Genomic DNA, 72,089 nt, shown 5'->3' with positions numbered 1-72,089 from the left:
TTGATAAACTTTGTATATAGATGAATATTACATATTTAATATTTATCCTTTATGATTCTTCAACAGACATGGCCTAGATGACAATCGCCACTGCAAGAGGCATCAGAACAACCACTCGGTAGGAGAACATTACTGTAAGAACTCGGTCCGGTCTGGTTCGAATTCGGCCGGTTCACGGTTCTAACGGTTTCACTGGTTGGCATGGTCCGGGTCCGACGGGTCTAATTTTGAGAATTAGCCTACACTCGTGCTAGTATCATGGTCTAAATTTACACGGTCCGGTCTGGGTCGAATCCGGGTCTTTTTTTTTTTTAAACAGTAGTAAAATTATGATTCTAAATTATAATGTTATATTGAACACGGATGCATATTTCTAAATCTAAATGCAAGTTATTATTATGAGAGACTAAAATATAAATTATATTATAAAGTACAAAAGTATTTTAGATTGTTGTTTATATTTTAGCTTGTTTAAATTGACTAGTTTGTCCAAGTTAAATTGTATTTATTTTAAATTTCAAGATCAAACTTAGTATTTTGAAAATTAAATTTTATATTTCTTAACTTTGAATTTAGAAGTATTTTGAAAAATAAAAAAAGTGTTTAGATATACTTTTATTAAAATAAACATATGAAAATAATTATAACAAATAAATCTAACATAACGTATTAAAATCTAACATATCTATCATATTTAAAAATAAATCTAACATATTCAAAATAAATCTATCATATTTAAAATTAAATCTAATATAACATATTTAAAAATAAGTCTAACCTCTTTAAAAATATATCTAACATATCCAAATATAAATCTAACATATTCAAAATAAATCTAACCTATTTACAAATAAATCTAACATTCAACTTAAATTTTAAAATTCTCTACAAAATCTAATAAAAATAAATCTACAAAAATAAATTGAACATAAACTAAATCTAACATTCAATTTACATTTTAAATTACTCTACAAAATCTAACAAAAATAAATTTAACACATTAAAAATAGATTGAACATAAACTTTCTAACATTCAATTCAGTACTGCTTCGGGCTATCCGTACTCTATAACGCATTCTTTCATATATAATCAGTAGCTTGGCGGATGGCGCTTCAATTGTAATTTTTGTTAAGATGCTCCTCAGGTTTATTAATTAGAAACTTAGGAAGCTTCCTGAATTTGTCCTGCGCCATCGTTTCTATTTGTTAGCTGCAACGGAAACTAGTTTTTAGTCTAATAAACACACATGCTATATGAGAGGTTATAGATTTGAATTATGAATGGAAAAAAAATCTTTATTATTCTAACATAAATTTGAAAAAGATGTTGGATGGTTTGATCTCTGAAAAAAATTATATGTCTATACACAAGGCCTAATAAAAAACGAATTCGTATCCTCTCCGGTATTACAGAGGATCACTCTCACTTTATGGTTTGAGATTAAATTTTAACCGATTTGGTATTCAAGCTGCAATAGGAGGCAGTATTTTTGGGCTTTGAGATTTGTGTCAATGTAAAAAGAACGATTCAGATCTAGTAATTGTAAAAGATTCCTTATCCGGTATTGGAGAGGATGTGAATTCATAAAAAACGTTAACAGGACAAATTTAACAGAGTCAACAGTTCTGGTTTTAAGATCGTGCCAAAACAGATCTGACGATCCGGATCTAAAATCATAATTTGAGTTACTTTAAATGTTAAATACGTATCTCACCTTTTTGTTTCAGTATCTTACTATTATCGAAAACGGAATATGCATTCTATAAATATTAAAATCAGTATTATTAGAACCGGACCGGACCAGTCAGTTGGATCGGAAAAAACCGGATCCGGTCAACTGTCTGGTTCGGTTTGTATGAAATATTACCTTTGCAGTTGAACCGGAAAAACAAACTTAATTAACCGGGTTTTGTTTGAAAACCGCGAATCAATCATTGAAAAAATCCGGTTTTAAACTGATGTACTTTTTTTCACGCTTAATGAGAAAAAGAAAGAGAGAAAAACAAGTCCAAGTGTATAAATCAGTATATTCCAGTCACATGTCAACATAAATTTGTACTTTTTTTTTATCTCATACAATTATTGTAAAAGACCCTTGTGTTTTAGATATTATAAATGAGTCAATCAAGTATAATATATACATCACAATTATACAGATCTTGAAACAATAATTGTTATTATTTTATTATTTTACATTTGTAAGAAATTTGGTACTGTAAAATTCTAAATTCGTCATACAAAATTTAAAATAATGCGATGCTATATTTTATCCAAAAAAAATATTTTTGTCATTTCTTGATCAAATAATTAGTTTCAATATATTTTGGAGGGATAAACTTTTAACTAATCTATAAATTTATAATTATTATTTCATATGTATATGAGATTTTCACTATATAAAAATTAAGGTTCTAAATAGCGCGCTATAGCATTTTCAAACCATAAAAGCTATGTCGCTATCGACGCTATAGCGTGCTATTCCGCAGTATATGGGCATAGCACTATTTTTTTTAGCCAATCTACCACGACGCGATAAAAGCTATTTAAACCTTTGATAAAAACATATTTATTTTTATAATATATCTCATAAATATATAAATATTTAGAAAATCAATGGCCCAACCGACCAGTAAACCGTTGATCAGAAACTTTTCCAGATCAATGTCCGAAAACTGATAAAATTGATTACCTTAATCTTCTCCTTTTCTATAGCGTGTTTTCAGACCATAAAAGCTATGTCGTTATCGACGCTATAGCATGCTATGCCACGATATATGGGCATAGCACCCTTTTTTTTCGCCAATCTGCTATGACGCGATAAAAACTATTTAAACCTTTGATAAAAACATATTTATTTTTATAATATATCTCATAAATATATAAATATTTAAAAAATCAATGATCCAACCGGTTGATCCATTAGTTTGATGAATAAACCGCTGATCTGCAACTTTTCCGGATCAACGTCCAGAAACATAACATTAATTAAAATTGATTACCTTAATCTTCTCCCTTTCTCCTTGGCTAAAGAGGGAAAAAATAGAAGATCGCCGAGAAAGAAGTGATATCGTCTTCTAGTTCTCTAATCAAAATTTACTCATTCTTTCTCAAGATAATTTATTGGAAGTTCATTGTTACCAGAAAAGCAAGTGACAGACACAAGTGGTATTCATGATTCATCCTTCCTAATGCAACTGGCGCTCCATGGTAAAAAATAAAAAATAAAAAAAGATTGGTCTCAGTAGTTTAATTTTAGGTAAATTTAGATTTTGGTCTCGACTTTTATTTTTAAAATTAAATTATTCTCTGAACTTTCATCTGCATTTTATTAATTTCTACATTTTATAAATAAAATAAAATTGATCCATAAATTATCCATTATGTCAAATCTGTGGTTTACCTTTTACAAAAATAAGTTGATCCTTCAACTTCTCTCAAATTAATCAAAATAGTCTTTCTAACTTATTTCTTTTTGAATCTTAAAAAACTAATTTGGTTTACATAGAAGTTTAGAAATTTAATTTTATTATTTTTTAAAGTTTAAGGACTAATTTGACTTTTAAAAATAATTAAAAGACTAATTAACGACATGCAAATAAAAGTCAGGAGCAATTTGAGAAAATTCTGGGACTAAAATGTATAGTCTCTCTTTAGTATTCCCAAGTTCTTTTGGATTTGGACATTTGGCTAAAGGCTATTAGCATTCTCAATTGAGAGTAATATAGTTTATTTTGTTAAATTGAATTATCTGATCTCCAATAGGTAGGCCGAATTGGTATGTCACTTAAAAAAAAGGTTAATTTCTGATATTAATTGATCCGTTTGATTTAAATCGGACGGTTCAATTGCCCCGAAAATAAAAAGATAAATGTACTTTGTTGGAAGAAAATAACACAGAATTCAGCGAGATTAATTTTACTTGTTAGTCTCGATCCATCTTCATTGGCTTCACATCCCAGGAGAGATATTATTTTCGACCTCCTCGCCATAAACGAAGAACAAATAAGAACGAAGAAACTACAAAGGATCTTCTCAGGACTGATGGATTGCAATGCCTGAATTAAAGGTGAGGAATAGGAAGCCCAGAAAGGGGAGAAAGCTACTTGTGTGTCTGCTGCTTGCTTTACTGATAACAATGAAGGATGTGTTACTCTTTCGGTTTCAATTGGCTCAGGTTTAGGCATATTATCTTTACAACTGAAAGCGATGCCTTGGGATTATCATTTGAATTGAATGTGGATATTTGCTTTTGGAATGAATCGATGAGCCGATGAGGTGCTATATGTAATACTCCCGAATCCGAAGAAAACATCACTGTCAAAAGTTTTAATAGACTCTTTACCATATGATGCTTCCGCAGTCCGTATTCTATAACGCGTTCTTTTATATATAATCAATAGCTTGGCGGATGGCGCTTCAATTGTATTTTCTGTTAAGATGCTCCTCAGGTTTATTAGAAACTTAGGAAGCTTCCTGAATTTGTCCTGTGCCATCGTTTTTATTTGTTAGCTGCAACGGAAACTAGTTTTTAGCCTAATAACAAATAACTCTTTTAATTCAATAAAATTATCTACGGGCTTTTAACTAAAAAAAATTTCCGTCTCATCAGATGACTGTCGGATAAATAACTAAATTTTCTGAAAAGAAAATACACAGAAAATTATCTACATATAAAAATCTGAACTGTTGATCGTCAGATCCAACTAAATTAGGGAATGTCACCGAAATTTTTAAAATACCCAAAAATAAAACAAAATTATGAAATCTACTCAATTTTTGACAGAATTTCGAAAAATACCCAATCCGCTTACTAATTAACCGGATTTTTAATTTCTTTCTGGTGACCCAATTCCCGGAAATATGGAGATTGTCCGGTTTTGAAATTGAGACTTACCCCCATGCATTTCATTAAAATTGCATTGACACATGGTTCGTTTTGGTCAAAAAGTTCACACAGGCAAAAGTAGGAATTCGCATCGTCAAGAAAAAAAATTAGTCGAAATAGAAGCGAAATTGGTTACTTGACTCAGAATCAGTCGAACCAAAACATAAATTCGAATTTTTTTGACACAAGTTTGTTTTGCGTAAAAATTATATAGAAAAAAATATTTAAAAGTTAATAAACATTTGTTTTGAAGATGTAAAAGATAAATTAATTATGTAGTATAATAATCTACTCATAATCCACTTATAAAATATAATATAAACTTTCAAGCATACAAACATTTATCTGAATATCTGACTTGGTCACTATTATAAAAGTATGATAAGTAACAATTAATGTAGAAATTTATGCAATATGGAATGATAAATTATATATGATACAAAAAATCAAAAGATGACATACATATCTCAGAGGATGCGAATTCTTGCTTTTGCCTGTGTGAATTTTTTGGCCAAAACGAACCACGTGTCAATGCAATTTCAATGAAATGCATAGGTCTCAATTTCAAAACCGGTTATTGGATAACCGGACACTCTCCATATTTCCGGTTATTGAATAACCGGACATTTTTTCCATTTCCGGGAATTGGGTTACCGGAAAGAAATTGAAAATCTGGTTATTTAGTAAGCGGATTGGGTATTTTTCGAGATTCTGTCAAAAATTAGGTAGATTTCGTAATTTTATTTTATTTTTGGATATTTATAAAAATTTCGGGGAATGTCACGTATACTACTAAAAACTATAAAATTACTTACTTTTTCCTCTAAATTTTATAATTACATTTTTTTTTAAATTCTAGTAACTCACATAATTACTCAATTAACAAAAAATTGAAATTAATTATATTATATTTTATTTTATATAAAATATAATTAAGTACATATTTCTTCCGCCTGTGATAAACGGACTTTTCCAATCTTGACAGATGATATTAAATAGGCTACGACAACTATCTCCTTTCTTTCGAGAACAAACAATTACAGGAAGAGACACAAATATGGTATTGCTATTGTCTGACGCGTACATACTAGACCAATTAGATTAGCAAAACAAATTTGGGATAAATTAAGGAGAGAATTTTAGAAAGAAGTCAAAGCAGATAAATTGTAAAACAATTCATTTTTTTTTTACTTTGCTGAATGTTCTTACAACACATTTGACTATTTATTAGAAAAACAAGAAAATTACACAAGAATAATTAATCAATAATTAAATATCAATCTACTCGGACAACAACGATTAACTTACCAATTTCATCATTAAATGAATGCTCCATTTAATGCTTTAGGCAGTGTCGTCGCCTCTCATATTGCCAAATCGTGTAAATATATAGAATATTTTTTTTATAAATCATAATTAAAAAAAATATTTTTACCAAACCAACGTGATTACTTCTTTTTTTTTTACAAAAACCATAAGAACCGAAATGCCATTTCGGTCCCGAATATTTTTTTCTGGACCGAAATGACATTTCAGTTTCTAGTGATTTCACATTTTTCCAGACCCACGGCCACATAAAATCCTAAATTGAGGGTTTCTGGCATAAACTTAGAGGTTCCTGGACGAAACTGAGGGCTCCAGGCCGAAATTGAACCAAAACTGAGCCGAAACAGAGGTCCAGAAAAAAAATGCATGGAACCTGATATCTCCATATTATATCTAAATTACGGCCCTGATTTACACTGAAACCTGTTCTTTAAAGCCTATAAACGTGGACTTTTTACTTGTATTTCGATGAAATGTGGTACTGCTATGCTTTGTTTGGTATTTTGCAGTAAAAAGGGCGAAAAACTGGATCTGACTACTTTTCATACGGCCCGTATGACATTCCCTACGGACCGTACAAGATCTGCCCAACCACACAAAAGGTTCCACAACAAAGGCACAAAGTCTCCAAGACAAAGTACAGGCATACGGCCCGTACGGGGTCCCCTACGGGCCGTAGGACGCTAATTCGGAAAATCCAGCTGGAATCTGAAATGAGCATAATTTAAGGAGGCCGAAAAGGAAGCCTCTTGGGACGTGATCTGGGGCATAAAAGGAGATATTCCACACCAAAAAAAGGGAGAAATCATTCCTTATCATGGGGGGATCAACCTAGGGTTTGGGAGCGAGGGCTTGGCTTGGAGAGCAAGTAGAGAGGAGAAAAACGAGAGTTTTGCGACGGATCTTCTTCGTTCCTCGAGCTTTGCCATGAGCTCCCTTATCATTATCTTTACTTGTTTTATTTGCTTTCTTTTCTTTTAGTTTCTAGGGCTAAGATGTAGTTTCTAGTTTGGTTTTGTTTGCATGCTACTTGGATTTTGTGTTGAATACTTTGTTTTTATCCTGTTGTGTAGTATTTTGATTGCTTTATTTGTGGTTGCTTGAATTGATTAGTCATCTCGTTAGATGAATGCGCACATCTAAGTGTTAGGAGCCAAGTCTATGACATTTAATCCAACCGAATAAAGTATATGAAGTAGGGTAAAACCAAGGAGTACCCGAAAGGTGAAACTTTCCTTGAGGCGAAAGTCCTTGGATACTTTTAGTAAACCGACAAGTGACTTGGATAAATTAGGCCAAAATGTGAAAGTTGAGGTTTAACGCATCTAAGAGGGAAGTATTTGAGTCCGGTAATCGGGTACTAGGCCAAAATGCGAAAGTTGAGGTTAGGTATCTAGATCTGGTCGATAGAAACCCTAAACATTAGTATCAATGCAGAAAACAGTAGCTGCAACATTAACTCGGGGCCCCCTACGGGCTGTACGGGAATCCGTACGGGCCGTATGCCTCGGGGCTGAACAGAAATGAAATCTGAACCCTGGAAACGCCTTTTTATTCTCATTAAACAAAACTCCAAAAATATTTATTGTTTTGAATATTATTATTTATCTTTTTAAAACACCAAAATCACATTTGCAACTTCTAGAGTTTATTTAATTTAAGTAAAGTCCAGTTAAGTTTCAACCGTCCCTGTGGATCGATACCTGATAATACTACGCGATTAGGATTGTACACTTGCAATCTGAGTCGAAAATGTAATCAAGGTTAAAAGGTACAGCTTGCTGTACTGAAACTTTGTGCATACTTTTGTGTGAACAGAACCGAAATGCTAATTCGGTCCTAGCTGAAAAAACAGTGAACTGAAATGACATCTCGGTACAAGGTATTACACCAATAGCTACACCATTTTTTCATGAAAAAATGTGAAATCACTAGAGACCGAAATGCCATTTCGGTTCTTATGGTGTTTGTAAAAAAAGAACACAATCATATTGGTTTGGTAAATTTTTTTTTTTTTAATTATGGTTCATAAAAAGAATTCAAATATATAGGCCCACATCAACTATCTTTAGCGATTTCAAGAACTAGTATTTGATATATTGTGTAAAGACACATGATCTTTATATAGAATATCATGAGTGTGAAACTCAGATAAAATAAATCATCTATTATATTACTAAGATATTAAATAATTGAGTGACTTAACCTCCAACTTTTATTGAAAAAAATTCTCTATCGATTTTCTCTTTAGAAGCAAGATAGAGAGATAGGTGCTTAATTATATTTAATATAAGATGAAACTTAATTAATTTTAGTTTTTAGCTAATTAAATAAATATATGAGATATGAGAATTTAAAATGGTAAATATGTAATTAAAAAATTTGAAAGAAAAACACATAATTTTATAGTTTTATACATACAATTTTATCATATTTTTTTTAAAATCTACTTTGCAGAAGCTGCCAATGTCATGATTTCGAACGGAGTTGCATAGGGTCACGTGAACTTCACCCACGTGCATATTGTACATTAAATGCATTTATTTCATTAATAATTTACAAATTCCTGAATTATACGCCTATTCAATCAGTATTCATTCATCCTCAGTCAGTGATATCCGTAGTTGATAAATCTGACCGTTAAAAATAAAATTCTGATCAAATTGTAATTATTTAATTTATGTTACAATTTAATTTATCCTTTTTCTTTAAGTGGAAAAAGTTAAAAACTTTGTATGAGAGAGAATTGTCTTGCTATACGAAAAATATTCTCTTATTTCGGATTAAAATAATACCGTTCAACTTCTCAAATTCAACCCATTGTGACAAGATTTCAAAAAATAAAATAAAATAATACCGTTCAACTACTCAAATTCATTTCAGAAAAAACTAAAGTGTTGTTAATTTACCAAGGGTAAGTGCTGTTTGGTGAGAAGTTGACCTAGTCTAATATATCTTAATACAAAACTTCAACTCTAGTACTGGTGCTCTCCGACATTTTTTTTAGAACTCACTAGTATTCGAATGAGCCTTAGATTTGTCAAACAAGTGCTTATTTGTAAAGTTTAAGGCTACATTTTTTTTTATTAATTTTGTCTATTCTTTTTAAGCTTGTTTAAGTTTTTAAACTATGATTCTACGAGACCTAAATATTTTACTCAGCTTACAGTCTTATTAAAATTCCACTTTATTGCCAAACAAACTCTTTTTAATACAACTTAAAATTTTAATCTCCACGCTCTTAGCAAACGAACTTACTAGTAAGACAGCCTTATCCAGTCATTCTGAAACGGACTTGATTCTTGTCTTTAAGCTCTTCACGGGCTTAATTCATTTGGTCCAAAAAGCTATGACCAATTAAATTTAGACTGGTGCTAACTGCTAAATAGGACTGTAATGTATTTCATTATTTAAGCAATTTATTACCAACTAACAGACAAAAGAACACAAATCACATGTTGAGTGCTGCCTCCAATATATATATATATATTTACAATGGCATACATAAGTTCCAATATTACATATAGATACTGGACAACAGATTATTTATCGACCAAATGATTTTGTTTCCTGAGATCTGCATTGACTAAATTTCCTTGAGTAAATAAAAATGAAAAATGAAAGATAAGAAGGGAAGAACGCCGATTATTATGATTGGCTATGGTACATGCAGCTGCTCCTAGTACAATCTGCGGTTTTATTTTTACAAGAAATCATGTTAAATTCAATTCTTTGCATGCTAATTAAATCATGGTGAGAAGAACTAAGGTATTCTTAAGCTCACTAACTTTACTGGTGAGCTTAACTCCAAAATTTATCAAATTAGATTTAAAAGACAAATTCAAACTATTGAAACTAATACTTCATGATCGAAGTACACACAAAGTTTTTAAAATTTCAAATTAGTTTAGTAGAAAGTCAAGTGATAAAAATAAAAAAAGATTTATAATCTAATTTTTATTTTGATATTTTTACCGCTTGACTTTATACTAAATTAATTCAAACATCTAAAAAAATTTGCATGTAAATGCATAATTTGTGAAGTAGATAGTTTTTTTTTTATTAAATGTTGACAGTGGTTGTCAAGCAAGTAGATCATTTTTAACAATTTGAATTTATTATTTGAAGTCAATCAAATAGGTTTTATAATTAAGCTCATCAAGTTTTGTTGTTTGAAGTCAATTTAGAGTTATACTCACCAAGAGAGTTGGTGAGCTTAACTAAGAACACCCTAATTATACTCAAATTATGGTGTTATAGCTATTCTAAACAATCAAATGAAAAAGGCCTGGACTAGTGTTTCTCCATTTAATTTGATATAATTGCCAATTGCATTTTCTTAGTCTGGTATCGGAGAATTTTTCAAGAATAAAATAGCTGAATAGTTTCACGTACTATTCTACCACTACTAAACACGCTCCAAGCTTCTTAGAAGAGTAGAATAACAGGTGGAAAGAGCTTTTTAACTCTTCCATTCGGAATAGTGGAAGAGCATCATCTGCTTGAGGCATTACCCAATCTTGCCCCGAACAAAAAAAAGAAATTCAAGGCTCTGGAGAAAGATATATCTTCAGCACAAAAATACCCCTGGCTTGTTAGTCTAAGCTAAATCAAAGCATTGCTTGCTTTGTCTTTCAGTAAGAATAAAAAGGGAGACATGTTAAGCTGTTCTCTCTGCTGATAACTTTATGCTCCAGTGAAATGTTCGATAGATAGCCTATGTGCCAGATATGGCACACTGGTTCACTCTCTCAGAGAGCCATTTAGGCAACTTCACACCCCAGGTCTGTCATTCTTTATAGTGTACATCATATAAATGTAGAGAGAATTGATCAAAAGATCATCGCATGCGGCAACACCTGTCTTGCAATTTCATATTGCTAATTGAGTCAGGTTGGTGATGGTTCCATCCAATATATGATGTATGCAATTGTCTCAGATTTTCATGCTCCCTTTGATTGAGTTCATTTGTCTCATGCTTGAAATTGCTTTTATTTAGTACTTCAAAAGTTGGTTACTGGTGTACTGATAAATTAACTTTAACAGACCTGCTGATTCAATTGATACAATTGGGCAAAATTGTGAATGGTTTATTGAGATTATGGTATTTAGTGAGGCTAACTAAGCTTAATAGAGACATGGTTGTGCATTCCTCTTAAATTTAGGATTATGATTTAGGATTATTTTTTGTTCCTTTCAATACAAATTCAGGTGTATACGCTTTTACTATTGAAAAACCCACTTCACCATTTTTTTCTTTGTTTGTTTTACGTTAATATTAGCTTTCTTGGCATAGAATTGATTAACTATGATAAATTGATCATAATATGCAATTATTTGCACAAGTAGTTGATGGCCACCCGTCTACCTATTGTTAGAAAATATATATTGGTCAATGAGTAGTCCATTTTTCGTTTGTTACAAGTAACAAACAGTCTTTCTTCTAAATTATTTTTACATTAGTCCTTTAACTTTAAAAAAAAAAATTAAGTTGATACTTTAACTTCTCTCAAATTAAGTAAAATAGTCCTAACTGAGGCTCTTTTTTGTTCTTTTTTGAAACTTAAACAATCAATTTGGTTCATATAGATGTTTAGAGGTCAATTTTCTCATCTTTTCAAAATTAAGGATTAACTTGACCATTTTTTTAAAAATATTTACCTCTTGTTTGGTTGAGGACTAAATCGAATAATAAGAAATTCAATCCTTGGATCGTCAAGCGAGCTCCAAAGTTTAATCCTTAATTAGACTGTCATGAGGAGCCCACTGTGAGTAAAAAGAAGTTGCCTCCTGCTTAGCTTTCCTTAATTTTGAGCTTTTATCAAACAAATATAACTTAACAACCTAACATGGAATAACCAAATTAGTTTTAGAAGATTGTTAATACTCTCTTACACTATTCTAATTTTCAACCTACACCGAACAAAAATAGCTTAAACTGAAGGCTTAGCTTCAATTATCCAACTTAAATCTCCTTCAAGTCTCCACCAAAACATCTCACCAACTTCACCAACTTCAAGAACAAAAATATAACTTCTTCCTTTAGTTTTCCAAGTTATTTTCGATTTGGGCATTTGGCTGAAGATATAGAACAAACCATGTCGGAGGACAAGGTCCACTTATTCAAAATTCCATGAATTATCGTATTTGATTTATAAAGTTTAAGGTTTCCGTTCGTATCTATTAGTATTCTCAATCAAGAGTAGTAGTTTATTTTCTTGAATTGAATTACCATCTGATCTAAAATAGACTGAATTGGTATGATATGTCATTTAAAGAAGTTTCTGATATTAATTGATTTGTTTGATTTAAATTAGACGGTTCAATTAGACAAAAATCTACTTCTTGGGTGAAAATAACACAGAATTCAGCGAGATTAAGGTTAATTATTAGCAAGTTTAAATGGGAAATTTTACAAAGTATTATCTTTCAAACTTTTCAAACAAAATGTCCCTATTCTAAGATTATTATCAAAATGCTTTTGTAGGACAAAATGTCTCTCTCTTCCAAAATGCGCATAAAAGATTTTTAAAAAAAATGTAATTCAGGTAACAATTTTTTTGCATATAAAAAAAAAATCTGTAAAATTTCTTGTCTCTTCCACTCTCCCCTCATGATGATAATTAACGGGACCCTTAAAATCTGATAACTTGTTCGCCCCTCTTAGCACCTATTGAGTTCGCTTGGCGATAGACTGAAAACACAATCAGTTAGTATTTATATTTTCGTATGTTGTATCATTTTATTTGTGTAGTGACAACAAAAATCTCCTATTATAGTTCCGCATTAAAATAAATAAATACAGACCATGTACTTGTACTTTTTATGTTACTAAATCTATCTAAATAAAAAAAAAATATCCTTATACAACAATGCCTTTTCATATTTTCTCATAAGACTATAATTTTTTACTTTGAAGAACTTGATAAAAAAACACGGTTACTTAATGGAAAAACATATATATGTTATATATGTTGTCTAATTGAAATTATGTTTCTTATTTGTAAAAAATTTGTTGCATGAATTACATTTTTTTTTTGAATTTTTTATGTGCTTATTAAAATATAATAAGAGAGAAGAAAACGCCAAAACTGATGAAAATAAACAAGAGGTAGGAATAGGGGTGCCAATGATACAATTTTAACCGTTGGATAAGATTTTTATTAATACTCTAAAAAATAAAGAAAATATCAAATATGTCCTCAGTTTTTTTTTTAAATGCCCTGACTGTCCAAATGGGAGGCGGCCAGCTCTTAGCACCAAACCACCCCACTTGGGCGCGGTCAGGGCATTTAAAAAAAACGAGGGCATATTTGTTATTATCTTTATTTTTAGAGTATTAATAAAAATCTCGGCCCGTACTGTATTCGATAAAGCGAATATGAGTAAGTTTTTTTTTCCGTTAGCTTATCGGGTATGTGTATTGGTAAGGATTTTTTTCCTTAGTTAAACGGTAAAGGGTACATGTAAAGTATTATACCCGTTAACCTATAGGGTAATTATTGTTGAATTGTGCCATAATCTACTTGTCTATTTGACTAGATTTGCAAAATATATATTTGTTGAATTTAGCAATTTTTTTCAGTTGAGATATGTACAGTCTCATAAGAGTTAAAATTGAAACAAGACTGTTAAGGCTCTTTCCTTTGTCTTTGAGATAATTGATTGAATCATTGTTTCAATAAAGGCTAAGATTTCAAAATCAACATCTACTTTTCACAAGTTTTCCAAAAGTGTTCATATACCAAAATTGGACACCTAAGCGCTGAGATATGCCAGTTTGAAGATTGCTGAAGATCTATAACGTCTGATAACCGTTGTAACGGGTCATAACTATTGTGACGGGTCCCACAACAGTTGGCCTCTGGAGTTTTGGGACCTCAGAAATGAATTTTCCGTTGTGCAACGGTTCCAACCATTATAACGGTTAGCACTTTCCAACTATCAAAACCTTTCGTATTTTGACTGCCATTCGGTCATACGAACTCCAATTTGAGTGAATCAAAGCTTGAAATTTCTAGAAGACCGATATCTACAATTTCATGTATTAACTTTATTCAAATTATGAATGAATGGGTCTCTATGGGCCGTGGAAAGCAAACGTTAGATATGGTAACGTCTATAAACCTAGATTTTCTTCTCCCTATATATAGAAGCAAATATTAGGTTTTATCTTAGAGCTCCAGCTGTAAACCTTCTTTTTCTCAATTCAAAAAGAGAGCTACTATGGTTGCTTGATCTTGAAACTTCAACAACCGAAATTCTTCTCCACCATACTCAATCTATTGCAAGAGTTCAAGTGATTTGTGAGAAATATTTATTTACTACAAACACTAGGGCATTTGTTGCTCGATTCTTCTTCTTTTATCCTTAATTTGTTGCTCGCCTTGTTCTACTTTGAGCCTTTAGTGCTCCTGAGCCATTTCTGTGCTCGGGCCGTGTGATTTCTCATAAGCTTTGTAAGGGCTCACCGGTTCCACATTGTACTTTATTTCTCATTGGGTAAAGAAAGACGCATCATCTCGAAGGTCGCGGGCTTCGGAGATATAGGTGTTAGTGCCGAACTCTGTAAATAATTCTTGTGTCAAATGTCTCTAAACTATACTATTTACTTTCATATTTATTTATGAGGAGGGTTCAAATGCACCCAAATGCACCCTATCTTTCAAATCATTTTTCTCCGTTTTCAAAGTCCGAATAGTCAATCCGAACCGTTAGATGCGATCTATATATTAAGATGTGCTTGGAGACCAAATTTTATATTTTTTTGGAATTTTTTTACTATTTATTAAGCCACTTTGAAAATCGCTGATTTTACATTTTCTGGACCATTGGATCAGCGATTTTTCAAAGTGGCTTAATAAATAGTAAAAAAATTCCAAAAAATATAAAATTTGGTCTCCAAGCACATCTTAATATATAGATCGTATCTAACGGTTCGGATTGACTATTCAGACTTTGAAAACGGAGAAAAAGGATAGGGTGCATTTGGGTGCACAAAAATTTGGGTGCATTTGAACCCTCCTCTTTATTTATTTAGATTAAAGTTATTCTAGTTTCCGCCACAGATAACTTGTAGACAAGTGTAGTTAAATTAACTTAGATTAAAATTTAAAAAATGCCCTATTCACCCCCTCTAAGTGCCTTTGGGACCAACAATTATATATAATAAAATTATATGATAATTTTTGAGCAATTATTAGTGATGATGAAATTTATTTTCATATGCTAATGTTTGAGCAATAATTAGTGACATATTTTTGTTATTTAGTGTATGTTTTTTTATGAGAAAAATGTTCACATATTACTCTTAGTTAATTGAAAAAAACAATTTAACTAAAATTGATTGTAATTTTTTTATTAGTAATGTGATTGCATATGTATGCAATTAATTAATATATTAATATGATTTGTTATTTATCTGTTACCGTTTTATAGTAGAATAGGGTAAGATCAATTCTTAATAAGTAAGGGTAGAATATGAATAAGATTAATTCTTAGTGGGTATGATAATGAAAATGTTTTTATCCTACTCATATCGTACTCATTGACACCCCTAGGTAGGGGGTTTGGAGGAGAAAGATCGAAATGATGCTCCCACGAGGATATTTTGTTTAAAATTTTGAAAAGTAAGAAAATTTGTATAATTTTCCAAGTTTAAACAGCAAACAAAAATGATATACAAAAATATTGAGTGATTACCATTACTAGTAGTATCCACAAGAGATTGTAGAGGACTTTAGGCACTACGGTCCTTCAACCATCTTCGCCGCCGGCTTTGCATCACTAGAAGAAACATTCTTCTCAACATCATCCTCGCGGTAAACGAAGAACAAATAAAACCCAGCACCGACGGTGCTGAGCGCCATGACCCAGACTACGATCGCCACTGCAAGAGGCATCAGAGCAGCCACTCGGTAGGAGAACATTACCGTAAGAAATGTACTAAGGAACCATATTGCTATCTTGAGCCAAGTCCTCACTGGAGAATTGCGAGGCATCTTCTCAAACTTCTGTAGGCAAAAGAACAAGAGGAGGAGATCGAGGAACATAGAAACTATGAAGGCCACCGACCAAGGATCATTGTGGGACCGATTGATCGCTATCCCTGAATTAAAGGTGAGACATAGCAAACCAAGACGGGAGAGCCATGAGCGGGAGGAGGAGCTCTTTGTGTCTGCCACATCCTCTGCCGGTAACAACGGATCCTTCAGTACATTTTTTTGATCGGTTGTGTTGTTCGGTTTTAATTCGCTCATGTTTAGCCAAAATATCGGACTGTCAAATGGAAGGCAAGGCTACGGGCTCTAATATTTATAGTGAATGTGGATTAAAATAATGGAGTTCCTTTCTCAATATATAGCTAGAAGGTTGCGTGATGAAGAACTTCACTTAAGGCTTCGTGGAAATTTCCTCGGAAGCTGCAACTGTCGAGCTGATTAATTTTTTTAATTTTTTATTTTACGAAGTAGTGGAAGTATTCTATCGATTTCCAATGAAATTGTAGAACTATGAGTAAGTATCAAAAGTTGGTACCTAAACACGGCTGAGTATCAATTAATACATATACTACAGGAATTTACTATTACAATTTGAACCTTCTATCAAAAACAAAAACTAGCTTACTGCTACCAACATCAACACCTCGAAGCATAGTATCAACATACATCCAAAAAATAACACGTTTAGCAAAGCAGACAATAACTAAAGAACAATTAATAGTAAGCTTGTGATGTATATTATTTTAACAGAATAATTAAGTTGTGATGTATCACCTAAATTTAAAAATTACATCTTTTAGATTAATTGACCAGAACATGAACGATCATGATTGGCTTAATGGTATATTTCGGAGGTGAAACTCAATATGGGTCGAAGGAGACTGAGTACAGTGTCAAGGTTTTGTACCAAAACCTGTGTTTAAACAATTAAATCGGTCGTATTTCATTGAAATATCTATAGAATGTGGTACTGCTGCAAGTTTGTTCTTATTTTGCAAGAATCGGGCGAAATCGAGGGGAATCTGGAATGTGAGAAGTTTTTACACGGTCCGTGTACCATCTTGCCCGGCCCGTGTCGACCTCGACCCGACCACTGACATGACCGCTGACTCGACCACAGAAGAAACACAGGCACACTGCCTGTGTAGCTTTTCACACGGGCCGTGTCAAGCATTTCCGAAAACAAAACCGTTTTGAAAACAAAGGCTGAAAGAAGGAAGGTCGGCCTAGAGGCTATATAGGCGAGATTTCTTGCACCAGATAGGCATCTTGGACGTTTCTGGAGCTAAGGAATAGATTCTAGGGTTTGGTCTTGGCGGCTAAGCTTGGAGACGAAGTTGAGAAGCGAAAGACGTGGGTTTTCGACGGATCTTCTTAGTACTTCGGGTTTTGTCATGGCTGTTTCTTTTATCATCTCTTTTATTTGTTTTAGAACTATGTTTGAGTAGACTTTTCAGTTTCTAGAGTTTTGATGTAATCGAATGTTTTATTTTGCATATTAGTTATTGGATTTTTGTGTTGAAATTTGTGTTTGCTTGCTTGATTGTGTTTGATTTTAATTGCTTAGATTAAATTGTTTGATTTTTATTGATTTGCCACTAGATGCATGATCACATCTACAAGGCATTTCTACCCTTATAATCTCTCAACCAAACTAAGTACATGAGGTAGGTTTAGTGATCTGAAAGGTAAAACCAAATAGTAGCCGAAAAGTGAACATTTCCTCTTATCGACGGATAAGATGTTACCTTTAGTATACTAAACAAGCAACTAGGTAATTCGGACCAATATACGAAAGTTGAGGTTTAGAACCCTAGAGGGCAAACATTGCAATTCCTTACCAAGTTAATGAACCAACATACAACAGTTGAGGTTTAAGAACATTAGGTCTGGTCAGTAGAACCCTACACAAAAGAATAATACAAAGAAACTGTAACTGGTGCATTAACTCGAGGGCCACACGGATCGTGTACAACAGTATCCGGCCCGTGTAGGAAACTACATGGACAGGGTGCCTCGAGGCAGAACTGAGATGAAGTCTTAACCCTGGAAACCTTTTTTTATTATTGATTTAAAACCAAGTTAATTTACTTTCTTGCATTTAATTATTGTCATTGAACTGATTAGGAACTTAAATACTAAAAACCAACCTTTTCTCACTTCTAGTCGTTTATTAATTTAAGTAAAGTCTGGTTAATACTTGAACCGTCCCTTGGATCGATACCTGAATATACTGCTCGATAGGATTGTGCACTTGCAATATGAATCAAAAGGTGTAACCAAGGTTTAAAAGGTATAGCTTGCTATACTGGAATTTTGTGCATACGCTTTTGTGTGAACAGTGCTATATTACTCGCTGCGAATTTTAACTTTTCAAAATCGACGAACAAAGATCCGCATTTCCTCTCCTGGAGTCATTAATTTGTATGCTAGATCACTCTTCCCTCCTTTATTTTATGTTTATTTTAATCGTTACTTTGAATGGTTTCTTAAATTAGGGAAAAACTAACTTAAACTAGGATTTAGTTAATTAATGTTATTTTTTTATTTTGTATAGGTGAAATGAGTAGTCAAAGTAGTCGTTACTCATCAAAACCTTATAATTGCAATAGATGTCTTAAGCCGACTGTTGTGATGCTTTCGAAAACCAAAAAGAATTCAGGGAGGAAATTTTGTACATGTCCAGAATGCAATCAATGGATGAGCTAGTGCGACAACACTGCCAATTTAAGTAACGTAAGTTTAAATCCTCATATGTAACCTTACAGACAAGTTGCAATATACCGAAATGAGACAAAAGTATTTTTGATTCTCAAGAAATAACTAGTAGTATTAATTTTTACTTTGTGTGTTGATGCTGATTGTGATCTGTGTTTTTATTGTTCTGTTGCTTCACGTAAAGTAGTTTATTAAATGAGATTTAATCTCTTACACAAACTCTCTTTGAATTAGAATTAAGTGGTGATTTGCGAAAGAGTTTAAACAACAACGTAAGTCTACTGTCATGTGTTCAATTTTACACTGTCGAAGACTCAGGATTAAAATATGATTTAATATTTAGAACATGTTTTACATGGATGCATGTTGGCCGGACAACTTGTGATAAATTTCATTTTCTTTTGATTTTCACTATATTTTATTAGACACTAAATTTATAAGAACATAATCAATTATCTTGGTTAGATTCCAAAAAAATGGGTCAAACAAACTTTCAACACGTGGAGTTTGACAACACCGTGTTTTGATATCATATATCGTATAACAATTCAATATCGACATATAATATGATATCAAAATATAATAAAAAATGTTATCGTGTGTATGTATAAGATACACACACACACACACATACACACATATTATAAGAGAAATATATATTCACACACATTCCAATTTATATTATTCTTCTTCTTTAATTTGTTTTCAATTTAGAATACACACACACACACACACATTGATATATTATATATTGGAAATATATTCTAAATTGCCCACAACAATATGTATAGAAACAAAGAAAGAGAAATAAGGAAATAAAAAATATGACTTCCATTGTGATCCGTATAGAAACGAAGAAAAGTAAGGAAACAAAGAAATAAAAAAATGGAAGGTGGAGTCTTCTCAATTGAAGAGGAGAAATATGAAAACAAAGAAATAAGGAAACAAAAAATATATCACTAAATTTCAGAGTTTGTTCAATTTTAATTGTAACGTATCATGCGACAGAACATGTGGTGAGTATGTTTTTAACTAAATTTAGATTTCTATACATAAAACATATGCATTTAATCAAAACAAGACAAATTATGCAATTGGATGGCTGAGATCAAATCCGAAGTTTTATCTTTCAATCGTAGCCGTTCGAGAATCGGACACCTAACGTGCTTAATAATAGAATGGAGATGCGTTGCAACGAGAACATATTATAAGAAAAAAATTATATCAATGAAAATAATAATTATCTAAAAATTAAGACACATGTTATTAGAAAATTTATATGATTATGTATTTTTAATTAACTTTAATTGTGATCTTTGATAATAATTGGATGATGTGATGATTCTTTATTTTTAAGTTCCAATAATATCAAATAATAGCTCTATTCGAATCTAATATCAAATATCATACAATAATTCAATATCGACATATAATATGATATCAAAAAATATAAATAAAAAGTGTTATCGTGTGTATGTATAGGATATATATATACACACACATATTATAAGAGAAATATATATTCACACACACGTTCCAATTTATATTCTTCTTTGTTTTCAATTTATATTCTTATTCTTCTTTAATTTGTTTCCAATTTAGAATACACACACATATTGATATATTATATATTGAAAATATATTCTAAATTGTCCACAACAATATGTATAGAAACAAAGAAAAAGAAATAAAAAAATTAAAAAAATGATTTTCATTGTGATCCGTATAGAAACGAAGAAGAAGTAAAAAAATAAAGAAATAATAAAATGGAAGGTGGAGTCTTCTCAATTGAAGAGAAGAAATATGGAAACACATAAATATATCGCTAAATTTCAGAGTTTGTTCAATTTTAATTGTAACGTATCGTGTGACAGAACATGTAGTGATATGTTTTTAACTAAATTTAGACTTCTATACATAAAACATATGTATTTAATCAAAATAAGACAAATTATGCAATTAGATGGCAAAGATCAAATCTGAAGTTTCATCTTTCAATCGTAACTGTTGAAGGATTGGACACCCAACGTGCTTAATAATAGAATAGAGATAGAGATATATACTATGAAGTTTTTAGGTCGAGAAATAATTCGGGTATAATTTGTAAAATTTGTGAATAATTCGTAAATAATTCATGTATATCGAATAATACGCGAATTGATTCGTCGATGATTCAAATCTGAATAATTTGCGAATCTTGTGACTATGATTGGTCTCACCTTCCAAAGATCAAATCCGTATCACCCCAGGTACCTGAGGTGCAAGTGGTGAATCTGGACCGTTCATTTCACTTGGCACAAATCTCAAAACAGCCCCCCCCCCTACAACTTCAACAGTTACTATATTGAGTTTGATATGAATAGAATTAATCTGGACCGTTCCTTTTTTTCAAATGCACCTCAGGTACCGGGGGGACACGGACTCCCAAAGATCGGTAATACAAGGCCGTCACATCACATCCAGAAGATTAGAAGAACGACCCAAATTAATCGACTTTGAAAGTCAATTTGCGTGTTATTACGGGGTCCTCGCATTAACGTATAAAATGACAGTCGCCTTGACGTGTGATAGAAGACCAAGATATTTAATTTAGTTGGTATACCTTTTTTTTTTTTTTTCAAAATAAAGTACAAATTATTAATTTGATTGTTTTGAATAGTAAAGTAATTCGATTCATCCGTTTCAAATGAATTATAATGACAAACTCTTACTTAAAAAAAACCATCATATATGTATTGAAAGTTTTGATGAATCGTATTTGGACTAAATTCTTGTATAATTCAAATATAAATCCCTTAAGATTTTACAAGTTGCACATACAATAATATTTGAGGATCCAAATATGAATCCATATCTTATTATTGTAGTAGATTTCGTATTAAACTCAGATCATATTAGATATTGTAGATAAAATGTCTAAAATAGAAAAACAAATGCATAATACAAGAGTATAACTATTTTATATTATAAATGTAAAGAATATGAACTATGATTTTATTTAAACAAATTCATGTGATGAATTATGATTTAATTTTTTGATCGTATGTGAAACATATAATTTTGAAACATTTTTTTTTTCTGCTTCTATTCAAATGATATTTAGTAGTTTAGAATAATATTACTTATCAAATTCTTAGCGGATTTCATATTTGGATTGTGCAAGATCCGAATACAAATCCAATAACCAACATTTTTTTTTTATATATCTTTATAATACATATATGGATCTAACAAACTATTGAACAATTCTTAGATTTATATGCAGAACCATTCATATGGATTTGGATTAAATTTATGAATATCCATTGGCAGCCCTAATTATAATGTTCATGCAATCTGAAAATTAATGGCTTGCGAAGCAGAATATTACAAAATCAATAAAATCTTGCCGAAGCCAAGTTTCCGAAAAATTCCACTGATATTCTATACTCATTTTCCTTTTTAAGTTTGAATGAACGAATTCTGAATCATTAAGTTTCACATAAATGCTTGATAATATCAAACTTGCCAACTTTATACTAAATTTTTGTTTCTTTTCATATAGTTTTTGTAATTACAAAATTTAAACTTCATCCTGTAACAGAAATTAGATTTTGTTTTTCAATTAAACTTCCTGATTGTAGCTTTACTAAGGCAATGAAAAAGCTGACCTTCAAAAATAAAGCAATGAAAAAGAACGGGGGCAAAGGCCTTACTATGAAAGAGGGCACATAAGAAAGGGCTGACCGAATCTGACCAATTAATATCGGCTTGTTCCATAAAAGGTTTGATTTTTGTACCTCAAATTAGAGTGTAGAGGTGAATTTTGGCCCTCTCTTGAGGAGCAAACCCTTTTGTTGAGTTGAAAATGTAGTATAACACTTATTTGTTCTTTAGTTCAATTTTAATTTTTGACTTGGTCAATACTGCATAAGTTTCATCTAATCCTGCCATGGCCTATCAATGGACAAGCAAATAGTTTGCCCGGTTAAATATGATTTATGAGGACAACCTTTTAATAGTAATCGACCTCTAAATCTACGGATCTACCATGCAAAAATGTATAATGAGGTAAACAAAATTTAAATAAAGACAAGTTAGAGAGAACCAATTTCAAAGAACCGGCCCATCTAGCCCACCACAACTCTTACATCATTCATATATTGGCCCATATATGGGAGAATTCTATTTACGCTGCGGTGACGAGAGTAAAATTAAATCTAGCATATGAAAATATACATAAAAAAAATAATCAAATTTAATAATGTTTTATCGTTTATCAAATGACATACAAGTTAAATTGTCCATATTTAACGGAATTTGATGGAATATTAAATAATATTGAAATTGTATGATAATATATAAGTAATCTATATAGAAATCATCTTGAACATGTTTTTCTTGAGTTAAAAATTTTGTTTGGTATAATTTAAAAAAGAGATACCAAAATTGTCAAGATAAATGATTATCAATAGATCCTAAACCTGAAAAAGAAATCATACGATAGGCTGTACACAACAGTGTTTTAAAATGCGGCCGCATATGCGTATGCGGTCGGCAGCCGTGCTCAGAATGCCCATGCGGTTTTCCATACGGTTTTGACCATGCGGCCGCATATGCGGTCCGAATATGCGGTCATGCGGAATTTTCCATGCGGCCATGCGGATTAAAAATGCGGCCATGCAGTTTTCCATGCGGATTCAATGGTCTGAATTTGATATTTTTTGTACCCATCTTAATAAATAGTAAAAAAATTCAGAAAAATATAAAATTTGGTCTCCAAGCACATATTAATATGGAGAATAAGATGAACGGTTCGGATCGACTGTTTGAACTTTGAAAATAAAAATATGTTCATTTTACAAATAGGTCCTTATGTCCATAGAATCCTTTGCCATATATATATACGTGAATTTTTATTTTAAAATTGATCCGCATATATAAATCCGCATGAAAATCCGCATATGCGTCCGCATACCGCATATGCGGTATACAGTGGCCTTCCGCATGCATGAACAAAACCGCATTTTAAAACACTGGTACACAATGCCAAATCAACAACGTAAATAGGACATTGTACTATTTGATATTTAAGAGAGTGAAAAAAACAGTGTACCCCCAAATAATCTCATATTCAATTAGTGTATGGAGAAATCCGGGGCCAAACCATGTACCGGACCTGGACCGATCCGACCCTTGCAAGACTCCCAGACTGGACCGGACTAACCCAAGGGACGGGTCTATCAAAGGTTTGGATTGGATTTTTCCACTAGACCCGCCCAAACCCGTCCCGCACTAACTCGAGATCCGCCTAGACCCGGACGGGACCGGACTAAATAGAAATAAACCTGTTTCGGCCAGAAATAGTCGGTTACTGAAAAAAAAAAACAGATCCGAATCTAGACCTGGACCCAGCCCGGACCGTGGACCGGATCCGGCCCGAACCGTGGACCGGATCCGGCCCGGACCGTGGACTGGACTGGACCAACCCGTGTGAATTTGGACCATGGGTCCAGCACGGGTTTGGGCCAACTCTTCCAAATTAGACCCGCCGGACCCGACCCATGCTAACCCGTAGACCTGTGCAACCCTTGGACCGGCCGGGTCTGAACCAGATCAACCCGACCCGACCCATTTTCAATTCACTATATTCAATAGATCCTAAACGGCACATTTGCTGATAGCTTTCTGTCCTTTTTCTTTTTTCAAACAGAAGTAGATCGATTTGACATCAGTCACAATCACTCACAAGGTATTAACTGGATAAAATGAATTCGAGGTGAGACCAACATATCCTTGATCCAATGGATATTTTCAATGACAATTTACCATTTTTAAATGGATTAGAAGTATACAATTTATTTAAGTTTTATTATGTCAGAACAATTGCTACTGAAGCTTTGAAATATATTCCAGAAATTATATTTTGTGTTAAAAGCTCTATTTTTTCATTTAAACGTTCGTTCGTGGACTCAACCTGACATAACGACACGACAGCCATGGAAGCCTGCAACATCACTACAGCTTCCGCCTCATTATTTCATAGAAAAAATGGGACATAACTCACCTGTTTCATCGAAGCATGAAGTTCTTACCTAAATGAAACTTATCTCTTGCACTGGAAGCACTGGTAGTTTTTACATTTTACAGTTAATTATAAATTTACTTTTAGACTGGAGTTATTCTTCTATCATTCTATGAGGATGGAAACCTAGGATAGAAAACTAAAAAAGGACAATATAGTAATTGTCCACACTAAAAGTATACCCTGTCACAAGCACACTCTACGCAAGAAAATGATGGACATCATACCTCACTATCTATTCTCAATAATGGAAATGATTTCAACAAAATAGAATTCAGTAAAAGTTGAATTCTAATAAATTTTTATAATCAAAATGTTTAAATAACGAATTCATTCATATGTAATAAGTAAATTCCATCAGTCTTCTTCTTTTTTATTTTATATGTCATTAAATACTACATTCTAGGATTGCCTTTGAAAAGATGGAAAAGAAAGGAGAGTAAAAATTGACAATAAATTTATTATATAAACAACAATAACAGTAAAAAACGTACTTGATTGGAGTTGGTCAAAGACAATCGTAAGTGTCGCATTGCTCCTACATTGCCTTAACTCGTCGACTGAAGAGAAGAAGAAGAGGGTATCATTGAGAGATCCATCGTTACCAGAAAAGCAAGTGACAGACACAATTGCCAGAGGCATTCATCCTTCCTGATGCTACTTGTGCTCTGTGGTAAAAAATAAAAATAAAAAGATTGGTCTCAGTGTAGCTTAGTTTTGGATATATTGAGATTTTGAACTTCATATGAAAAATCCAAGTCTTGGTAAAAAATCAAATCAATCTCGAAACTTCCAATTGCATCAAATCAGTTTTTAGAGTAGAAAAATTAATTTCATCCTTTAACTTCTCTCAATTAATAAAAATAGTCCTTCTAAGTTGTCCTTTTTGGAAGCTTAAATAACTGATTTGATTTATACAAGTTTAGAGGTCAATTTTCTCATTTTTTTTCAAAATTTAAGGACTAACTTGACTTTTCCTTTTTATTTAAATTTAAAGACTAACATGATGTAATTAAAAGTTTATTTATTTGTAAAAAGGTAGCAAAAGCTACATGTTTCATTAAAGAAAAACCACATACAAGCAATATCCTCAAAAGAAAAACAACGAACAAAAGCACTACAACCTCACTGGTTCCTTTTCCAAGGTACCAGTATCATCTCCCTACAAATTGGCACATATAAACCCTACTGATACCGATTCTCAGATTGGTACCAAGTAACCTATAAAACTGACATCTACCAATTACCAGTCTTTTCTATTTTATCACAAGTCATGTAATTAAAAGTTCAGGACAAAGTTGTCATTTTTGAATAGTTAAAAAGTTGTTTGAATGCATTATAAGAATAGCGCTATTCTTAGTGCATCCAAACATATTTAATGCAAGTTCTCATATTTAAATGGACAAAAAAATCAAAAGGTTTCTCGTATACTCACGAATATCTATGTTCAAAATTTTACTATGAGTTATTTTACTTTTGGAACTTATTAAATTAAGATAAAAAATCTATATAAAAAAAAAAAAATTTCCTGAGAACAGGAGCACTCTACGCAAGAAAAGGATGGGCATCGTACCTCTCACACTCTCTTCTCTAGTAAATATAAAAATTGTTTACCTTAATCTTCTCCAGTTCCCCTTGATAAAGAGGGACAAAATGGAAGATCGATGAGAAAGAAATGATATGCATGGTCTCCATTCTCTATCACCTACTCGTTCTCTCCTCCAAGAGAAAATCACGCTACTCAATTATTTGTCGATTTAAAATTACTCGTCCTTTCTCAATTCGAATAATTCTTCAAAAGAATTTACTGAAATATCCATTGTTACCAGAAAAGCAAGTGGCAGACACAAGTGGTATTCATCCTTCCTAATGCTAGAAGCGAGAGGCGTGAAGAGGAGGAGCTACTTGTGTCTGCTACTTGCTTTACTGGTAACAATCAATTCGCTCATGTTTAGGCAAATAGTGTCTTTAGATCTGAAAGCGACGGCCTGGGAGCTTATCATTTAAATGGAATGTGGATAAACAACTTTGCTTTTTGCATGAATTGATGAATCAGTGAATGAAGTGCTATATATATACTCCCCAATCCGAGGAAAAGACCGTGTCAAAAGTTTCCAATAGTCAATAGCTTCTCCTCCCAATGGCGCAACTCGTATTTGACATGGTCTGGTTCCTCTCTAGTCTCTATGTCTGATTTTGTATTGTACTTGTAATTGTAAGGCTTTCCAGATTAAAAGAATACTCTCTTAACTTTATAGGTCGCCTACACAAAGATCGTTTGTTACCACTCCATCTCATCTGATCAAGAAGAAGAACGAGTCAAATTAGTTGACTTGGAAAAATCAACTTGCGTTTTCTTTTTCTTTGTTACCTGTCATTTACTCGCCTTAACGTGTCATAGATCGAAGAGAGCTATTTAATTTGGACTTGGTATTTTTAATTGTATTATTTTTTTTGTTTGGTGTTGGGGGATCATATCTTAATTATTATCGTACAGATGTCGAATCAGATTCAGATCCAATGTTTTACTTAAAATGTTTAAAATAAAAAATGCATAACTCAATGAATATAACTATTTTATATTATTAATTATTATTTAATTTATTTAAACGTACTTGATTTGTTAGTTTTAAAAACAACTCAAATCATATTTAGTATATTATAATAGAGGGCTCAATGGTCAATACCCATTGATTTAGTGGTCCATGCTCACATTCTTATTTTCGTTTTTTTTTTTTGGGAAGTCCTTAAGAGTAGCCGTTTTTATCTTCGTTTACAAAGTCCAAACAATAGATTCAAACCCCTCCACGTGATATTCATATTAAAATATGCTTGGAAACTAAATTTTATATTTTTTGAAACTTTTTATTATTATTTTAACTGGATTAAAACATTACTGTTTTTCTCAGAAGAACGTAATTTTGTACCTATCTAACTATTCGGAAAATAAGGGGTGATTGTTACTTCATACTCTTAATCCGCTTTTCATATTTTCCCACACGCTACATATATATTTTGTCTTATAAGGGGTGAAATTGTTACTTTATTATCTAACACTACGCTGTATAATTGATTTAAATTGAAATCGGGAGATCTGCTATTTTTTTTTATTTAATTAAACGCAAATCTGAATTAATTTTAACGGTCTATATAGATATTATCTGAGGGGTGATGTCTTTCGTGCCCTCGTTAATTATAATTATGTTTACGAGTCTCATTTTGTCAGATTAACAAGTGTATCGGGGAGAAAACAATTTCGTTAGCTTATGAATAAGAGTTATTTTTTTTAATTATGATCGTGTAGGATAATAGATAAATATAAAATTATACATGATAATTTTTATTTGTAAACTTAATTATAATTTATATTATGATAATGAGATTGATTTATTCTATTGCTTAATATACTTTCTTATTTGATAATTTATGACAAATTGAAGTATACAAAATTTTATAATTTTTATAAGGAATAATTTATATATTTTAAAATAATGTTACCAATAAATATTTTTGAATATTTTATATTGCATTGAAGATGTGTTTAATATATTTATTTGTTTATTATATTTTTGAATTCAATCCGAATTTCACAATGAATGCTTCTAGCTTCTTAACATGAGGCACTACTTAGGAGTAATATTATATATGCTTACAATTTATTCGTTTATCTTTTTGGAATAAAAGTAAAGGTACATGTATAAATTTTAAATGGATATGAGTATAAAAATGCCTTCAACGCGTATTGCACCCGTTGACACTCAATTATTCTCCAACTTTAATATATATACAACATAAAACGTATTAAGTTTCATGGCTTTTCACATGGGTCACACAACATTAACATTATTATTTATTTAATTTTATCCTCTCTCTGTTCTGATTTATTATGATTGAAGGGCTTATATTTTTTGCATGCTCTGTAGTAATTTTTATGTGGTTAATCGTGATTTTTAAAATAATTATTTATGTCCAAAATTTACTTAAATTGTAATTTTTTATAGAAAATTATCAGTGTAAAAATTTAATTATTTTAAACTAGATATTATTATTTTCGGAGAGTGGCAATTAATCCCAGTTGGTGTTGATTTTCAATGCAAAATTAATAGTACACAACTTGGCTAAGAAAGAAACGGGTGGATACACTACTGCTGTGTGGATTTAAGACCGTTAGATTAAGAAATATGTGGGGGAAACAATGAACGTGCATGCATTATTTAGAAGAAATATCTAGGGTTCAAATGCCTCCATTTTTTGTGCCTCCATCAGCCTCCATTTTAAAAAATTTCAATAACTCAAAATTTAAATATTAAAATTCAAAATAAAACCGTTGGATATGAATTACATCATTTTATCTATGCATGTGTAAAAAATTATGGCATTTAAACTTTGTTTTGGTTGTCATCTTGAGCTTGTAAAATTGTACACTAATGTGGATAATTTCTAGACGTTGATTTTTTTAACTTATTGATTCACATAAAATCAAAATCAAAATGTGATAATTTTTTATGGGCACATAGAGAAAATAACATAGATCACATCTAACGGTTTTATTTTGACGTTTAAATTTTAAACTTTGAGTTATTTAAATTTTTAGAAATAGAGGTGATGGATGTACAAAAAAATGGAGGCATTTGAACCCTTTTAAATTTTTACATTGCATCTAGCTTCAGTGAGTCTGTGAGTCGAAATCATACGATCCTCATGAAGATTTGAACATTTTTTTTTGTTATTTTATTGATTTTGGTTAGGATTTATTATTTTATTAATAATAATTCAATTTAATAATTTTTGAAAATGCTTTGTAATAAGTCAATTGCACTGCTTTTGTCTACTGAACAATCAATCTTTTCTTTTTGACTGGAAAATAGAAAAAAAAATATATATAAACATCTTGTTAGTCTTATAAATTGGTTGTTTATCAAATTTCATTCAATTTAAAAATTATCAAATATTTCATCAAAGTAATTAAATATGGATAGTTATTAATAAAATACATTATATTTCCAGTGTCCATTTAGATTTATAAACTAATTTGTATAATCGAAAAAAAATTATAAATTAGTTTATTATTAGTAAATCTCTATATTTTATTTATTAGTTTTCTTTGTCAGAACGCTGGGTTCCTTTTAATACTACAGCGGTTACTAAAAAAAAAAAGAGGAGCTGCAGTGGTTACAGTTGAACACTTGACCATATTCTTACATTCCAATTCACATTTTTTGCATTGTTATTTTTTTTTTAACTGTTATTATTATTTTTTTGAAATAACCTCAAAACAGATTGTTGCTAATTATTATCCTTGCTCATAATTGCTTACATCCCCCTACACACCAAAAAAAATATTCTTATCAATTTATCATCATTTTTGTAACCTCCCTTCTGTCACCATAAATTCAGTATATCTTCACTATATCATACCATCCCTTCTTGTCAAATCTCTACACCACAAAAATAAGAAAATAAAAGAGAGCATTGCTGTCGCTTGAATGAGAAAAAAGAGAGAGAACACAAACATGACTGAGAAAGAGATAGATCAAACGAATATTAATCTCATGCCACCATCTTCTCCTTCTTCCATGCCTTCTATCATTTTTAAGGGGTTGTGCATCCCTGCATCGTGGGAGGATGCAGCTTATGGAATCGCCTATGATTCTTGCACGTGTCCTCCTCCGATTATTTTCGTCTGTGGGGCCGCAAAAAGTGGCAAATCTACTTTCAGCCGCGTTCTTTTGGACACTCTGTTTAAGAGGTAATTTTATTTTTCTCTTCAATTTTTTTATTTCTTTTTGCATAAAACCCACAAAATCCTCACAATCCGTGTTATGTTCCTAAAGTTATTATTTCATAATACCTTAAATCTAGACTAACTAAATTTCACTAAAAAAATTAATTTCACAAAACCCTAGATTTTTGTTTACAAAAAAGCTGGAGTTCAAAATTTGAAAGTGTAGATGTAAAGAAACATCAATTTTGTATAAACTTTTTCTATTCATTTTTTAATTAGGTACAAGAGAGTTGGCTATTTAGACACTGATGTGGGCCAACCTGAGTTCACCCCTTCAGGATTTGTTTCTCTTCACATTGTAGAGAATGACACTCCAGGTTTTATGGAAATTTCTTTTATTTTCCTTGTTTATCCTTTTTTTTAAATATCATTGAAATCTTTCATATTTTTGTGTTATTCTTGTATAGTTGTATTAAGTATTTCTTTTGGATTACAGATTTGACAGTTCTTTGCTTGAAGACCCCAGAGAAGTAATGAACCAGCACCTTTTACTCCTGGTTTTTCTTTTCAATATATCTTCTTTTCTTTTTTATATATCTCCAAACTTACTGTTAAAATTGTTATGACATAAAATTTTCATTAGGAGCTTGTTTTTTGGAGATACTTGCCCCAACTCCAATACAGAGGATTATCTGCTCTATACATGCAACTTGTATGCCCATTTCATTAAGAAATTCTACAAAGTTGAAGATAATGTAGAATCTGATAGACCTTATATGCCTCTAATTGTTACAACTTCAGGATGGATTAAAGGTGAGCATTACCAATTTAAATTTTTCTTGTTTATCCCCTTTAGATTTTTTAATTTTTTTTAGGAAAAGTAGGACAAAAAAAAACTAGAAATAAAAATAATAATATGCAACTTGATATGTTGGTAAATGCATGTATAATTTCTAGTTCTCATGGGTGAAATGATATATAGTTTCAGAGTTTTACCAGGTGCACATTAGGTTTTTTCTTTTGAAATTTAATGAGATAATTGGTAGGTCTTGGTTTTGATATGTTGGTGGAAATGATACGATGCATGTCTCCAACTCATGTTGTTAAGGTACAGCACTCCAAAGCAAGTAAGAATCTGCCAGATGGCACATTCTGGTTGACCGACAGTGAGAAGTCAAGTGCCGAGATAATTGAGATACGTGCCGCACAAAAGGATTCTTACTCGTAAGTCACAAATTTCTCAAATCATTTTGGATTTCACACTAGCAACTAAACTCATTTTGCCACTTCCATGCCAGTTTTGTCCAAATTTATTCCAACTTTGAACTTGCAATCATGCATCGAGTACCAGTACCAGTAAACCTTTTGTATAATTTTTATTTCAATTGTACTACCAACTATTGTGTCCCAACACAGTTTTTCTATAATTTTCAATATGTGCTCTTCTATATTCTTTTTACAAATAATTGATTTGCATTTTTAATACTTCAAGCAAGAAAGATGCAAGCAAGATGAGGGATGTAAGGATTACAGCATACTTTCGGCAGTGCTTACTGAAAGATCTTGACATATCGAACTATTTTGATATGGTATCCCAGATAGCATCTGTTACACCATATGAATTTTCTCTCTCCAAGATTAATGTTACCTATCTTCATTGTGAGGTACACCCTTCTTTTCCAAGAAAAATAAAAAGAAGATCAAATTACAAGCCCCTGTTCTTAGTCTTCAGATTTTTCTAAGTTCGCCAAATTTTCACACTTCTAGGACTCAACTGATATGACATACGAATCGTTGATCGGTATGATTCTTGGCCTTGCCATAAGTTCCTCTGATCCATCTTCATCTTCGGTTTCCATTCCCTGGTGTGTTGGATTAGGTAGGTTTTCTCCCATTTAATGTACAAATTTAATATATAATTCATTTAGTTGATATAAGTGTTTTGATAATAGGAAAAGTAGAAATTTAGAAGGTGCCAAATGAAACCATTTTGTAACAGAACTTGTGAGAAAACGATAAGAATTTTAGTTTCAGTTTCGTTAACACACCACTCATGAATATAATTTGACAATCTGGTTATGATTGTCAAATATTTTCAAAATTATTAAGAACCTGAACATTGATGCTTCCACACTATAAAATTGAACCTTGCATCGAACACAAACACTATTTGCGCAAACATCAATTGCGTTTCTAATGCAACACACTATTTGCGCAAACATCAATTGCGTTTCTAATGCAAACACACTATTTGCGCAGACATCAATTATATTGCAATTCTAACGCAAATACTATTAATTACGCATATATATCAATAGTGTTACCAATCAAATATTGTATCTGCTTTTGTTTAAAGCAAAATTATGCTACTAATGATTTGATTAGAGTAACCTACTATAATATTTATGGTTAGATCCATAAGCAGTGCTAATGTCCCATATATAGTCACTAGTTTGTAGAAGACTGGTTCTTTCCATAATTTTTTTTCAGTTATAAAAAAAAAATTATTACATTGCATATTGCATGCACATGCTATACTTTCAGGAATTGTAAGATCCATAGACTATGAGAGAGGCAAAATTTATGTGGTGACGCCAATTCCTCTTCGCATAGTCGACAAAGTTGATGTATTGCTCTGTGGCTCTATCAAAGTTCCTTCTTTCCTTTTCTAGGTAATACTATGAGTTTGTCTTTTACTTCCATTAACAAAATGACAGTATATATAACTTTGATATAAGCTAATTCAAACAACTATATATATATGTGACTATGCACAGGTGACAGAAATGGTAGAATCCTTAGCTGACAATGGAGGAGCTTTAAAAGAGATAGAGACGAGACATTTACATGATCATAATAAATCTATCATATGAATGAAAGCTTAGAATATTTTGTATTGCTTTGTATGACTTATGAGCCTCATGACTAATTATTGCTATTGCGGTTGTTAAAATGGTTGGTTGTTTGCTTGTTAATTTGTTTACCAGAAATTCAGAATGTTGTGATTTGTGAAGATAATATGATATATGCATTTTTGCGTGACATTCTGAAATTTTAAACTCCTGGTTTATAATTTTGTCACGTCCCTATTTTGTATTAACAAGAATATCCTTTTTTAACATAAAATTTCAAAAATGTACAACAGATAATTGAGGATGCTAGTATAATGTTTCGAATACTACCTCATATAATTGCTTATTTAAAAGATTTATAGAGATTTTGAATACTAGCTCATATAGCAAATAATTTCTGCTGACAACAAGGAATCGAGGATTTTCGACAAATAATGTTTTGAATAACAGCTCATAATTGCTTATACAAACATACAACAACAGAGTAGACACTTTTCGCAAGGGAAAAAAAATGCATTTATGACGGTACCTCCTCGCGGAAAGTATCGTCGTAAAAAGAAAAAACTGAACAATAATGGTACTCCGTTGTGAAAAGTCACTTTTTTATCCTCGCGAAAAGTGTATTATTCTTGTTGCATAGTTAAAAAGGAGATAGATCAGACAACCGAGCGCTTGTTGAAACCTTAATCTCACGCCCCACCTTCTCCTTTTTCCATGCCTTCTATCATTTTCAAGGGGTTGTCTGGTTGTGCATCCCAGCTGCGTCATGGGAGGATGCAGCTTTGCAATCTCCTATGATTGTTGCGCGTGTCCTCCTATTATTTTCATCTTCGGGGCTGAAAAAAGTGGCAAATCGATTTTCAGCCGTGATCTTTTGGACACGTTGTTTAAGAAGACGGCTGAAAATCGATTTGCCACTTGTCGTAGACCCATAGATGAAAACAATTGGAGAAGGACACGTGCAAAAATTATGGTCGATTGTATAAGCTGTTTCCTCCCACGATGCACAACCCCTTGAAAATGATAGAAGGTGGTGGTGTGAGATTAAGGCTCGATAAGCTCTTGACCGTTTGATCTATCTCTTTTTTAGCCATATTTGTGTCCCTTCTCTCTCAATTGGCAGCGATGCACTCTCTCTCTCTCTCTTTTGGGTACAGAGATTTGACAAGAAAGGAGGGATACGGTGGAGATTTAGTGAATTTATAGTGATAGGAACCTCCTATTCTGCAATCCGAACCGTTCAAAATCGATCAAATGACTTTAATTACATCTGATTCGTTGTAATAGATTATATTAATATAAAATAAAAGGTAATTGAAGTTGTTTAATCAATTTTGAATGATTCGAATTATAAAATAGGAATGTCCTTTTTTTTGAATGGTTCAGATTAGAAAATAGAAGGATCCTCCTTTTCTTGAGAAAAGGAGGAGATTTCATTCCTGATAGAAGATCAGGGAGTTTATTAAAACTGATGATAAGGTTACTTTGTTTTTTTGTGTTTTTGAGGAAAAAATGATGATAAGTATGTTTGTTTGGTGTGCGGGCAGTGGGCGAATGCAAGACGGAAAGGATTTTAATTAAGAATAATTATTTCAATCCCCACACTCCAGTACCCCCATTGTACCCCCATCTCTTAAACAGATTTTAACTTCTCATAAACTAACTTAACTAACTAATTTATTCAAAACACTAGTATAAATACTTGGAAGATAATAAATTAATACTTGCAAATTAATATATTAATACTTGCATGTCTAACTTGATATAACTATATGGAGAGACCACTCAAATTACATGGGGAGAAGAATCATACACATTTTTAGATGTGAGTTTTTTTTTTTCTTTTTTTCAATATCTTCCACATTTCTCACGTTCTATGAGGAATTTTGCGAATCTAAAACCACAAATGTATTCTACGCAATTTTATCTTTCAAATGAGATCCATGATGACGTACTTTCGGATTCATCGTCACACAAGTATTTATACCTCATTGTGCAAGTATTTATACCGCATCATACAAGTATTTATACCTATACTTGTAAGTATTTATCCCCAATCGTGGACCCCGCATCTCCGCATCACATTTCCATAATCGTCCCTGCGTCAACTTTTCTCTAACAAAAATAGTTGACCACATAGGTATAAATACTTCAGTGCATAGATATAAATACTTGTAATACTTGATATTAATACTTTTAAATATCAACAGTGGCATATGTGAAAAATACTAGGTATAAATACTTAAATGACGAGGTATAAATACTTGTATGATGACGAACCCGAAAGTATGTCATCATGGATCTCATTTGAAAGATAAAATTGTATAGAAGACGTTCGTGGTTTTAGATTCGCAAAATTTCTTATAGATCATGAGAAATGTGGACAAGATTGAACAAATAAAATTGGGGATACAATGGGGGGATGAGAGTGCGGGTACTCATATCATCTCCCTTTAATTAATTAGCAGCATTCTATTTTGGGGTTATTTCAAGAAAGAATTGATAACAAAAAATAACAAGATAGAAAATGTGAGTTGGATTGTGTGTGTGACAGCTGTAGTATGAAATTATGAATATAGTCAACCGTTCAACTATAACACGATAATGATAAGTTAATGATCGAAAAAGATTTGACAGAGTCAAAAATATGAGATTCAAAAATAATTCAGGTAAAATTATACATTGAGTTTGAATTAGAGATTTTAATCTTACAAAAGAGTCAAAAAAATATATATATATGGGGATTAATTCTGGTAAAAATTCTGAAATAATTTGAATATACCAAATAATATGCGGATTAATTCTGGTACAACTCTAAATTATTCATGAATCTTATTACTATGACTATAACTAGGGATGTTAATAGATACTGTACATATTGGATGAAGACATTTTCATACACATCGTGAATCTAATATCACAAAATATAAAAAAAATTATAATTTTATTGTGTCATTTATAATTTTTATTAGTTTTTATCCCATTATTTTAAAAGATATAAATTATTAATTAAATTAAATTATAAAATATTGTATCAATCAATTTTTCATAAATTACTAAATAAAAACTATAAAATATTAGACAAATCAATTTTATAATAAATTATTTAATAAAAATATATAAAATGTAATATCGATCAATATGATAACAACAATAAATATTGTATAGCATGGATTGGTCCGTAATACATATCAATATTTTTGTTTTCAAAATTATAGAGGTCCATTCGTACCGTTTAACATGATTTCCATATAAATATATACTTGCAGACTGAATTTTATATTTTTTTAGAATTTTTTTACTATTTTTTAAAATAGGTATAAAATCACTTGATCTGAAAATTTTGAACCATCCAAAAACAGTGAATTTCTACCTATCTTAGAAAATAGTAAATAAAATATAAAAAAATATAAATTTTGGTCTACAAGTACATATTCATATGAAAATTATGTTGAATGGTTTGAATCGACCATTATAATTTTGAAAATAAAAATATTAATTCGTATTACGGACCAAACCGTGCTATGCATAGTACCATAGACTCGCTCATAAATTTATATAGTTGTATGTATTAATAAAAAAAAAGTGAGGCTATGGTACTATGCATAATGCATATTGGTCCGCACTATGGACTTAAATTTTTGGTTTGAAAGTCCTAACAATCAATTCAAACGGTTCAACATGGTCTCTATATAAATATGTACATGTAAAAACGGTAATATTCTACCCATCTAAAAAATAAAAAATAATTGTAAAAATTGTAAAATTTAGTGTACAATTACATATTCATATGCATATCATGTTGAACAGTTTGAATTGACCTTAATAATTTAAAAACAAAAATATTGATCCGTAGTATGGATCAATCCGCGCTATGCATAATATCATAGCCTCACTCTAAAAAAATATCATATATAATTTTATATTTATTAATTACCTTATAGGATAATGAGTACAAAATAGCTCTTATTATCTATTCTTGCTCAATTAATTAACGAAAAAAAAAATTCTTATTCATACTTATATCCAATAAGCTAACAGAATTTTTTTTTATCCAAACCCACTTTATCAAAGAAGGTACGGAACGAGTAAACAGTTAAAATAGTATCATTGGCACCTTTCACTATAACCACTTGAAGTTTCCTCTCTCTCGTTTTTATTTTTTTTATTAGTAACACTTGCAGTAATCTGAGTTTGGATGTCTTAAAGTAACTCAATATTTGAGTTTAGATCCGAACTGTCAGATTCAAATCTGATACAAATATTAAGAGACATCGTATGCTTCATCTTGAACTGGATTGGTTCAAATTCGAATTGGAAGAACCTAAACTAAAAAAATTGGAACCGAATCGTTTGAACTCCTGCCCCCAGAATCACTGCAGAGTGGGCTCCCATTTAACCCTAAATCCAAAACCATTTTAACCCTAAATCCTTTAAGAGTAACCGGGTTCACTCCGCAGTGACTCTAGGAGCAGGAGATCTGATTCCAAAAAAATTGGGTTAGTTTAGGGGATCCGGACCCCAGCAAGCCAGTGTCCCAAAAGGAAAAATGAATAAAATAAAGAGAAAGTACGGATTTACTAATAATAATTTCAATTTTTTTTATTCTTTCTCAGATTTTTTTTGGGTTTTAGCTAGGTTAAAAGGGATTAATTATGGCAATCAGTGTTTTAAAATGCGGTTTTGTTCATGCATGCGGAAGGCCACTGCATACTGCATATGCGGTATGTGGACGCATATGCGGATTTTCATGCGGATTTATATATGCGGATTTTAAAATAAAAATTCACGTATATATATGTATCATATTCATATATTTGAATTTATTTTCACATAATAACATAACCAATAATATTTTTTTGACTTTTTTTAATATAAATTTTAATTAAAATACAATCAAATTATCAAAACCGCATGGAAAAACTGCATGGCTGCATATTTCAGTCCGCATAGCCGCATATTCAGACCACATGGCCGCATTTTTAATCCGCATGACCGCATATTCGGCCGCATGATCAAAACCGCATGAAAAAACTGCATGGGCATTCTGAGCACGGCTGCCGACCGCATACACATATGCGGCCCATGCGGCCGCATTTTAAAACACTGATGGCAATTGTGTTTGGTGCCATCATCCTCATATTTTTCTCAACAAACGTGATTTGCACAATAAGAACATTGAAAATAAAGAACTTACATTGTAGAGATTGAAGAAATTGAAAATAAAGAGCAGTCGACAACACGAATTAAAAAATTGAGAATAAAGAACTTGCATTGCTCTAAAGTACTTATTAGGTTTAACAAAATGGTACAATAAACAAGTGTGGGAATTTAAGAACGCTTAACTACAAAGTACTGTTTGAATTTTTTACTCTCGTCTGAAATAGCAGTTTTGTTATACGGACCAATGTTGTAAATATCGTTATGCGGTTGTCGGACGGATATAGTACCATCAAGTGATTAATCAGAAATAATCTGGAATAATCGGTCATTATCGAAAATAATTGGCCGATTAGTCGGAAAAAATTGTGATAGTTTGATCACTGACAATGACTAATCAGTCAATTAATCTATCTAAATGGATGTTTTTTACAACACTGATGACAGACTGAAGGTGAGTTTAAGAATACCTAATTCTACATTCAACATTCATCAACAAGAACTTTGTGAATTTAACTTCAAAATTTATCATATTTATATCAAATTACGAATTCAAACCGTTGAAATTGATTTACTTCACAAGCTATGTATTTACATATTAAATTTATAAATATTCGAATTGATTTAGTATAAAGTCAAACAGTCAAGTAATAATGAAAAATAAATACATTATTTTTTAATGCTTGACTTTATACTAAATTAATTCAAAATTTTATATTTAACATTTAAAAATATCATTGAAGTAAATCAATTTTAACAGTTTGAATTCTATAGCAAGTTATATAATGTTTATGTCTAATATTGAAGAAAGATTTAACAATGATCTCGAGATTTATATTTGTGGCTGTAATCTATAAAAATGAAATTATTTTTGGGGAAAAAAATTAGCCAAATGCATTTTAATAATTATCTTCGAAAAAGAGAAGAAAGCAAATAAAACATAATAAAGTAAGAAAAAAAAGGGGGGAAAATGTAAGCAAACCCTCAGCCGCTCCTCTTGAGTCTTTACAGTCCCCTTTCTAAAAACTAAAAACCCTAGCAGCCCTCTCTCCAAAACAAACCCTTCGGTGCCTCTCTCACCTCCCTCCTTCTCTCTTCGCCGTCTCTCTCACCCTTCAGTGCCTCTCATCTCCGGTTCTTATAATAATTTCAACCAAGTCGTCTGGTTCCATTTAACCAACACTCCATTTTAGTTCCCAATCTCCTCCTCAGGTCAGAACCCTAAACTAACTCTTAAACCTTAGCAGCACGCTTCTTGGCAAACCTCCAATTTGGTAGCCATGGAGATGGAAGCTGGAGGAGGCGAGAGTAGTAACGCGAATAAGCAGAGAAAGCACAAGGGGAAGCATGATAAGCCGAAGCCATGGGATGATGATCCCAACATCGATCGATGGAAGGTAGACAAGTTCGATCCATCGTGGAACGAAGGTGGTTTGCTCGAAGTCAGCTCCTTCTCTACTCTATTCCCTCAGTACCGAGGTTTTCTTCGCCAATCTTTTCTTTATTTGTGTTCATGTAATTTGCATAGTTATTATTGTAGGAAGTGTTCATTGGTTTGTAATCGTCATCTGTATGATGCTAATTTTTTTTCCATTGCATCGATTTGCTTCAATTAACCAACTTTGTGATGTTCAATTTAACCACTGAAACAAGCTTTTCAGATAAGGTTTCATGACTTTGTGCTTGGGCCTCATTCTGAGATCCATTTTTTCTTAAGCCTGTTGAGCAGATGAGAAACTTTAGTTTTGAGTTAAAGTTGTTAGCTAACATGAAGTTCAAAATCGGGTATTGTTGGATAAGTTTCTATTGGGCTACAACTATACTTGTTAATTTCGACCTTTTGTATTTACTTGTTAAAGTTGAAAAAAATATATGCTGGTTTCTCTTTTTTTTTTTTTTTCTCAAATCTCCAGAAAGGATGATAAATATTAACACTGTGGAAAATGTGACTGATGGTGCTGCAATATATGTTTGAAATATAAAATATGTGGCTAAATCATTGGATAAGTATCATAACAAATAGGCACACTGAAGGGGAACGTCTGCTTAACCCCCCCTGAAGAGGTTTAAATTTATGCACAAAATCCATTCAAGGTTGAATTTAACATTAGTGGAATTCTTTTGGATATATTGCTACTTGTTACTGGGCATTCTGTAATATTTGTTGGTTCATAATCAAATTCCAATCTGAGCTCACTTCTCCTGGAGTGCCTAACAGTACATACTGTTAAAATGTTGTATAGAGAAGTATTTGCAAGAAGTATGGCCTATGGTAAAGAGAGCACTCAAGGAGTTTGGTGTGGCTTGTGAACTAAATATGGTAAGAAATTCATCAAAAGTTATAAATTGTATGTAAATTAGGATTTAGTGTGGGATATATTTTTTATTGTGATTTTTAGAACTTTTCTGTTTGTTTTATTCTGCTAGGTTGAGGGATCGATGACTGTGTCAACCACTCGTCAGACTAAGGACCCCTATATAATTGTCAAAGCACGTGATCTTATAAAGCTCTTGTCACGTAGTGTGCCAGCACCACAGGTACGTTAAAATACTGTATTTTAACACCAAAAACCCTTTAATAATTTATATTCTCAAAATGCATTAGAATCTTCACCTATACGGCTGTACCTATTTTCTTCTAGTTTTTTCATAGAAGTAACTAGCAAAACCTTACAAGTTCTTTGGTGTGCACACTTCTCGTGTATTTTTTTTTTTTTTTCACAAACGTGATATTTCATCTGAATTAACCATCATGGTAATTTACAATTAGGGGTGTTCATTGGGTCCGGCTTAGTCGGTTTTGAACCAAACAGTTCGGTTTTTTCTGTTTAATGGTTTGGTTCGGTTTTCTTTTTAAAACTGAATTATAACTTCGGTTCGGTTTCAAAATTTTCAAAACCGAAATAACCGAACTGACTGAACTTTTATATATTATGAATTTGGTCCGGACTGCCTCAGTTTATTTCTTAATCAATTGCTTTAAATACTTCGGTTTATTTCTTAATATCCCGGTTTATTTCTTAATATACATCAGTTTATTATAAATCAATTGCTTTAAATAAAAAATTAATATATTTCGGCTGGAACCGAACAAACCGAAATAAAACTTTAGTTCGGTTCGGTTCTATTTTTGAAACCGAATTATAACTTTGGTTTGCCTAGTTCGGTTCGGTTTCAACCGAACTGAACTGATGAACGCCCCTATTTGCAATGGTTCACATTTTAAACCGAACCGAACTGAACTGATGAACGCCCCTATTTGCAATGGTTCACATTTTATTTCACTGAATTAACCATCATGGTAATGTTCAATGGTTCACATTTTTTTTTTATATCTGTAGGCAATCAAGATATTAAATGATGATATGCAGTGTGACATTATCAAGATTGGGAGTCTCGTTCGTAATAAGGTTGCTTCATCTCCTACTTAAGTTTTGATTGTCAACATTTAAGTTGCTACTTTCGATATGTTTCTTCTAGATTTCTCTCACCTGTCTTATTTCAAAAAGATATTTTCTTCTAGATATTGATTCAAGGAATTGTACCAATCTCAGGAACGTTTTGTAAAAAGGCGAGAACGTCTCTTAGGGCCCAATCTAACTACTCTGAAGGTATTACTTACAAATTAAAACAGAGTAATTAATTTTTTTATCTGTATTACTTGCAAATTTATAAATAGTTTAATTAAAAAATTTATCTTTCTAATTTTTTTCTAATGTTAACTTTCTATGTAGGCCATTGAAATCTTGACTGGATGCTACATCTTAGTTCAGGTTTGTATAACCTATGCCTTCCCTACAATTTAAATTTTATAAAATTTTCTTTAATGGCTAACAATTGTCGCTCTTTTATAATTGTAAAGGGTAATACAGTGGCAGCTATGGGCTCTTTCAAAGGTCTAAAACAAGTCAGGAAAGTTGTAGAAGACTGTATTCAAAATGTTTTGCACCCAGTTTATCACATCAAGGTTGAAGGCCTTTTCCTTTTTCCCATTATCAATTTGCCTGTCTTTCTTGTCCTGTTGTTTGGATTTACATCCTTTAAATACCTTGACATTTTATTTTGACAAATATGCATTTTACAGATTCTTTTAATGAAAAGAGAACTCGCAAAAAATCCTGCACTGGCAAATGAAAATTGGGATAGGTTCCTTCCAAAATTCAAAAAGTAAGGAACTTCCAATCAATTTCTTTTCCATATAATTTTTTATCCGTACATTAATTATTCTGATTTTATTTTTTCTTTCTAACAGGAAGAATGTGCAGCAAAAGAAGGTTAAAACAAAGGAGAAGAAACCATACACACCTTTTCCCCCTCCTCAGCCACCCAGCAAGGTCACAAGCCAAACCGTAGTACTTATTAGCATGACTAATAAAACAGTTGGGTAATATGTTAATTTTTCCTTTTGTATCATTGATTCTACAGATGGATCTCGAGTTGGAGAGTGGAGAGTTTTTCCTTAGTGAGAAAAAGAAGTCGGAAAGAAAATGGCAAGAGAAGATGGAAAAACAGACTGAAAAGACCGCTGAAAATAAGAGAAAGAGAGAAGCTGCCTTTGTTCCCCCAAAGGTTTTGTTTTCTATTTTTTTTTTACGATAATGTACTTGGCATCAGATCTTTTACCTACTCTAGTTTGACATTAGTGTAATTCTCTGTAGGAAAAGAATACTACAAATGAGGCAGGATCTTCAGGAGCTAATAATGAGAAAAGCGAGGTTGCTGCATTAGCAAAATCTTTGAAGGTACAATTTTTTACTTGCCCTTTTATTTTTTTCATTCCCAAGTCAAAATATATAAACAAGAATGGTACTGCGGTAGGGGCCAGATTTGATAGCTCATTTTCTTGGTTTAGTTTCTCAATTGGGGTGGTTTGAGAATTTGAGTGATGCCTAATGATAATATTTTGTCAATAAACCTTAGATAGTACCATACTGGTTCTACTGTTTTTATACACCGTTATCAGAATGTACTTGAGACAACCCTAGACGATCCAAACCTAAATGACACAAGAACCTGAACCTGAAACAAAGTGAACTTGAACTGACCCAAGCCTGACTTGACCCAGCTTTATGCTGACACGAGATGATCCAAACCCAAAGTCTGAAAGAACCTAAAACCTGAGACAGCCCAAATCCAAAGCAACTCAAACTTGATAGAACCCGAGATGATCCAAACCTAAATGATCCAAGAGAACCTGAACCCGAAATGAAGCCAAGTTGAACTGACCCAAACCTGACCTGACCAAACCTGAAGCTGACATGACCTGCTTGATTGCCACCTCTACTTGATTGTCATTGTTACTCAGTTGTTAGCCCCCCATCGTAATGACAGGGATTGAATTCTAGAATAAATCATTGTCAGAAAGATTCTTTTTAACCAGCTCATCTATTGCAGAAAAAAGCAAAGGAGTTTAGAAACAATCTGGCTGATCAAAATGTGAGAGCCGAATCATACATTGCAAATGCTGATCAAGCACGGCCGAACAAGAAGAAAAAATCATCAAAATCTGATTGAGGGGACTCCAGAAACTAAACATTACAGCAATTGATGATATAAATTTTATCCCTTGGGTGTAACAGCATTCCTGGGACTAGTTTTGGAGATTTAGTCTGTTTGTTCAATGAAGGTCAAAAGCTGAGTGTTTGTGGGATTTGCTCTCTGTTTGTGAAATTGATCTAAAAAGAACATTAACCTTGAAGAGAGGAAAGTTGTATTCATTGGTTTAGTGTTGAACTTGGTACCACCAATCCTGATGAGAATATGTTGTCACTGTCTTCAGCTGTGGGTAAAGACTAAAGAAAACTTGAGAGATTATTATTTAGAGAAAATTTCTAAAAATAGCCAATATCTAGATTCATGAAGTGCAGCTTCTGTAGTTTCCTGTGTGGGTTTGCCATTGAGGTTGCGCAACAGAGGCTGTATTTACATGAACACTTTCTGCAGAAGTATGTTCAAGCAACATTTTCAAGTTATTTATACAAAAAAGAAAAGAATAATGGCTGTAAATACAACGCTCCGTTGTTCAGGCACAAATGTAAAGTGACAAGCAGAAGTTTGAGAGAGAGCAAATCATTGAACACAGTCAAGTTTCAAAAAGAAATTCCTTCATTAATATAACTTTCATTTATTTAAAATACATCACATCACGGCCTCTAACTCTCAGCAATAGTGCAACCATAGCACTTTATTGTCATGACCAAAATAAAGATGATGAGCCTCTCCAATAGGAGCTCATAGTCTTCACAGGGTTTTCACCCCTTGGAAATACATAACTCAGATCCCATCCAAGGGGATATTGGGAAACAAATGAATTAATGAATCTATCAATACTGCGGCAAAAACAATGGATCATCGACACCTCCATTTCTTTGATTGAAGCAGACCGGCTCACTAGAAAGCTCTTACAAAATTTTTGTAGTTTGGTAATGCAAATCGAAAGAATGATATCTAATACTCAGTAGTGTCTCTGTTGCAAAAATGCAAAGCCAGGGTGGTTGCGAATTGATATTGGTAAGTCAGAGTCTCTCATCTCGTAAACAGTTATCGACCGTGATAGTTCATCCAAAATTAACGGAGGGCTGCATTGAGGAAACAAATTACTTGAGAAATTTGTTTATTCTAATTGCTAGGCATATTTAGACAAAATGTATATTGATATGAACCAATAGTTATCATGTTGGTACTTTCCATATGTATGTTGTTGTTACAGTACGTTTTGGCTGACAGAAATCCAAAATTTCTTGGGCACTTGCTGGATTTATCGATTAAAAGTTTAATTATTTTTATACCATTTATTCAGATTAAGGTGAAAGCAAAACTTTTATTTATCCTTCCACCGACAATCAATTAAAATTAGCAGAGCACAATTAGAAACAAGTAGACTAACCTGGATCCTTCAGTCAACATAAATGAACTTTTGGGTTCCCTTGCCATCATCTGATTTATCTCAGAAGTGACCTATATATACATGATCAAATTAGAAATACTTACTAATGCAGTTGCCATGCCTTCTGCGTTGTATTATCTTTTAAATCAAAAGAGCAAATAACATAAAAATAATAAAAATAAAAAGAACAATGTATGAACTTCAAATGACATACATGTTGTGAGAGGATGTTGGTGCCATACTTGTCATCCCAATACAAGGTACTAAGACGATGTAACTGCTGCATAGTAAGACTCTGAATACAATTGCAAATGAAAGTCATATTATTGGCTTATTTAATTAGAAATTACTGATGTGAAGTGCACAACATAGAATAATATCTTATTACCGGGCAAATATCGTTGGTTATATCTGTTAGTGTCTTTCTCTGCTTTTGAAGAGCCACCTATTGGGTCAAAAGTATAAAAATGTTGCTTGTCATGTAAAATTGCTATACTTAAAAAAGAGTGATAAATTCATTTGGATAAATTTGCTAGCAATTGGCTGGAGATAATATACCAAGAATTCTACTGCTTGCCGTATGTGCTTAAGCTCCTTCCATGCAGCACCGACATGCTGTAAAAAGAAATATATCTGTCAGTAAGTACCATCCTTTGATTTCAAATATAAAAAATAATAAAAATTCAAATGTCATAAGAAAATGTCACCTCTTCAGTTGAGTCACGGCACCATGACTCAAGTTCTCCCAATCCTGCCTTAATAAACTCTCCATTACTGAAGGAACATGATTCACGCCTCAAAAGTAGACTACAATTCAGAAAAATCAATATTTACCATGCAATATAGTAAAATAGAACTCCAGTAATATATTTTCAAACAAAAAATTATACCTGTTGAATAATTGAGTATCCATAATTTGGAACAGCTGGGTAAAGAACCTTTGGATTATATATGATGGGACCTGTAAAAAGTAATAAGAATTTCAGTATAAGTTTCTAAATTTTTTGAGAATAGATCAGTTTACTAATTTATAGCTTCGATACATACATAATTAGATTTTAGTATAGTCATGTAGTTGTCTAGAATCCTGACAATTTGCTGCCACTGTCCAGTAGAAGAGCCCAAAGTTTGCCCAAGTCCTTTCATTGAACTCATACGTGAAACTTTCGGTGCCTGAATTTTTTTTAACAGAATAAGAAAATTTGTTACACAAATAAAATTATTATTCATTGTGTTTGCTACAATCCAACCGTTATCATGATAATTTTCTTGTGATTGGTTCACTCACCAGCAAAATTTCTTAGTATTAGGCTATCAGATCAAAGTGAATTTACGTTTTGTTCTTGACAATTCTATGTTATTTTATGAAACATGGTGCATGAAGCACATTGTTTCATCATGGCCTCTTTCTCCAAAAAAATTAATATTGGAGAGAAGAAATATAACAAATTTAAACTTTAAAGAACTGATGAACAAGTTAGCAAAAGTAGGTTCACCTGGATACCCAGCAATGAGGATAGTTCGTTCTTCAAGTTGTCTCTAATGGTAGCCAGCAACTTTTCAAGGAGCATTATAAGTTGTTGTATGAAATTCGCACCACTGCCGGAAGCACCTCCAAAATTGGTGGCAAAACCACTCATAGAGGAGGATGTCTAGTTTCCAGAAATAATACTTAGTAAAGTGATAAATAATTAAGTTCAATCGTGCCATGAATGCTTAATTTTAGGTGAGTGGCCTGATATACATGAATATTTGGTCACTTAGTCTTGATGTTTAAGCCTCAATTGAGCTCTAAAAATAACCTCGACTTCAAAATTAAACAACAGTGAAACAAAGATGGAACAGAAAAAAAAAATCCATATCAATGAATCTGATTCTTGGTTGTCCTAAATTATAATTAAATGGGAAATCCTGATGATATTTTCTCTCTACCAAAGAAAAATGAAATAGCTAAGTTTTCTTGCTTACCCGCGACATCCTGCGTCTGCGTACTGGGGCCGGTCCAGCAGTTACACCACTTGTTCTATGTATCTTTTGCAGGAGAGGCACTAGCGTAGATAAGTTTGAAATCCAATATGCTAATGTCTCATTATTATCTTGATCCTAAAAATAACAAACATATGGAAAGCAGACATTTTAAGTTTGGCCTTATTGAGGAAAAGGCTGAATGTATCGATATATTCCTTGGATAACATTCTATAATACAATTGTCCTTGGAGCACTTCACTCATTGCCTTAACAAACATTGCATAAAATATAGTGATTTCACACCTCTGCTGCAGAGCTTATTTTCTGAATGAGAAGTTCAAAGACACTAGTCCTGTCAGCTTCAAATGATTTCCAATTTACGAGGCACTTATATATGAGATTGGCTGCAACTGGCGCGCCGTTTTGAAATCCAAGATACTGTGAGATGGACCTGATCAGTAGCTCTTGATTTTCCTGTCAAAAAGTATAAAAAATAAATTATGTTTCCAAAATGGGAAAATAATTTATTGTTGTGAAAAGAGTTAAAAGTTTTTTTTTTTTTCCAAAAGAAATCAAGCTTTTAGCTAACCTGCTGTTGTTGCTCATTAAATGCATTTTGTTCTCTGTCATCCTCTGAATAGAAATCTCCTCTCGGAGTGGTACTCTGCATTTGATTATTCATTAGATAATTTGAGTATAAAAAAACAATTATTTTTATTAAACAAGAACAAAGACCTATTACTAAGTTTGTACCCCTGATATGTCATATATTTGCATGGTTAAAGCACTAGATGATGAGAAAAAGAAGTTCCAAGCTGATTATTTAATGTTGTCTTAATGAACTATTTAAACATTTCAACACAAGTTTAACAATGTATTCACCATTGGTGCTCTTGGTGCATGATATGGAGACTCTGGAGCATTGTAGCCATTGAAGCTCTCTGACATTCTCTGCTAAATGGTACGCAAAATGCAATTAGGACTGCATATCCATGACCAAGGCTAAAACAAATTTGATCTGGACAAAATGATAAATGATACTCTCTAATATTACAAGTTTACAACACATACCTGAGAGATCTGACTTCCCATTCTCCTGAGATTTGGAGGAAGTTTGGCTCCGGTTTGGCGAATAGAGTTGTTTTCCTGCTCCAAATTCAATGCTTTCTCTTCGAACCTAGTTCCAAAGAATTAGAGTTCCATTAATATAACCATACAAATTATTGGTTCAATAGAAGAGACTAAAATGTTATTCTTTTGTACAGTCATCCAGGATCAAAGAAACCAAATATCCTATCACGTGAATATATAATGATAAATTAAAAATAGGTATTTGGGGATTTTTTAGCTAAACTAGATGAACGAGCAAATAGTTCTATCCATGAATATAATTATAGCTTCACTTGTTTGAAATTAAACATGAAAACTAAACTTTTATACAAATCACCCACTGAGAGTTGGTATCATTGTAACTTTGTAACTTTGTAAGCAGTTCTGTAGGGATCAAGACATTATGTACTATCAAAGGAGGGTTTGTCATATCTTGTAATTTTGGGGAGGTAATATATTTTACAAACCTCCTGTTGGTTTCACGAAGTTGCTCGATAGTTAATTCGGAGAATTGAACTTTCTGTTGCAATTCTTGGTTTTTTCTTTGGGAATCAGACAATGCTTGCTTGGTTGCATCATGCTGTTGTTTCTCTGACTGGATCTTGGCCTTTACATCTAGTTCATATCTACATTGTATGAAATAAAAAGTTTAGATGAAGGTACTAGTGTACCAATTAGAAGACAGATATTTGGTCAACCAAATTGGGTGATGCATGCTGTATTCTAAGAAGACAATGTGAAAGAAAAAGGAACCTACCTTTTCACACCTTCTTGAAATTGGCCTATTTGCCTTTCTAGTTGTTGGATTTTTCCATTGGCACTAGAGAGGGAGTTCTTGGTTTTATCATGCTGTTGTTTCTCTGTTTGTAGCATTATCTCTCTCTGTCTTGCATTTTCTTCAATCCTATTTCATTCACAAATTAACATGGAAAACTATAAGATTGGCTATGCTGTTAAAACAGTACAGCTACTATTATGGATATTATGGTCGGGTAATATAAATGGTACATCTGAACATTTTTGAAATAAATTACATTTTGAATTACATACTACTTTTAATCATGATTACTTTCTAATAACAACAAAATCTGATATATAATTGAAAACCAACTATTTTCAACTGAAATTTGGAGGTTTCAATGCTGTTATTTATTTAAAAATACAGCAATATATCAAACTGATAAAGAAGCCAACCTTTTTAGTGCATCATGCAACTGACTGATCTTTTTATCAGCAAGTTGGACCTTTTGAAGCAACTCTTTGTTTCTCAGTTCAGCATCAGTTGCTTGTTTCCTTGCATCATAAATTTCTAGTTTTCCTTTTAGCATCTGTTCCTGCATTTCTTTAGCTTTCTCTTCAAATCTGCATTGATTAGGTCTCATTCAGCATCAAATTGAAAAAAAAAAAAATGTTCTTTGCTCGAATATGAATCTACTACACTATCTTAAAAATAGAAACCTCATCAAATATAGCAGCTGTTTCTAAGAAAAAACAGCTGGTATGACTCACCACACCAAAATAAAACTTATCTAGTAAATTCTGCTACCAAATTTTGTTCTGTATAGTGGTGTAATAGTGTTTGTCAAGGATTGCAGTACTAGAGGCTACACTAGTTAGTTCATAACACAGGGACCTGTTCACTTCTAAACTCACTTTTTGTACTCGAATTCACTTAATTATTACCAGTTGAGCCATAGTCCAAAGAAACAAAAATTGGGAGAAAAAGTAAGAACACTTAGTTGCAGAATCAATTTAACTTGGTAATAAGCAGCAGGTATGTAAAATTTATGCTGCAATTAACTCAAGAATCATAAATAGAAGTATAACCTTGCCATGTCTTCCTGTAGCTTATCGATTCTGCTACTAGAGGCCTCATTTCTTTTTAACAATTCTTCACTATATTCTTTGGCTTGTACAAGTGCTCTCTGTGTTGCCTCATGCTCTCTCTTTTCTATTTGCACTGATGCATCCTTTGCAATAACTTCTTCCCCAAGCCTATATTTTCAAGGAAAGAATCAATCTTAGCCATACTGAAGTTTTGTAAAAGTAAGGAGTAAAATAAAGTTTTAGTGAATGTAAAACTTATATAACATTATATATATATTGCCAATTCTTTTGGTATGGTTATCTACACTGTTAATTGTTCCAAACCTTTTCAGTTCTAGTTGGAGTTGACTAATTCTTTCATCAGTACTTTCAGCTTTTTGTGATAGCTCCTTCATTTTCTCCTTTGTCTCAACCAATTCTCTCTTTGTTGCATCATGCTCACGTTTTTCAGTTTGCCATTGCGTCTCTTTTCCGATTTCACTTTCTTTGAGTCTGTATTGGATGTGCCGAATAGAATAATTAGTTCAAATGCATGGAATCAACCGATACCAAAAACTAATATGAAAAAAATAATATAGACCTCTGCATGTCATTTTGGATCTCATTAATTCTTTCACGATCCTCTTCAATTTGTTTCATTAGCTCTTTGTATTCATCCTGAGATCGTTTCAACGATCTTCTAGTGACATCATGCTCTTGCCTTTCTGTTTGTAATACATCATCCTTAGCAGCTAGGCTGTCCTCAAGCCTATTTCATTGCAATAGTAAAACTCATTTGCTTTTAAGAATTTTAATTCACAATATATTGCTGTAAAAAGCTATAGCTAATAAACAAATCCACTGGTGCTAGAGGTCAAGGGTTCGACTCATTAACTCAGGTTTTCTGGTCCTATATGGGACATGCATGCGCTTAACTTACTGTAGCGAGGGTTAGATCCCTCAAACTTTGGCACCTGTTGATTGTTATCTTGGCTCGGTCGGACACTCCAAATAATGTATGAGAATGGCAAAAAGAAAAAAGAAATAGAGATAATTAGACCCAGGAAAGATGCACATTTTTTTTGCAATTGTAATAATGGATGGAATTCTGCTATGTACGGACCTTTTTACATCTTCTTGAAGTTGGACAGTTCTGTCATTGGAATCTTTGCTTTTCTGTTCTAATTCTTCTGTCTTTTTCTGAGATTCTGTGAGTAACTTTTTGGCTGCATCATGTCCTTGTCTTTCTGTTTGCAATATGACTTCTGTTGAAGCCTTAAATTCTTCAAACCTGTTGAAATTTTAAATAAAGATATTTCTTCTTAAAAATTATATTCTGGAGTTGTTATAGTTAAGGAATAGATTGAATTTGGCTCTATCATACAAAATTAATAGTAAAGTTTTAGCATCAAAACCTTTTCACGTCTTCTTGAAGTTGATCAATAATTTTGTTAGCTTCTTTGTTCCTTTGCACTAACGCTTCATTATCCTCTTGAAGCGCCTTAATTGATCTTTTTGTGTCCTCATGCTCTTGTCGTTCTTTTTGTAATAAAGACTCTTTCGAAGTTATTGATTCTTCAAACCTGTTCCATGACTCAGTTAATATCCTCTAGATTATGTCCACTGAAAATCTTGATTTATGTCTCACATACTTATGGAACTTGGATTATGTATCAACATTAAAAAATAGTAATATTATCATATGTATAGATAGTAATTATTGTTCACAAACCTTTCTGCATTGTCTTGAAGACGATCAATTTTTTTATTGGCATCTCGAACTTTCTTTTCCAATTCTTCACTTTCTTGTTGAGATTCTTTAAGTAATTTCTTTGTTACATCATTTTCTCGACGTTCATTTTGCAACATAGTGTCCTTGGAATTTACGGCATCTTCAAGTCTGTTTCATAAAGAAAGTGATCAATCTTTACCCCCACAGAAATAAGAGCTTATAATAAAGACCATCTAAAATTGAACTTGTGCTAACCTTTCTATCTTGTCTTGAAGCCGATCAATTTTTTTGTCCGCATCTCTAATTGTGTCTGATAATTCTTCAACTTTTAATTTAGATTCCCTGAGTATTTTCTTTGTTGCATCATGCTCTTGTTGTTCACTTTGCACCTGTTCCTCTTTTGATGAAATAGTTTCTTCAAGCCTATTTTATTCCCAAGCAATCTTAGTTATCCACTATGAGAAAGCTAGATTCTACATGAGAGAAATTAATAAATTCATTTGCTTATGCACCTTTCCACAGTGGCTTGATGACGATCTATCTTTTTGTTAGCTTCTTTGATTTTTTCCTCTAGTTCTTCATTTTGATCTTTAAGTTTCTTAAGTATCTTCTTTGTTTCTTCATGCTCTTGCCTTTCTATTTGCAATGAGCTCTCTTTTGCTGATATGGATTCTTCAAGTCTGTTTTATTAACAAATGAAGAACTTAACCCAAAACATTGATAAAACAGAGGAGAGTTCAACAACCTCAATTTAATTTTATACAAACCTTGCTAAGTTATCTTGCAATCGATCAGATCTTTTGTCAACTTCTTTCATTTTATCCATTATTTCTTCATTTTTCTCGCGAGATTCCTTAAGTAGTTTTTTTGTTCCATCATGTTCTTGCCTTTCTGTTTGCAATAATGTCTCTTTTAGAAGTATATTTTCTTCCAACCTGTTTCATAGTGGAAAAATAGCTTTAGTAAAATTTGTAGTTAATATATTCGGATTGCTTATGAAGTGAGTTACATTGTCATGGATCTCTATTATATGAATTGTTTTGGTAAACTTTTTGAGAAACACTAAAGTTCAAGCTCGAGTTATCTATTAATATCCATAATAGATCCCCAATTTGGGTTTTGAATATACGACCTTTCATAGGCTACTAGACCAAAGACTAGTTCTCAATTGGTTTTGTAAACTTGACAATGAAGAAGCTAACTTTGCACAAACCTCTTTATCTCGCTTTGAAGTTCATCAAATCTTTTGTTAGCATCTTTGATTTTTCCATCTAACTTGTCAATTTTCTCAAGAGATTCTGAAAGTAAATTTGTTGTTCTATCGAGTTCTTGTCGCTTCTTTTGCAATAATGCGTCTTTTGAAGATTTGGCTTCCTCGAGCCTGTCTCATGATTGGAATTAACATAAATTAAAATCATCTTATAACACATTATGTATATTTTTTGTAAGAAAATATTTGTACCGACCTTTCTAAGTCGTATTGGAGCTGATCAACTTTTTTATTTGCAATTTGGACTTGTTCTGTTAATTCATTATTTTTCTCCTTAAAATCCTTGAGAAACTTTTTAGTTCCATCGTGTTCTTGTCGTTCAACTTGTAGCGTTGTCTCTTTTGACAATATTGTTTCTTCAAGCCTATATCACAGATGAATTTAATTAATTATTCACTATGAAAAATTAGTATGTTTTTTCCAACATTTGTGATAGTTTACTAACCTTTCCACATTATCATGATGGCGATCGAGTTTTTTATTAGTATCTTTGAGTTTTTCTTCTAAGTCTTCAATTTGCTCCTTGTACTTCTTAATTAATTTCTTTGTTTCTTGATGCTCTTCCTTTTCCACTTGCAGCAAAGACTCTTTTGAGGACAAAGTTTCTTCGATCCTGTTTTAATATTGAACAAATTAAAGTTTTCATCTTAGTTGTCTGATTATGAGGAAGATTTTAAATTTAAGTTGTACGTACCTTTCAACTTGTTCTTGAATGCGATCAGATCTTTTATTAGCCTCTTTGATTTTATCCATTAATTCCTCATTTTTCTCATAAGATTCTTTAAGTAATTTCTTTGTACTCTCATGTTCTTGTCTTTCTGCTTGTATCAGCATCTCTTTTGAAGCTATAGTCTCTTCAAACCTATTTATGATGCAATAAATAATTCTAATTATCAATCACTTGATAAATGATGCTTACATGAGAAGGTCGTAATTTGGATTTGTCAATAGGAGTTGGTATTGTAAGCCTAACAACTGAGATTTTGAACTCTTTACAAACCTCTTCATATCATCTTGAAGCCTATCATATGTTATGTTAGCATCTTTGAATTTCTTTTCTAATTCTTCAATTTTCTCGTAAGATTCCGTAAGTAAATTTTTCGTTGTGTCAAGTTCTTGTTGTTTCAACTTCAGCGAAGTCTCTTTTGAAGCTCTAGCTTCTTGAAGCCTGTTGCATGATTAAATTCATTATATTAATTGCTTGATCTTTCCACTGTTATAAATAGATTGTTTTAGTAAAGTAACAAACCTTTCTACATCATCTTGAAGTTGATCATATCTTTTTTTATCAACTCTTATTTTATCTAATAGCTCATCATTTTGCTCTTTAAGTTTCTTAATAAAGTTCTTTGTTGCATCATGATCTTGTTTTTCTGTTTGCAACAAAGTCTCCTTTGAAGCTATGATTTCGTCAAGCCTACAAACATGACCGAATTAGCTTTTAATACAATTTGGTCTTTATCATTTAGATTTATAAACTTGAATAATAGCCAATTAATATTCTTTTACAAACCTTTGTAAGTCTCCTTGAAGTCCTTCAAATCGTTTATTGGCATCTTTGTTTTTCTTTCCTAAATCCTCTATTTTATCAAGAGATTCAGTAAGCAAATGCTTTTGTTTATTGATTTCTTGTTGTTTCTCTTGCAATTGTTTTTCTTTAAAAGCTTTAGCATCTTCTAGCCTGTGTCATGGTTGGAATAGGTATATGATCATATTAGTATTGTTAACAACCTAAGTATCGGTTTAGTTTTATAAACGAGCTCTTTACAAACCTCTCCAAGTCATCTTGAAGTCGATCAAATCTTTTGTTCGCATCTCTGACCTTCTCTATCAATTCATCAATTTTCTCCATGGATTCCTTAAGTGATTTTTTTGTAGCATCATGTTCTAGTCGTTCAGCTTGCACCGTTGACTCTTTAGAAATTATAATTTCTTCAAGCCTATCGCATGATTGAATGGGTTCAATAATTCATTAAAAGAAGCGCTTAATTGTAATAAGTTGCTAAATCCTACAAATTATGTGAACCTTTTCAGATCTTCTTGATGTCGCTCCAACTTTTTAGTTGCATCTTTAATTTTGTCTTCCATCTCTTCATTTAGCTCCTTAGATTCTTTAAATAATTTTCTTGTAGCTTCGTGTTCTTGTCTTTCTGTTTGCAATACAGTCTCCTTTGATGATAAGGCTTCTTCGAGACTGTTTCATGCATGCATTATTGAACAAATATATCTTAAGAGTATCAGTTCAATCCAATACAAATAAGTTTTGCTCATTATCTTTAACATACCTTTTCATATTTTCTTGCATTCGATCTATTCTTTTGTTAACGTCTTTGATTTTGTCCATTAGTTCTTCATTTTTTTCATAAGATTCTTTAAGTAGTTTCTTTATTCCATCATGCTCTTCTCTTTCTTTAGCCAACAAAGTCTCTTTTGAGACTATGGTTTCTTCAAACCTGTTTCATGGTGGAATCAAAATTTTTGATATACTATTTTTTTTAGCTATACTGCAATTAAACATTTGAGGTAATAACTTATTTAATTTGGTGCTAATTTTGTAAGCTTAATAATGACGTAACAGACCCAATGCAAACCTCTTTATGTCTTCTTGAAGTCCTTCAATTCTTTTATTAGATTCTTTGAAATTCTTTTCTAATTCATTAATTTTCTTGTTGGATTCATCAAGTAAACTTTTGGTTGTATCAAGCTCTTGTTGTTTCTTGTGCAAAAACATCTCTTTTGAAGCTTTGGCTTCTTCAAGCCTGTTTCATTAATGAACTTGATATCAATAGATTTAACTTAGGCAAAAACTTCATAGATGTAGCTTATTGAATAGTATATACGGACCTTTCAATTTCATCTTGAAGACGGTTGAGTCCTTTATTAGCACCTCGTATTTTTTCATTTAAATCTTCATTTTTCTCTCTAAGTTCCTTGAGTAATTTTTTGGTTGCATCATGATCATGTTTTTCGGTTTGAAACAAAGTCTCATTTAAAAGTATGGTTTCTTCAAGCCTGTTTTGTTGTCGAAAGAATAAATCTTATTTAGTCATATATTAGACATATCAACAAATTAATGCTAGAGTTTAATATTTAATATATGAATTCTAAGCAAACCTTTTGATTTGATCTTGTAGTCGATCAAACATTTTATTATCATCTTTCATTTTATCCATCAATTCTTCAATTTTCTCCTGAGATGCCTTTAGAAAATTCTTTGTTGCATTATGCTCTTGTCTTTCTGTTTGCAACAATGCCTCTTTTGAAGTTATATTTTCCTCGTGCCTATTAATGACCGAAGAGTTTACCAATAATCATATGAACAAAGAAAATTACTTCATTTTTGTACTGAAAATTAATCTTGTAAACAAAATAATATATGCAAAACGAACCTCTCTATCTCATCACGAAGTCGATCAATCATTTTATTGGCATCTTTGATTTTCTTTTCTAATTCTTCATTACTCTCTTGAGATTCTTTAAGTATATTTTTCATTGATTCAAGCTCTTGTTGCTTTCTTTGCAATATCATCTCTTTTGAAGCTTTGATTTCTTCTAGTCTGTTTCATGACCGAATAAATAGCTCTTTATCTTGTGTTTACTACTACATGCACTCAAATTAACAACTTAATTTGATAAATATTGAACGAACATTTCTATGTTCTCTTCAAGTCGATCAATTCTTTTACTACTACCTTTAGTTTTCTCTAATAATTCATCTATTTTCTCTTGAGATTCTTTAAGTAATTTCTTTGTTACATCATGTCGTTCTAGTTCCATTTGGAACAAATTTTCTTTTAAAGCTATGACTTCGTCAAGCCTGTTTCATACCAATTTAGTTAGTTTATATGTATGTATCAATAATTTATATAGTTTATGAACTTCATATAAAAGATAAGTTCATAAACCAACCTTTTTATATTATCTTGTAGTTGATCAATTATTTTATTAGACCCATTATTTTTTTCAATTAATTCATCATTTTTCTCCTTTGATTCCTTAAGCAATTTCTTCGTTGAAGAGTGTTCTTGTTCGCTATTTTGCAACAAAGCATCTTTTGTAGCTAGGTTTGCTTCTAGCCTGCGCCATGCTCGAAATAATAAGATTTGCAAAGTCACCTGTCAAGCTTACAAATACCAACACCAAAACTCCAAAAAAACAAGAGATAAAGCTTAAAATAGATATTTCCATGGTAAGAGTCGAACACTTGACCTCCGAAGAGGAAGGTAACTTGTATGGACCAACCAATGGATAGATTAATAACTATACCATTATACTACTATTAACATCAAACCTGTTAATATTTCTCTGAAGACGATCAGCAGTATCATTAGCATCATCAACTTCCCTTGTCAATTTTTTACTCTTTGCTTGAGAGTCAATGAGCTCCTCTTGTGTTGCTTTGTGCTCTTGTTTCTCCCTTTGTAGCATTACCTCCTTCGCAGCAGCCTCTTCTTGATACCTATTGCCAAAGAAAACATGTATGCTTAGCTTGCAATTTTGATTTTACCTTGTTGATTGCCTAATTTAAGTTGCAACCAATTTTTCAATCAATATCCATCCAGAGTAAAATGTTGTGCAATTCAGGTATAGGTTCGCGATTGATGTCATAACTCATAACTAAAGAGTTCAAGCATCTTAGAGAGAAATTTTTGCCCACTTGAATTGAACATTAGCTACTATTGTAATTTTTTGTTTAATTGGAATAATTCATTGTAAGTTTTGTTGAGTCCTTTTGTCAATGGTCCTATCGAGGACCTAGGTTAAGTTGGGGATAACTAGCTAAAGCTATAACCTGTGAGCGCGATAATATCTTTATCCCATAGTTATCCCTTACCCAAACAGATCCTTAGGGTACCAAAATATTACCAATCAAATAGACGTTTGGTCGAAAATTATTATGATATAAAAGGCAAAAAAAGAACTCTTTTAGAAATTATGTACCGACCTTTTTGATTCAATTTGAAGTTCGACAATTTTTTGATCAGCACCTTGAAATTTCTTAGTTAACTCCTCATTCTTCTCTTGAGAATCTGAAAGTTTCCTTCTTGTTACATCATGTTCTTGTCTTTCTGTTTGCAAAAGTGTCTCCTTTGTCTGCAGCATCGCCTCCTTCGTTGCTTTATCTTGTTCAAGCCTATTTTATACATGCAGCTCTTGCTTAGTTCAAAACAAGGATGAAAAGTGTATAAACTTTCATGCATCTAGTACAATATATTACAGGGGTGTTTGGACAAATCAAGATGTTCAAGCAATAATTCTACTTTTTGAATAGAATCACTTAAGAAACTATGAAAAGAAAAGATAACGTTGATAATATTAAATAGAATTTGCAACTTTTAACATGAATTTCATCATGATAATAAAGAAACAGTTTAAAGAGTTGTAAAAAATTCAAGTTCGGCAAGTTATACAAACAAAAACCAACAAAAACCAACAAGTACAAACCTTTGCACATTGCCTTGAAGATCGACAATTCTCATATCTGAATCTTCAACTTTTCTTTGTAATAATTCATTTTTCTGTTGAAATTCAATGAGTGTTTGTTTAGCTGTGTCATGTGTTCTTTTTTCTGCTTGTAACATTGCCTCAATTGAAGTTGTCTCTTCTTTGGACCTGCATTTAAAGAGTTAACAAATATCATTATTTTTATGAATGGCAAGTAATATGTTGGATATGTTTGGATAAGCAGGTATGGAAACCAGGTGTTATCATTTCGATCAGCAAGTTGAATTTACCAAGTATAATCATCTACATGTGCCGTTGACATTTCTTATAGGTATACTTAAGATGTGATTGTTCAAATTGTGAGTTAGTGGCATCAACTAAAACATGAAGTTTTAAAAAGATTTTGTATTAATCCTTACCCTCCTGTTAATAAAGTTCTCAGATTTTTAAACATTCATGGGAATTTTATCATTAGTAAATTAGCAATACATGTACCTTTTCAAGTCGCTTTGGAGGTCATAAATCTTTTTATCAGTATCTTGAAACTCATTTTGTAAATCTTTCACTTTCTCCTGAGATTTTCTTAAGTCACTCTTTGTTTCATCATGCTCTCGTCTTTCTTTTGTAAGAGCATACTCTGTTTCATCACGCTCTTGTTTTTCTTTTGCTAGTGCATTCTTTGTAGTCTCATGCTCTTGTTTTACTTTTTCTAGTGCACTTTGTGTTGCATCATGCTCTTGCTTTTCTTTTGTTAGAGCATATGTTGTAGCCTCATGCTCTTGTTTTTCTCTTGCTAGGACATTCTTTGTTGCATCATGCTCTTGCTTTTTTGTTTTCAAGAGAGCCTCCTTTTCCGTCGCAATTCCTTTATACCTTTAATGTGAACATAACGAAATGTTATTACAACATATATGCTACACACAAAATTCTAGAAGAAAAGAAGATGAAATAAGTAAAAGTGCCCATTTTATATCATTGTTGTTGAGTACAAGTGAATGCTTATTCAAATTAGGTTTTTCTAATTACCTCTCTAGATCTTCTTGAAGCTGTGTGACTTTCCTTTCAAAGTAGTCAACTTTCTGTTCAAATTCTTTGTTCCTCTCTTGTGCTGCCGCAAGTTCATTTTTGGTTATCTCCTGTTCTTTTTTCATCACTGCCAGTTCATCTTCTTGGATTCTGTTTGAAAGGAGCATAAAGTACTTAATTGCACAAGCTTTGCTACTGCTTCTTTTTCTCCACAAGCAGTACTCAATAGCAACCTTTTCAACTTTCAGTCTCTATTTAAATCCCAGAGGGTCTAAATAATTGTTTAGTTAACAAAAAAATATGAAGAAAGCAAATGAGAACATTTCCTATAAAACCACTTCATTGGGATGCACCTGTATCAATACAGATTTAATTCTAGATATACTCTTTAGATTTCATAAACAAGTGCATCATATTTCTTCATGTCAAAGACAAATTATCATACTCTGACCAAAATTGTGTCCATACCTTCTCATCTCCTCTTGAAGCTGCTTTATTCTACTATTGTTTTCTTCAGCTTGCTTTACTAACTCTTCACTCCTTTGGGAAAGTGCATTCTTTGTTACATCATGCTCTTGTCTTTCAGTTAGTAGCAAGGCTTCAGTTGAAGATGCAACTTCTTCTAGCCTGTTCATGAGTAACAAATGTTTTTAACTAAAACAGAAAACTACATGCTTCAATTATACTAGAAGAAGAACCAAACCTTTTGATGGTTTCTTGTAGTCCATTGACAATTTCTTTATTTGCTTCCCCAACTTTCTCTTGCAACTCGGCTAATTCTTTCTTCAGCAATTCATTTTCTTGGCTTGCTTCGTCGAACTTCGCCTGTTGCAATATGATGAGATATTAGTAAAACATAGTTGATTATGTTATATATACAAGAATATCAACTAAATGAATACATGATTTGAAAAGGTGGTAATGATTCAACCAATGCGAATGATATGTGATTGTCACGGATCTACTATATCAGATGTCAAATTAGTTTTATCTTCATTTTTACATGGAGATAGTTTTTCACTTTGGTAGCTAGATGATGCCAAGGAGAAAAAAACATCAACCTATTCGAATATCCCCATTAGAACACCCCAGTAGGATTTTAACAAATAGTACATGTACCTGTAACTGATCCATTTCTGCTCCTTGCTTCTCCATTGCTTTTGCAAGTGCCTTTTGCCTCTCGGCTTCAAGTGCTTGTTGTCTCTCAGCTTCCTCGATTGCTCTTCGCATCTCTTCTTCAGCTAGTGCCTTTTGCCTCTCTGCTTCCTCAATTGCTCTGCGCTTTTCTTCTTCTGCAAGTGCTTTTTGCTTCTCTGCTTCCTCAATTGCTTTGCGTCTTTCTTCTTCCGCAAGTGCTTTTTGCCTCTCTACTTCCTCAATTGCTCTGAGCCTTTCTTCTTCCGCAAGTGCCTTTTGCCTCTCAGCTTCCTCAATCGCTCTTATTCTCTCTTCTTCCTCAAGCTGCTTTTGTCTCTCGGCCTCAAGTGCTTTTTGCCTCTCAGCTTCCTCAGCTGCTCTTTGCCTCTCTTCTTCCTCGAGTATTTTTCGCCTCTCTGCTTCCTCGGCTGCCCTTTGTCTCTCTTCTTCCTCCTGTATTTTCCTTCTCTCTGCTTCCTCGGCTGCTCTCTGCCTCTCTTCTTCCTCTTGCTTTTTCCGCCTTGCAGCTTCCTCGATTTCTCTTAGCCTTTCTTCCTCTGCCATTGCTGCCATCCTCTCGGCTTCCAGTCGTGCTCTTTCCCTCTCTTCTTCCTCGAGCTTTTTCCTCCTCTCTTCTTCCAGACGTGCCTTTTCTTTTGCAATCTATTGTAAAATTAACAAAAAACATTCAATCATAGTCAAACTTCTAGTAAAAAAATTAAGCAAGATTGTGGACAAAGGAGAGTGGATTAGCATGATTTATAATAAATTATATAATACCTCTCTAAGCCTTCCGAGTTCCCTTTTAGCAAGAACCCGTCTTCGCCAACTCTGGGATGTAATAGTTGCCTTCTTAAGATGCTTGTGGGCCATATAGTCTCTGTGGCAACGCCATTTAGCCTATGCAACAGAAAGATAAGCTTCTCAGGAAAATAAATAATAAATGGTAGTATTGAAAGATTAGTTATCTAAGAATAGATTGATATGGATGTTCTTTTAGACCAAAAAAAAAAATGCAGAGTGTCTAGAAAAAGAAGAAAGCAGCATTACCTGGATGTGAGTTGCTGCTCTGTTTCTCAATTTGTCTACCAATGCCAAGTGGGCACTCAATGCACGAAGACCAGTCTGGATTGTGATTGTCTTAGATACAAGGTTTTTATAGGACTTTCTAGTGGTATAACGGCGCCAGTACTTTTGTATTTTGATCGATGCATCTAGCCGTCTCATACGCTCATGCAGATCACGAGCCAGTTCAGCTGCATACCATATCATAAATTCATAATTAACAGTTGCCAAAATAATATTTTCTTAGTATTGAGTCTATTGACAAGTGAAAAAAACACATTCCATGCATAATTAAACCTAACAATCACCCCAAAAGATAAATATGTTTTGCACTGGAGTTTGCGTAAAAATACCACTAAACTAGCACATGAACGATTGGCAGCATCTATGTGAAAAGAAGTTAATATAAATGTTCAAGAAATGAGGTCTTACCTCTGCAAGCAGCTTGGACCATAGCACTAACTTCCCGCAGGTGGAGGTAGTTCTTGCGTGTGTAATAAGTCTTCCATTTTCTTTGTATTTTCGTTGCCGCACGTCCTAGCACCTCTGTTCTCCTGGCATCGAGCTCTGCCATTTGCCCTGCTCTCAGGAACACCTTTGTTTTCCCTATCTGCCAAGGCCAATGATGTGACACATCTTAAAATCTATTCTTTGTGCTAGCATCAAAGTTTTGATATAATGTGCATTCACTAAAGGGATCCTGAACCTAGGATATACATACTTCTACAAAAACCAATATTTGGTCAAAAGTCTCAAAACCCAAGAAGTAAAAACTCACAGATCCCTATGACAAAAAAAAAACATTATTTACCTGGTAACGTGTTAGTCCATATTTATCCAAAATTTTGCGGCATGCTTCCTTCTCTTCACTAAAATCCAAAAATAGCATAAATGCATTAAGTAGTTGAATTTACCAATGTAAGAGACCAAGTTGAACTTTTAAGAAAAGCATGATACTTACACTCCGTCAATGAGACTAGGTCCAAGAACTGTAAAACGTTTAAGGAATTCAGCAAATGTCCTTCTTGTTGGAAACCCAAGACAACTAATTCTAATAGCTTCAAGGACACCCTGCACCAAAGGTTACATTTAGAATCAATGTTCCTTTGAATGAAGAAAATAATTGGAATATAAGTAACGGTAATTTGGTTATAAATTACTTACTCCACATTGCAATTGTTGGAGAATGCTTGAATTTTGAAAAATCATAGGCTTGAGCACATTATTTGGCTTCACACATCTCACATAATGTGGCTCAGTTGCGTTTAAAGTTTCCATTAGCGAGTTCAGTTGCAACTGATAGTTATCCAAATAATAAGAAATTATCAGATAAAAATTTCAGTTCCAGGTAAAAGTTTCCTAAATATGAAACAACATTTTATATTGAAAGTTTGGAATAACTTGCATGAAATAAACAGGTGGGGATAAAGTGTGAGAGAATAGTGGAAAAAAACCTTGAAACGAGTACCAATGGAGTTAAATTTTGCAGATTTAGATTCTTCTGTAATAGGAAATAAATTGGACACGAAGGGGCATTGAGACTCATTAAGCAACTCATTCTGTTCCGGGACCACATAATCTTTGTTCTTGTCTAAGAATTGTTCGGACTGATAGACCACCTGCATTTAATGTACATAAAACAATCCAGCTTATTTCAGATCACTATATTAAATTCCAGATCCATGGAGGACTGTTGCAATTCATGAAGAAATTCTTACATCTCCAGCAAAGTGTGAAATTGTGAAGGCAGTGCGAGAAAGCTTTGGTTTGCTAAACCTTTTGTGTGTTTTGAATTTGTTGTACAAGTTAGAAGCAAATGTCTCGTGTGTTGCTCTGGGTAACATGCTGTTAAATACAAATAATAATGAAAAAGAAGAAATGAAAATCATTAGATATTAATTTTAAAATTATCATATGCTAGTACTCTTACATATATCACTTGTAAATACAGTCAAAATGCAGGGCTTACCAGGATTCATCAAGTAGTGCTAAGACTCCATTAGGTTTCTGAAAATAAAATAACAAGTATATTGTCACCACACATTAACCTTTCTTAAACAAAACAAAAAATGAGATTCTTTCTCCGTGATAAGTAACAGAAGAGAATAAAAATGTAAATTTATATGCTTCTTATGTTAAATCTTATTAGTTTAAAGTTCAAACATCAATTTCAGGGACTAGCCTCTTAAATTTGGCAGTCCATTTAATTTATTTACATGCTTCTTGAAACCAGGCCAAGCCCTCAGCAAAAATTAATTAATTCAGAAATTTTCTTTTACCTTCTCAATCAAGTCCAACACATCTTGGTTATCACTAAACTCGATGTAGCTCCAATCGATCTCTTCCTTGTTATACTCCTCTTGCTCCATTTTGAACACATGCTGTATTAAGTCGAAAACAACATATTTTTTAAAATCACATCCTTGAAAACTACAAGAAACTTGAAATTTGCTCTGTTTCGCAAGGATTACCCTTTCATTCAAAATGGAAATAAAGTTCAATTATGAAATCCTAAGCAAGATAGTTAACCAAAAAGCTGGAAAAATAGTAATTTTTGCCTGGTGCTATTCATTGATGTGGGTAGCAGCAAGTACTGAACATCTGAAATAGACTGTTGTGAAGGGTTTAACTTTTGGAGTCGAATGAATTTCATTTCTTTAAGGTATATGTAGATTACAGATTCAAAAGGGATACCTGGTTGAAGTGCTGTTGTAGCTTTTCATTGGTGAGATTAATACATAATTGCTCGAAACTATTTCATGAAAGAAGCAAACAAAAGGAAAGTATTAAATGTAAGCTATATACTATCTTTGAATCATTTCTGCTACATAAATTTCATATTTTAAAATTGAGAGCTTACCTATTAGTTTTGAAACTCTCAAACCCATAAATATCGAGTACACCTATCAGTACTTTTGAATTTGGATCCTGCCCGATTGATACATTGATTTTCAGTACAAGCCTATATTTCAAATAAGAAATCAGTATAAACATCATCTGCCTTGCAAAATACAATATGCATTCTATAAAATAATTAATAATGGTAAAATTTATATATATATATATATATATATAGGAAAAAGGAAAGAGTACCAATCGAACAAACGGGAATAAATTGTCTTTGCTAAACCATCTCTACTAACTACAGCAGAATTTGGGTCAAGCTCTTTGTCTATACTGCCTTCGCGAGTAACAATCCTTTTGTATATCATTGCCTTTTCTAATTTTCCCACATCAACCCTGTATGCAAATATCAAACTTGTAAGTTTCATTCTTTTGAGCATTTGCATTTCTGATTAGAAAATTTGGTTCAACTCATGGTCGAGTTAGCTATAATGACATACCAATCAATTAGTTACAAGACATGCTTCCCATGAATGTAAATCCATATGTATTTGAGTAAATGAGCAATAAGTACCTCAGTAGTTCAGCTGCGGTATTCAGATGGAATCTTGATTGATCATCCTTAATCTGAGATGAATCAGGCTCTTTTCCTTTACAAAAGTTAACATTTCCAAGATGAAGTATAGCTGCCACAATCCGAAATATACCATCCTGATGATATAAGTTTAAAAATAATTATTAATAGCAACATGTTGTAAGTACTGTGTACATCTTATAAATTTGCCACCTAGTTAAAGTTTCTATTGTTCCTGCAAATTTTGAATGTTCATATATAACCATATATTTAGTGTGCATTTAATCAAGACATAACTTTAGTTTTTTTTTTTTTTTTTAAAAGAAAAAAAGAAAGTCCATTGCTAATAAAATTAACCTGTTCTTCTTCATTCATGCCAACAACATCCATAGCACTTCTCATGTCCAAATATTCTTGGAGGTCATCGATGCGATCCACTTTGAAGCAGTCTGACTGGTTCAAGTAATGAAATTGCTGTGGATCCCCCACTTTGAACCTCTCTCTATGCTGGATGGTGCATACATTTCATCACATTAATCAATGGGCACTATAAAAATACTTAACATCCTAGAATAGACTGTAAGCTTCTGGAGCATGAAATGCTCAACGCAGATCCAACAAGGACACGTCTATTAATTTCTTCCAGTAATTTCATCCACATTTATTTTAATTATCCTGGTTTATAAAAAATCGGATCTAATGAGCCCTGAATAAAAAAATGGTCCATGTAATTAGGAAAATCATAACATTAAAAATCATTTGATTCATTGGTATATATTTACTGCTCCCTTTTCATTGAAGATTTAATGGCTAGAAATGACCTTCAAATTTGATGATTTTCACATGCAACTACATAGATGACATTATTTGTAATACATTTTTGACAAAGCTTCAAGAAAAAACATTGTGATCTTAATACAAAATTATAACACAATAACATTGGGGAAGTCTGCCATGTGGAAATTCAATAAATTTGAAATGACATGGGTAACTTCTATAAGAACAAAGAGTGGAAGGTCGAGACAGCAATTTATTAGTTCATACCTCAGGTGGTGAAGCACAAAGGAAATAGAATATATGGTAGCTCCTCTCAGGAGAACCAATTTGGCAAACACGAGATTTTTCAAGCAAGTAAGTTCTGACAGCTGCACCAGAAATCTTTCCTCTGTCATTGAACTGGATCTCCACAAACTTACCAAAACGACTGCACCATAACAAAAATAATAGAAGATAATAAATACCAAATGAAGTGCCAATTTACAATAACAGTGTAATTTGATGAAATAAAAAGTAATATATCAAAAAATACCTTGAGTTATTGTTCCTAACTGTTTTCGAATTTCCAAAAGCTTCAAGAATAGGATTAGACTCCAAAACTTTCTGTTCAACAGTTCTCTCTCCTGAACCAGATGTTCCACCAATAAAAGCAAGATATCTCATAAGTAACTTTGTGGCCTCTGTTTTACCAGCACCACTTTCACCACTAACCAAAACAGAGTTGCTTTTCTGTTCATTTACCATAGCCCTGAATATTCATCAGAAAACACAGATTAAAAAAGTCTCTTGTTACAAATTTGAGTCAAAATTCTGTCAAGAAAACATTGATTCACAATGTAAAATTTTCCTTTTCAAGTAAATGCCCAAGAAATTGGACTATAATATTTTAGGATCATAAGTCACAGTAAAAGCCAAGTACACAATGAGATTGTCAAAGAAAGCAAGATAAGTTACCTATAGGCAACGTCTCCAATAGCAAAAATATGGGGAGCAATCTCATTTAGATTTTTTCCTTTGTGTTTTTTCATCAAGTCTTCACCAATTAGATGTGGCACCCTTTGGAAAGGGTTTACGGCAATCAAGATGTTTCCGACATACGTCTGAGAATAAAAATAATGAAATTGTTTTGGTCAAAGATTACCATACTAAATGCTCAGTGGCAATATCAGTCAGGGAAAAAGGAGAACCAATTGCAGTATTTTGAGCGCCAAGCAAGAAACAAATAAACAAAAAGAAATAAGGGGAATATAAATATGGCTTTCGGCTTTAGTTTGCTTTATGTGCAGGTATGGTACAATTCATGATATTCATAATGCCTTTCAGTATCTAACCAGAGTGTACCAATAGATGCTTGGAGGAAGTTTAAGGGGTTATATGATCAGAGCTCAGCATTTGGTTATGAAATAACAAATTTACCCTTCATAATACCTCAATTAATGATCAAGCACCCAACTGCATGCTAGTAACAGTTTGGATGTATAAATAAAGTTATCAGTTCATTTGGACTCACATAAATGTCATTTCTAAAATATCTGAGAGCGACATTTTGCAAAACACCAGGTTCATGCAAGTATGAGAGCCTTGTCATGTCCTCTATCCCTTCCTCCGGAAGCTCTGTATCTTTCATTTCAAGGCTGTCCACTTTTACTACAATCTGAAAAAAGAAAATGACGATGGAGTATATGTCGTTAAGTCATACAAAAATTGACATGAAGTGAAAAAATGACTATTCCAAGATTAGAAAAGTGTGTAAATGGTATTTTCCAATCGTGTCCGCTTAGTTTAACATAAAGTGCACAGCATGAAATACGAAGTACAAAATCCACAAATTAAAGTAATAATCCCAACTGCATTAATGATCAACAAAATGGGAGAGGTCAAATTGAATTTATTTCTGATAAGCATATATATAGACCAAGTTCTGCTAAGGTCCCAGTACCTTACACAACTTTAATGCATAATATAGGTCGAGGCACAAGTAACGCCCAAAATCTTTCAAACAATCTCAAAATCCTCCAAATATAGAAAACAACTACCCGCTTGGGCGCTCTGCTCTGTCCCTTATGAGAGAAACAGTAAGTGGTTCTTTGTCACCTTTCGGCATCCTTGAAGAACACAAGTTGGAAGCACCGATAAATAAATTTCGAGTTTGGTTATGTACGACATCTCTGATTTCCAGGGGTACAGATGATAAAATAAAGAAATAAAAATAAATAAACATACTGTTTTTCCATTGGTCAAAACAACAGTGGCATCATCTCCTTTGATCTGAGAGACTTCTCCATCTATCCAAACCAAATCAGGGTCGTCTGAGCGAGCCCATACATGCGACCCCACGGCAATTTTTGGGCCCGACTAGCAAAACAAAAATGTATAATAACAATTATTCTCCTAGTTATTTTAATAATTTATCAGATAAAAGGCACCAAAAGAATACTGGGTCTAGATAAACAATTCTATAACAAGAAATAGAATTGATAATACAAAACAGTTCATGTCAAATTTGAATTGTGGATTGTACTATATGACATGCAAATCAAAGAAATGCTACCCAACTAAATTAGTTAAAATTAAATTTAAAATAACCATGTTGTCATATTACAATTTCATTCACCTTTTGTTCTTACCAAGCATCTAGATTTCTCAAGTCAACCATTGATAATTCAGAAAACCATAGGGTGCACTTATATGCAATTCAGAGAAACAAGAAATTTTTAAAATCATTCCAACATCAGAGAAAATAAAGATTCTGATATTTGCCATTCTCTGACAATTGATGTAGAAGGTTTCTGCACCAATAAGTGATCCACTACACGTACAGATGACTCCACAAAGGTGCCATTAGAGGTATTAATTATAAGTAACATAGCTGTCAAGATGCCCCATTTATTCACAGAGGAGAATTAATTTATTGTAATATTGTGCATGGCAGCATGAGCTCAAACCAACAAAACAAAACCAGAAAGAAAACTAAAAAAAAACAAATTAATTAATGAACAGGTTGATGATAAGTACCATTTTTCACCCGCCGGAGATAGAAACCGGAAAAGAAAATAGGGTCTCTCGATCCCTTGAAAACTTTTATGAGTTCAATGCTCCTTCTCAGTTGTATGGGGAGCAAGAAAGTAAGAAGCTTTTTCTTTGTTCGATCGAATTGAAGTATAGAACAAACTATAAGCTTTGGAATTGTTGTATAACACAGTTTGAGAGAAAGATAAGAGGAAGGCAAAGAGAGAGCAAAGGTCGTCTCTCTCTCTATTCTCGCCTCTTTCTCTCTCCCTTGGTTTGAGTTGAATCTTTTTCGATCGACTTGTTAATTTTTCACTTTGGTTTGTAAGAGGTGTTCGTGCTTTGCACTTCATTCGCAGAGGTTATATCCCTCCGTTCTTTCTAGAACCGGAGCATTCCATTTCCCAATGAATGAAGACCCTTTTTTCTATTAAAAAAGGAAAAAAAAAGAAATTTCGCCTTCGGGAGACAACTATTACTTATACGGTTGTAAGTTGTAACAGAGAATTTTTTGTTATAAAATGTTGATACTGTTACTTTCATAAAGAATGTTAGTTATGTTAAAAAAGACATGGTCATGCTTTTTTTTTTATCACAAGCAGTCACTAGTATGATTCTAGAACTAGAGTTGTAAAATTTATTGACCGAAAACATGAACGAAACTCATAAATGGACAAATCCAGTTCGTTTCTACTGGAGAGGTGCAGTTCGTTTCAACTGGAACTCGTATTGGTCAATATAGCGGGATCTCGAAAATCGTTTCACAAACCAAATCGGCAGAAACACACAGAATTTGACAGGCATTGATGCAAAATTCCAAATCAATTTTCAAGTGATTTGAGATCCCTGCACGATTTGATTGACGGTAGATATCCATTTTTTATTTCGCTGATTTCTCCCAAATATATATATATATATTTATGTACAAAATATTATCGAAGAATGTTTTGATAGCCTAACCAGGGGATCTGCTGACACTTTTCATTGCTTATTACGTAGATATATTAAAAAATATATATTGATTACACCTGTAAAGAGCCGCAGCATAGCAGCAGCGCACAAAGTACTTTGGCATTTTTAAAATGGAGAACATTCTTAATTACAACCAAAAATAATAAAAATAATTAATTATATTGTATCCGTACGATTGAATTATGTTCTCTTTATTAATTAATCAGATGATGCCATATTTTTCACTTCTCATATAAAAGATATAACTTTGATGTTTTTGATGTGTAATGAAAAATATAAAACAAAATAATTTTTTTGGATTCCGCTATTGAGTTATTGTGCTATTAATTTTTAATATTTCGAAATAATATCTATTTTTGTCCCAAGTTTTTCTACATTCAAAGTGTATTTTATAGACATTATTTTATTTTAATTGTCTATGAAAGACTCTCGTCTAAATTTTAAACTACGACCTCCCATACAGAGAATATTGCCTTTTTGCCACGGACTAGACTAAATGTTGTTTCTTTGAAACGAAGTGTCATTAGATTGAGCACATAATTTTTTTTTTGGTACGATTAATATATAGTTTCAGCAATTATTTTTCGATGAATATATACCATTCTCATTCCTACGGATACAAACAGTCATATTTTTAATTTTATTTTTTTTGACAAAGAAAAATGAAGATCTAGCCTCCATATTTCATTAATAAGACACAAGATATGTCAAAAGATAAAGTTTAATTAAAAAAGACAGTCATATTTTTATGTGGTGCACAAGAATTAAGATGTGTCATTGGACCTCTTTATGTAATATATCTATCAATAATCATTTAGTGATTTTTTTTTATTTAGCTGTTCTAGCATGCATCTCACCTAATTTATTCACATATTCATTTGATATTTTGAAATTGAAGTACAAAACTAAAATGGTAGATGCGTTCTTTATTCCTTAAATAGTGAGTTGCATCGGTTTTGAGGACATCTTCTCTTCCATTAAATTATTTAAGAAAAAAAAAATATTGAAGTTTTAATGGTTTTATGAATCTGATTCAAATTTAATACACACCCTATCTAAATATTAATGGAGAACATATTTACAAGCTTTCATTTGTTAACTACACAATATTTTTAAAAATATTAAATGGATGTACAATAAAAGTTTTTATGTTGGATGTACACTAGATTTAATCATTTTATTTTCAACTAAAACCTTCTACTCTGTTTAGCTTGCAAGTTATAGCACTTTTCATTCAAAATATACATTAATATATGGGTTATATGTTAATTTTAATTGCACGACTATACAAAACTATTGCATGCTAAATTAGAAATTTTTTCTTTTAGTAGTTGTTCTTATTTCTAGTAGTTGTATTTGATGTTTTTCTTTCATACAAACATGATGTACTCAAAATTTTATTGTTCTAATAGAATTCACACCTAGACAGCCACTGTCAGATTTAAAAAAAAAAAACAGAGAGAGTGGGATGTCAAATTCAGCGGAACTGAATTGGCTTATATAGCTCTCGCTTCTGCTAAATTATTCAACAGAGTTAAGACTCTACTTTCACTAGATTATCCAGTGGAAATAGGCTTGTCAGTTTCCGTTGAATTATCTAACAGAACTAACCATGCATTCTGTTGGATATTCCAGCAATTTTTTTTTAAAAAACTGTAAATGCGTTGTTGTGTTTTTTAATGTGATTTATTTATATGTTATGAATAAAAATTTCGGACTTATTTAATTTGGTCCAT

General features: G+C 32.4%; 3 protein-coding genes across 4 annotated transcripts; 1 reads left to right on the top strand and 2 right to left on the bottom strand.

Moving 5' to 3' along the window:
- Nucleotides 1-9,701: 9,701 nt before the first annotated feature.
- Nucleotides 9,702-16,546, bottom strand: LOC144547136 (uncharacterized). Of its 2 annotated transcripts, none has more exons than XM_078295729.1 (2): nt 15,915-16,546; nt 9,702-9,901 (listed from the first exon to the last, which is right to left on the bottom strand). In XM_078295729.1, exon 1 carries the CDS (start codon nt 16,469-16,471, stop codon nt 15,959-15,961), a length of 513 nt encoding a protein of 170 aa, XP_078151855.1. In that variant the 5' UTR covers nt 16,472-16,546; the 3' UTR covers nt 9,702-9,901; nt 15,915-15,958. The 2 variants fall into 2 exon arrangements, with proteins under 2 accessions (XP_078151855.1, XP_078151856.1); XM_078295730.1 differs by lacking the exon at nt 9,702-9,901 and adding an exon at nt 12,497-12,906.
- Nucleotides 16,547-39,775: 23,229 nt separating this feature from the next.
- Nucleotides 39,776-44,506, top strand: LOC144547135 (RNA-binding KH domain-containing protein). The gene is made up of 12 exons (XM_078295727.1): nt 39,776-40,211; nt 40,976-41,052; nt 41,160-41,270; nt 42,074-42,142; nt 42,287-42,343; nt 42,467-42,505; nt 42,595-42,699; nt 42,817-42,899; nt 42,985-43,066; nt 43,158-43,301; nt 43,391-43,474; nt 44,127-44,506. The coding sequence occupies exons 1-12, from the start codon at nt 40,013-40,015 to the stop codon at nt 44,244-44,246; spliced, it is 1,170 nt and encodes a 389-aa protein (XP_078151853.1). The 5' UTR covers nt 39,776-40,012; the 3' UTR covers nt 44,247-44,506.
- A 178-nt stretch (nt 44,507-44,684) lies between these two features.
- LOC144547134 (uncharacterized) lies at nt 44,685-69,617 on the bottom strand. The gene is made up of 65 exons (XM_078295726.1): nt 69,388-69,617; nt 68,596-68,727; nt 67,883-68,026; nt 67,327-67,472; nt 66,905-67,120; nt 66,640-66,799; nt 65,953-66,102; nt 65,596-65,732; nt 65,271-65,417; nt 65,038-65,139; nt 64,872-64,929; nt 64,457-64,558; nt 64,147-64,184; nt 63,896-64,022; nt 63,632-63,796; nt 63,342-63,473; nt 63,139-63,248; nt 62,989-63,046; nt 62,610-62,787; nt 62,163-62,368; nt 61,893-62,012; nt 61,095-61,775; nt 60,679-60,800; nt 60,444-60,602; nt 59,976-60,125; nt 59,445-59,822; nt 58,950-59,117; nt 58,450-58,638; nt 57,796-57,963; nt 55,790-55,957; nt 55,531-55,698; nt 55,277-55,444; nt 55,018-55,185; nt 54,754-54,921; nt 54,505-54,672; nt 54,199-54,366; nt 53,950-54,117; nt 53,701-53,868; nt 53,448-53,615; nt 53,002-53,169; nt 52,747-52,914; nt 52,490-52,657; nt 52,235-52,402; nt 51,918-52,085; nt 51,626-51,793; nt 51,104-51,271; nt 50,848-51,015; nt 50,524-50,691; nt 49,891-50,058; nt 49,454-49,600; nt 49,164-49,322; nt 48,658-48,763; nt 48,469-48,540; nt 48,176-48,250; nt 47,890-48,060; nt 47,587-47,721; nt 47,115-47,270; nt 46,666-46,791; nt 46,509-46,579; nt 46,326-46,425; nt 46,177-46,233; nt 46,007-46,063; nt 45,833-45,913; nt 45,619-45,689; nt 44,685-45,310 (listed from the first exon to the last, which is right to left on the bottom strand). Exons 1-65 carry the CDS (start codon nt 69,388-69,390, stop codon nt 45,187-45,189), a joined length of 9,714 nt encoding a protein of 3,237 aa, XP_078151852.1. The 5' UTR covers nt 69,391-69,617; the 3' UTR covers nt 44,685-45,186.
- Between the last annotated feature and the right edge of the window lie 2,472 nt (nt 69,618-72,089).

The sequence above is a fragment of the Carex rostrata genome, chromosome 31 (assembly GCF_964058835.1).
Source record: "Carex rostrata chromosome 31, lpCarRost1.2, whole genome shotgun sequence".
Taxonomy (NCBI): Eukaryota; Viridiplantae; Streptophyta; class Magnoliopsida; order Poales; family Cyperaceae; genus Carex; species Carex rostrata.
This window is presented reverse-complemented; position numbering and strand designations above follow the sequence as displayed.

Excerpts from the sequence above, each read along its gene's own strand:
- LOC144547136 (XM_078295729.1), bottom strand. The coding sequence starts at position 16,471 with ATGAGCGAATTAAAACCGAACAACACAACCGATCAAAAAAATGTACTG.
- LOC144547135 (XM_078295727.1), top strand. The coding sequence starts at position 40,013 with ATGGAGATGGAAGCTGGAGGAGGCGAGAGTAGTAACGCGAATAAGCAG. Across the intron at positions 40,212-40,975 it reads TCTATTCCCTCAGTACCGAG|AGAAGTATTTGCAAGAAGTA; the intron begins GTTTTCTTCGCC and ends AATGTTGTATAG. Across the intron at positions 41,271-42,073 it reads GTAGTGTGCCAGCACCACAG|GCAATCAAGATATTAAATGA; the intron begins GTACGTTAAAAT and ends TTATATCTGTAG.
- LOC144547134 (XM_078295726.1), bottom strand. Across the intron at positions 63,047-63,138 it reads CCTAGTCTCATTGACGGAGT|TGAAGAGAAGGAAGCATGCC; the intron begins GTAAGTATCATG and ends TTTGGATTTTAG. Across the intron at positions 52,086-52,234 it reads CTTCAAGACAATGCAGAAAG|GTTTGAAGAATCAATAACTT; the intron begins GTTTGTGAACAA and ends GTCATGGAACAG.